The sequence below is a fragment of the Rhinolophus hipposideros genome (genome assembly GCF_964194185.1).
Source record: "Rhinolophus hipposideros genome assembly, chromosome: 16".
NCBI lineage: Eukaryota > Metazoa > Chordata > Mammalia > Chiroptera > Rhinolophidae > Rhinolophus > Rhinolophus hipposideros.
In genome coordinates, this window is record NC_138062.1 from 3,538,018 (window position 1) to 3,610,106 (window position 72,089).

Genomic DNA, 72,089 nt, shown 5'->3' on the forward strand with positions numbered 1-72,089 from the left:
CAAATCTTAGTAACAGTGTATGACAAGTTTCAACTTGTTCGGTGGAGTCAGTCGGTTGTGAGCTATGGTTGAGGGAAAGTGTGTTTTAAAGTGTGCTGCAATCATGGATCACAAACAACGCATTAACATGTAATTTGGTTTCAAACTGCAAAAAAGTGCTAAAGAAACACACAGAATGTCTAAAATTAGTTATGGTAATGCTGCAGTGACCATGAAGATAGTTTACAAGTGGTTCGAGTGATTTTGTACTGGTTGTGAATTGACTGAAGACAAGAGATCGGGACGTCCTTCAACACCAAAAACCCAAGAGAATGTTGAAAGAGTAAACAAAATGATTCGATCAAACAGGCGATTGACTATTAGGGAAATTTCGGAGGATCTGAACATATCTTATGGTTCCATTCAAAGCATTTTAACAACAGATTTGCACATGAGTTGAGTGAGTATAAAATTTGTTCCAGGCATCTGGATTGTCAAACAAAAGCAACAGTATTTGTCAGTTTCGTTGGCACTGCACGATTGTGCTGCTTCACATTTCAGCTTTTTAAGACCTGTCATCACCGAAGACAAAATGTGGGTCTGTGGTTGTGATCCTGAGACCCAGGTTCAGAGTTCTCAATGGAAATCACCCAGTTCTCCTTAGGTGAAAGAAGCGTGTCAGTCAAGATCCGTGAGTAACATCAAGGTGATGTTAATTGTGTGTTTTGACCTTGATGGAATTGTGCGAGCTGAGTCTGTACCCAGGAACACTACGGTGAGTTCCGAATATTATAAGGGCTTATTAGAGCGTTTAAGAAATGATGTGTGTAGAAAACAGCCTGAGAAATAGGCTAACGGTTTCATCCTCCAGCATGGTATTGCTCTGTGTCACACATCGCTTCTGGTACGGCAATTTCTGTCCAATGAAAACATCGCAGTGTGTCCTTATCCACATTATTCACTGGATCTGGCACCATGCGACTTCTGGCTCTTCCCTAAAGTTAAAATGCCATGAAAGATAAACGTTTTGAATTGATTTAGGGCATCGAGGCAGCCACGACAGTGCAAGTAAAGACACTCATGAAAGAGGACTTCCAGAACTGCTTCAGAGAGTGGCAAGAATGATGGGATAAGTGTGTTAGAAGCGAGGGAGGAATATTTTTAGGGGGATTAATGGCAATGTGTCTTTTACTGTAATAATTTTTTAAATTTAAACATTCACCATATTTTATGATCACACCTTGTTCGTGCATTGACTCAAAGAATACAGAAGTCCAAAAGGCAGAGCAGGATGAGAGAATCAGATACTTCACTAGACTCGTTTTCTCTCTTGTGCTCCTCTCTGCTTTTTTCCCTTTTTTCACCTTTATTGAGGTATCATTGACAAATAAAATTGTAATGTATTTAAAGTACCCAATGTGATGATTTGAGATATGTGTACATTTTGAAAAGAGATACCAACTTTTCTTTCCCACCAAGGCATTCCACTTCCCCTGATTTTCATCCCACTCACTCCAGTAAGAAGATGAACCCGTTAGCAGCTTTCACTGGCTTAGCCCCCGTGCTTCATCCCAGTAGATGAGAAGTTGAAATACTTTTATTCTTCCTGTCTCTCCACCCCAATCCCACCTGCCAGCATCCCCAACTTCTAGATTTTGATGAGATAAATACTTTTATTCTAATCATTACACTTTTATTTCAAGAAGTTTTACTTAGTATTTTAAAAAACACATTCCCAGTCTACCATCTCTTTAGATTTAAATATATGTTTAGATTAGGTGTGTGTGCTGTATTACAATGTTCTTCAAGTTATTTTGTGCAACTTGTCATAAATCTCCCCAGCGGCTCTACCTCACTGGGTACCTGTATTTTTTTTTTTTTAATCTTTCTCTTTCTGGTTGTTATTACAGATCTTGGAGTGTCAGTGGTCCCATGAGTGATGGGAAGCAAAGCATCTCCTGCCTAGCTCCCTGGGGGTGGTGCAGCCAGCTGGTAGATAGCCAGACTCTGTCTAGACAGCAGAGAGAGCCCTCCTGTTTCTCTTTCTACTCACACTCTCTTATCTACAGGTATAGAAAAGGCTCCACCTACTCGGTACACTCCTTGAGCTTTGGGGCGGTGGTGGTGGTGGGGTGGTCAGTCAAGAACCTGACAGGGAATCAGGTCAACCTTACATGCTTGGGGTGCACAGAACTTTGAAACTTTCCCAAAGCATTCACCAAGTATGAACTTCGTCTCGAGGGTCTCTGAGTTTGGCTTTCAGGCTCATGCCAGCCCATGTTGGAAAGGGCCCCAGCTTGTCTCCTCTGCCAAGACCTTTTCAGAATTCGGTACCTTACTTACACTCAGTGGATCACTACCACCAATTGCTGTTTGGCTCAAGACAGACAAATAGATTCAAACTAGGAACCAGATAGGAAATAAGACATTTGAATTTGATCATTATCTTCCCCAAATCCTCTCAGAACAAATTTCCAGGTTACAAAGTTAATTTTATAAATCATTAGAACATCTTTAAAATGGGTAAACGCACAGAAATAAAAAAAAAGGCAGGGATTTGGGCCTGTGTAATCTATGGATTGTGTTAGCAGTTGTTTTTATTGACTGTCCAAAATCCTTCCAGCAACCACTGCCCTACTGTGACTCAGCTCAGGTAATTACAGCCTTGATAAATTTCTCTATCAGTTAGGAACAGTTCTCTTGTAAGTTAACAGACAAATCTATTATGGCTTATGTGAAAAAAGGAACCTCTTTGCTAGTATAACTATCTTGAGCCAAGCAGACTTTAGGGAGGGTAAGTGGAAGCCTATCGAACTTCAGATAACCGCTAGTTCGATTATTTCATCAGTGACTTGTTTATACCCAGCTGCTATTCCTCCTGTGGCAAAACGGTTCCTTCTCAAGTTAGTAAGAGATCTGCCAACAATTCCTGGGCTTCCTGATCTTGGTCACATGCAGTGGCGGAAAGTGTGTTTCCATTAGCTCTGTGAGAAGAGCATGTAAACTTCCCTCCAAGAAGCCCCCAGAAAACAGTAACTACATTTTCTCCCTATTTGCATCATATACTCGAATGGACAAAAACCTGCCCTGTTCATTGGCTTGCCCATAAATGATCAAGGTCACACACATGTTAACATAAGAACTCAAACAGTGTCCACCAACCCTCTCTCATCAAGGTCACCAGAGATTTCCACGTTGCTAAAATTTCCAGTGATCGATTTTCAGTCCTAATTTTACTTGACTTATTTATTTATATCGTTTGATTCAATTGATTGTCCACTCCTCCGTGAGACACTTTCTTCCATTTGCTTACGTGAATGACTCCATTCTCCTAGTTTTCCTCTTGGGTCCCCGGCCGCTCCAGTTTAGTCTCCTTTGCTGGTTCTTCCTCTAGATGCTAATATCCTATAGCTTCGAACAGCCTTTCGACTTCTTTTCTGTCTACACTCACTGCCTTCATGGTCTCATCCAGTCTCATGGTTTTAAATATGATTTACTCAAACTATGTATAATCAACACTGTCATCTAGCAAAATAGAGCAAATGAACATTCTCATCATCAAATGCCAGAGAAATGTTATCTCACTGACTCCTGGCAGAACTGTATTTTGTAGATGTGGCTATTGCCTCCATTTTACAGGTGAGAAAACTGAGACTGAAGACAATGTAAGTACCTTGGGCAAGGGCTCAGAGGGACCATGGTGGAGCCAGGCCCGACTTTTGGCAGGCGGGGTCCAGAGCCATCCCACCACATGTCCCTTCCCCCAGTATCACATGTCTGTGACATGCAGCACTTCTGGAAGATGCTCATTTGCTGTCCACGCCAGTATCTGAAGTTATTAGGGTGCCGCCAAGTGTTTCCTAAAATTTTTAAATTTCTGCTGTTTCAAATGACTTCAGAATTTTCAGCAGTGAATTGTCTTGCTACCAGGAAAACTTTAGAGGCCAAACTGCCAGTGATTCTAATTTCTTAAAAAAAGACTGACTGATATTTCAAAGAAGCCTAAAACACTCTTTGAAACTTTTCTTTCCCTGGCCAATGCCTCTATTATTTCTGTCCTTCTCCACCAACTTACTGGAATGATACCTTTATAAAATAAATTATAAAAATTTTAATAAAGTACAATACCTTCGTTTTCTTTCCCTCCATTTGCAATCTGAATTCCAACTTCTCTATTCCATTGAAATTGCTGCTATATTACTTTTCACTCGTTAACTGCCAAATTCAATGAACATTTTTCAGTCTCTGTTTTACTTATTTTTTTTTCTGGCATTTAACAGTGTTGATTATTCCGTCCTCGAAGCTAATTTCCTCCTTTGAGTTCCATGATATTGTAGTCTTCTGGATTTCCTTCTCTTCCTGTGACATTTTCTTTAGAGCACCCTTTACTTGAAGTGTGATTAAGTTTGGTTTTCTCCAGGGTTATTGGTCCTCTTTTCATTATATTCTCTCCCTGGATTTTGTCATCCATCTCTGAGTCTTAAGTTATCATTTAAAAACAAATAACCCTCAACATGTATCTTCTGCTGAGGTCCAAGACCCTCCGTCAACATACCCAGAGCAGAGCAACGTGGTTCCTTCTTCTCCACTCCAGCTACCCCACTTTTCTCTTCCCTGTCTGCATTAGTGCTATGCCACCACCACTCTTCCCAGTCCAGAAAACCCTGAGGGACCTGGTGCTTCCTCTGTTCTTCACCGTTAGTACCCGGATGGTCACTCATGTTAGATCTCAAGCTGTTTTCTCTACGTCGTCAGCAGTGTCCTAGTGTCAGTTCAAGCACTGTTCATCTCCACCTCAGCTATCAAAGTAGGTTGCTGTGTGATCTTCCTGATTTCAGTCTTACCCCTGCCTTTCCCCCCCATATTGTTAGCGGAGTGACCTTTTCAAATTTCAAATCCGACCATGTCATTTCCCAGGTGAGTTCCCTCCGTGACTTCCTGGTGCTTGGAAAAGGAGATTGAAGCTCAGCTAAGCTCACTTCCGGCCTCTTCTTAACTTCCTCTTCTTTTTCCCCCCTTCTCCTTTTTTTCATCTTCTATCCCCTTTGCTTTTTTTCCTTCTTTTTCTTACCCTTCTCTTCCTCTTTCTTCAGTATTACATTGTTTGTAGTTTTCTGAAGATGACAAGGTAGATTTATAGGCCTAGACCATCCGAGACATCTTTCCCCACTTTGTCCACTATGGAAGCCCTATTTGTCCTACCAAGGCCAGTTCCAATACTATTCCTTCTAGTTTCCCCAAACTCAATTCACTACTTTTTTCTGTGTACTACTTTTGCCATCTGCCCATAATTTTTTATACATAAAACTGTCTAATTACAAGTTGTTTGGATTCTGTGGTTCTCATTAGATTATAAGTTTCTTACAGGTAGTAATTATTTTTTTTACCCCGTATCACAATGGTCAACATACAATAGGGGGTCAATATTTATTGAGCTGGCTTAACCGAAAGCACAAGTTAGACAATTTTCCTTGGGATATTAATACTATTTCTAGAAATGATAGCATGCATTTTAATATCATCTTACTGAGCACCGTGTATCCTTGTGCAACTTTCTGTGAAGCCTAAGTAATTTTTACCATAAGTTGAGCTTATAAGGACACACATTTTTTTATTCCATGCCATTAAAACGCTGTTTAGTGATACAAAGAAAGTATGTTATTTGTGCTTCAAAAGAATGTGTGTCCATCCTTAAAATTTTCCATATGGAAAAATCACTTCTATTTTCTCATGGAAATGACAGCGAAGGCAGTGCCATCTGGGATAACATTAATAGCTGGAACCAAATAAATCTGATTACATCACTCACGTGGAATCTAAGTTTCACATTTTTGAGTCATCTATTTTTGCAGTGTCAGATTTATATAGCACATAGAGAGATAGATTATTTAATAATGACAAAAGAATTAATTCCGATTGTTATCAGAAAGGGCTCAGCTAAGTTTAGCTTTGAAAAACACATTTAAGAGTTGCGGAAAAATGAACCTCGCAGATTCATCTAATGTGTTTTTTCAGTTAGGGCAAACCAAAAAGTAATTGCTATAGACTTTGTCTTCCAATAGTTCTTCTTTTCTGTCATCTTTCTCAAACCTTTAACATGTAAAAGAAGTTGAATATGGTCATGGAAATTTAGCATTCCACAAATGAATAAGATTTTAGTTTTTCTCGCCTTTAAAATTTGGTTTATGATGAGAAAGACATACAGTTAACCCCAATGAAACTATTTCTGCCTGACTTCTAAGTCATAAGCAATTGGAATAATTTTTTAGCTGTGGTAAAATTCACATAACACAAAATTAACCTCATTAAAGTGAACAATTCAGTGGCATTTTGCACGTTCACAATGTTGTCTAATCACCATCTCTGTCGAATTCCAGAACATGTTTCTCAGGCCAAAAGGAGACCCAGTAGCCATTAAGTGGTCCTCTCCGTTCCCTCCCTGCCCCATGCTCTGGTGACCTCCACTCTGCTTCCTGTCTCTGTGGACTTCCCAATTCTAAATATTTCATATAAATGGAGCCACATAATATGCAGTCTTCTGTGACGGGCTTCTTTCACGTGCGTCCATGATGTCGCAGGTGTCAATACCGTATTCCTTTTTCGGACTGAATAGTGTTCCATTGTACGGATAGACCACAACTTGTTTACCCCTGCAGCCACCTGGGTGGTGTCCATCTTTTGGCTGTTGTGACTTGTATTGTTATGAATAGTTGTGTATAAGTAACTGTTCGAATGCTTATTTTCAATGGGTTATTGTATTTTTGGCAAGGGTATGAATTTGGAAAGCTATTTGCAAATTTGACTAAATATAGACAATTTTTATCACTGTCACTGTGTCACTCCAGAATAAATTTGAATTCAGATATATTGGCCAAATAACACAGGTTCCCACCAACATTTTATGTTAACAAAAATACCTGAAAGCTTGGGAAACTGCTGAACTCCTGCTGAGGGTTTATGGTGACTCAGTTAAACCACGCTGCATTAACACCAATAATCAGTTTTTGCTTTGACGAGTCTGCCTTCCTGATGGCATTTCTATCCTATGGAAATGCTCCATACTAAGATTTGGTACCTGTGAGAGGTATGCTTTTCTTTCATAAAGTGAGAAAAGGGTGATATTTTAAAGGGAGGTATGAAATACTGTCCTAGCACTGCAGTGACTTTCAATCCTGAAACCACAGAAGTACTAACACATTACACCGCCATCTGGACAAAATTGATACTTTCATTAGTGACTCTTTAAAGTTTACATTCTCCTTATTTAAAATGACTTTCAGTAACTTTTTAGAATAAACCCAGTGCAGTTGAGGACCTTATACCCTTAAAACTGATAATGCTGTAGTCAAGATTAGCTAATTTATGATGTGTATGTTGTGAAAGATGGCCCCTAGACTTAGCCAGAGCAATTAAAGTGGGAGATATAGTGTGCCCCTCCTTCGTAATCCACCCATATGAGCCCACTGAAATGAATACATACCATTAGTTTTTTGTTTTATTTATTTATTTTTTTTAAAGTTCTGAGTCTACCCATTGCGTACAATGAAAAGAAGGAAAAATAAAAGAACATCAGTTCCCCTCATCTTGCACCCTTGGTCTTGGGTAGGATATTTTCATACATTTAGTGTCATTTTTTGGGATAGATGTGGCTGGTGATGGATACAGCTTTAGTGATTCCAGCTGCATCCTTGTCAAGGATGCCTATCCCAGCAAAAGCCAAAGGATGATGTGTGCTTGCTGTGTCCTCAGAGTAAGTGGGACATGCGCTGCATGGAGACATCTTCCTCGACCAGGCCTCGCTTTTCTTCAGTGATTCCTCCTTTGCTTCTGTGATCAGGCGTAGAGGGCGACCCCTGGCCCATCTGCCTTCTCCATGGCTGCCCCATTAGAACAGAGAATTCCCTTTCTCTCAAGACCTATCTGTACAGGTTAGATTCTACTACTATTGGCTCAGTTGGGAAAAAGCCAAGAACCAAAACATTCTTGCAGGCAAGTCAGCGATCTCTTGCACTAAGTTATTAATTCTTTCTCATGATTTTAGAAACACACTTGATATTTATTTTCCTATTTTTATCTCCCAAAGTGAAATAATTACGAAAGAAACCTTAAGATATTCTTTACACATTTATTATTTTTCTCTTAGTTGCTGCTGACTTTATGGTTATCAATTGAAACCACTTAAAATAGCGTCATTGACTGTGTAGATGAAAACAGTCATCTCCAGATCAAAGGGCAAATGGGTAGAAGTATTTTCCTTTGAATTGATGTCAAAAAAGAGAACTTCCAAGCTTTCTAAGGTGCCCAAAGAGTGTATGTGAAGAAACGCTAGCTGATGAGATAAAAATGGCTTTACCAAACCATCATCGCAAGGATTTGTGGCTTGACTTAAATGCGGTAAGTGGCCTTCCACCATCCCACATGTTCCTCCAAGTGAAATCTGGAGTAATAGCAAAATATTTAAAAAGCCCGAAGAGATATTTTACAGAGTGATAACAGATAGCCTGAAAGTATGTGTAGCCTGGTGTTAAGGCCTAGTCCTGTCTATGCTGATTTTGTTTACAGTGTTTGTATCTTAGGTTACTTTTGGCCTTGGCTGGTGAAAGCACTTCTGTTTACCTCCCCGTCACCTTTCTGAGTTTTCAATTCTTGGTGTCTACTTCCTTATAGTGGCATTGGGTCCTTCAAATTATGGGACATGGCCCTGAGGTTTAGTTTGATGTTTCCATGCCTTGAGTTCTGTAAGAGGCTTGCAGTCATGCTCTCTGCAGTGGAATATGTGGTTTCTCCATTCTGCAGCTTCCTCTCTTATTTCTCTCATTAGTGCATTGTCCCCATAAAACCAGGATCAATTAGGAGCCTTTTTCTGCATCCTTTTTGTTTTTTATTGGAGATATTCAAATCTGTTCTATTGCACAAATACTTACTGAGCTACATTCAAGACACCATGCTACAGAGATCCTGAGAGGGGTAAAACCAAATCATCAGTATCAGAGATTTTGCAAATTAGTAAATGACTTAAATACAAAATAAATCTAGTGCCCTAAGATTCATACAACTTGCTACAAATAAGACAGAGGTCACATTGGGTTAGAAGGTGAAGAAAAACTTAATGGCGTGAGAACACAGTGTTTGAGATTTGTCTCTATGAAGAAAGGAGGTAGGAACAGCAGTGCTCTGGGTTTCTCTGCTGGGTCATCTCATCGGAAGCTCAGACTATAGCTGTGAGATAGGAATTATGTACTTTGTACAGATTAGGAAACAGAGGATTTGAAAAGTTAATTTGCCCACAATTGTACAGCTGATGAGTGGGAATTTGAATGCAGTGAGTCTGGAGCTCACAGCTTTTCTTTCCATCGTGCCATGCTGTGTTTAAGTGTCAGGAAGAAAAGAAAAGCCTTAGAAGGAAGAAAGCACAGGTCCTGTTGGGAGAGGAACATGTGGAAAGAGAGGAAAAATTGTAGGAAATGAGATTGAGAATGTGTTGCAGGCCTGTATACTAGAAGGGTCTTGAATACCTGGTGAGGTGCTAATCCAGTGGGCAGTGAGGGTTTCAGAGCTACAGAGGTTGAGACGCTTGGGTAAGGAAGGTGTCAGTGCCCAGGAAGGACAGGAGGAGAGAAGGCTTCCCTCCCTGTTCTGGAGCTTCAGTTAATAGTCCTGAGGGAGGGCAAGAACCAGGTGGAGGAAGTGAGGACCAGGGAGAGAGAATCTATATGACCTGATGACCCCTGGAACTTACTGGATATGGGAGAAAGAAGAGTTGAAAATGACTAGCTGTTATAAACATGAAAGTGTGAAAAAAAGGAATTCCTGTTACCTGCAACCCAGAGAAGTATCTCCTCCAGGGGAGAAAGTTGTAAAATTGGTTTAGGATCAGCTGAATGTATGGTTCTGCTGTGTTATCTATGGAGTAACAGCTAATAAACAGCTGAGAATGTGAGTTAACTTCCAGGAAGAGACCTGCAGGGCTCACAGCTTAAGAGCCATTTCCATGAGAATGATGGACAGGCTGGGAAGTGAATGAGATCCTTGAGGGAAGGTACTTGGAGATAAAAGAGGAACCTGGAAAACAGTGCCCTTTGGGGGCAGTTGATGACCAACCTTCTGTCTCAAACACCGTAGAGATAGCACCTGGAAATCCTGCAGTGTATTGGGATGTTGGCCATTTGTTAAAGTTACTTGCTTTAGTCGAGACCTCTGCTTCACCATTGAGTCATCTGTGAGCCGCGTCTTTTGCTGTCTGCTTTAATAAAAATGTGTGATGTCAAGCACGAAAATGAATCCTTTTGAGGAAAGTATATTTAATATATGTTTATATGTGTATATATATGTATATATAATATTTAATACTGAAGTTCATTAGAGATGATTAGACATGTTTTGTTTTCTATCTACTAACTTCAAAGCACCTTAAACTTGATTTATGATTTAGCTTCTTGTTAGATTAAAGGCTTTGATTTTTTTTAACTCATTGACAGTGATGAACAAAGTATGGGTTAGAAATGATATATGTTAAAGGGAACATTAGGGAACCATGGTAAAAATATAAGACTAATAAAAACATAATTTAAATAACCTTTTGTTTTTTCTTTTTCGTCTTTAAACAGGCTTTTAAAAATATTAGGAACTCAACTCTATAAAAATCCATTAAACGTAATTTTTGAAGTGCTGATTTATATTTATAGAGGAGTATTTGCTGTATAAATTGATTTAGCATAGCTACTTTGGTGCATGTAAGCATTTATTGCAGGTACTTAACTATTATTCATAGAGAGGCAGGGAACTGAAGCTTAGAACAACAGAAACACAAACAGCATCAGTGGATATTCTTTTGGTCCGTGGGTGTGGCCTCATCTTTCAGAAACTGTGTGAACTCGGCCCCTCCTCCCATCTGTTCTTCAGCTTTGTCTCCAGCCGTTGGCTGGCTTGACTCCTCTACTAGATTCCTTTCGGCATCTCCTCCCACTTCCACAGTGAACATCTAGCCCTTAAGTTTGGCTCTTGCTGGCATCTAGTGTCTCCTTTTATTTAGGACTTCCGGGGAGTCCTCTCGTGACCAGCTTTCTCCAGGGCTGGGTCTGAGCTGCTCCAGGTCTGGCCTCCATGCGAGCCCGGTTCAGAATGATCCCACACGACAGTCTGACTTCACTCATTTCAAATGTAGGGGAAGGAAAAATCTTTTTTCTCACCCATCTTGGGTTCTCTGGCCAGGGCCCTCTAAAGTAGACAAAAGGCAGATTAACAGGAGAAGAACAAACAGAAATCTATCAACATGTGCATTGTGCATATACATGGGTGCACTCAGCAATGAGTAACTCAAAGGGATGGTTAGAACTTGGGCTTATATATCATCTTAACAAAAGAAGGATACATTTTCAGAGCAGTGACAAGAGGAAGGAAAAGGACTTAGAGCTTCTAAGGGCAACACATTGTGGGAAGGCAAATATATGGGGAAAAAAATGGCATATGAGGGCTAGTTGAGCAAGATTTGTTATGTAGATTCCTCCGGTGCCATCTCTGGGCTCACAGGGTCTAGAATTGTCTCCCGTGATGAACTATTGCCCTTCCTAGTAGAGAATTTATGTTCTGCTTTTAGGCAAATAGGGGCAGGGCAAACAGCTTTTCTCTATCTGCTTCGTCTCAATTGCTTTTAACTCAATAACCCTATGCCCAAATGGTATGTTTTGGGGGTGGTATATTCTACTACCCTTCACAAGCTTTCAGCTTGGACTTAAAAGTAACTGCTAGTTGAACATGTATCATAAAACAAAATGCATCTGGAACTGCATGTAAGTTAATGGAAAGTTCAGATTTGATCATATAATTTTTACTCACCCCCACCCCCTCATGACGCCTCTGTGCTCCTGCACATCTTGCTGGGTAAGCCAAGAATGCAAGGCCGTGACTACTGTTTACCTGGGCCAGTTTTAAGGGTTTTATTCTCAGGAAACAACCTGGAGAAACGGAGTAATGTTCCTCTCTGGGACAACTGGCTTCCTTACCTCTTCCCATGAGATGCTGGCTTCTGAATCCTGGACCACAACCTACTCGGGGTTTCGGCATCCACCTGAACCCTCATCCACATTGCCTCTGTGGGACTCGCAAAGGCAAGGACACTGATGCTTATGCCACTTGCCGTGCCGTGAGCAATACAGCCTTTTATTTTTGACCCAGCAGCCCCTTATCCTCTGCCAGTGTTTATAAAATAGTTTTGGGCAAACTTACTTTATAAGTGGGATAAAATCATACAATCCCAGACCTGGAGTACTCCACACCAACCTATTCCCTGAACCCTGGCTTCTTTTCTGTTAGGTCTTCTTCTTTAGACCATAGCTGGGCACATTCCTGGCATGCTCATAGGTTTCATTCGTGTCAACGAATGAAGGTCTGAGGTCCTCTCTCTAGTCACTGCTAACTTCAGCCCACTACGCATGGGGCGCTCTCCCAGTGGCAGCCTTACTCCAGACACTGCCTGGCAGCATTTGCCCTGGACTATAAACTCGGTCTATCCAGGCCCCAGAGGAGGACCCTAGTTTATCGTGCTAAAGCACATAAACTTCTTTGTAGCAATAATAGCAATACCATACATTTCTATAACTTGTTACAGCTATAAAAATCATCTTATTTGATCTCTTTTTATTCCATATTTAATAACTAGCCTAGTATGCTGTATGTAACAAACATTCGTTATTGATATATTTGAACAAATGAATGCATATACTCATGAAATTAGAAATAGATGAAGAGAGGAAAAAGAAAATTGTATGCTGTGGACATAGGTAATGTATCTTATCTTTTGATGAAAGTACCTGAATTACATTGACCACCTTTATCATCCTTCTCTTCATGATTTTCATTTATATTGAGTTCACCCATTGTGTTTTGATAAAATTGTTGTTTTCTTCCCCTTAAAGAACCTCCACATTGAAGGACATGTATGTAGGGGCTGACCCGGTGGCTCAGGTGGTTGGAGCACTGTGCTCCTAACACCGAGGTCTTGGGTTCGATTTCTACATGGGCCAGTGAGCTACGCCCTCTACAGCTAAGATTGTGAACAATAGTTCTCCCTGGAGCTGGGGTGCCCGTGAGCAGCTAGAGGTTGGTGTGAGCTGCCATGGGCTACCATGTGCTACCATGAGCAGCCAGCAGCCATCATGAGCGGCCAGCAGCCAACAGGCGACCAACTGCCTCAGCCAGTGGGGGAAGGGGCCTCAAGGCTCATAATACCAGCATGGGTCAGGGAGCTGTGTCCTATACAACTAGAGTGAGAAACAACAGCTTGAACTGGAGTGGGGGGAAAGGGAAGAAAGTGGGAGAAAAAAAGACATGTAAGTAAATTAACAAGTCAGTCAACAGCTTTTATTGAGTATCTAGGTTAATTCGTGTAGAATTATTATTTTATCCTTTAGATTGTCTTCCTATCCTGTCTCTTTGAATTTGGACAGTTATTCCTTTTAATAACTTGCTGATAACATGTCCCAAGAAGGAAGGAGGGGAAATTTGCAATCCAGGCTTGTCAGTGATTCCAGAGAAATGGGTTCCACTCCTGCTGCTACTCACGCAGCCCCTGCTGGGCTCAGTTACACTAAGGGCAGGCTGCCCCCTAAATCACAACCAGGGGTGGTTTCCTCGTCCTTGGAGCTAACCCAGGGAGGCAAGGAAGAGAGATTTCAGGAAATGTGACCCCCTCAGTTAACCTTCCCTGCCTTTCAGCAGTAAGATGGTTTGAAGAGAATGGATGAGGTAAAGACCACCTGACTATAGCCAGGATCTCTCTGATTCTTTCCCCCATCCCAGCTCTACCCTCGAGCCAATTTGGGTATCCTAGAGGGGTACTACAATTATAGGATTATTGCTCACCAGCTATTAAACAGAAACTTTGATCAATGAACATAATCTTAAGTCTCTCTGTTGTCATACTAGACTTTTGCTTCCCAAGAATAACCTGGATAAATATGCCAGGTCTTGACTTTATTTTCTCACAGCAGAGAGAAAGGCAGTAGGCCCTGAATGGGCTGACCGAGTCTAGCTGGGAACCCTGTCCTGCTGTGGGAAGTTTGCTTCTCCTCAGGAAACCAGAACCGTGCCTAGTGGCTTCTGTCTAAGAATGCCTCACAGGTTTTAAAGTACTCATGACACAATCTTAGCCATTCCCAGGCAATATGCTTTGCTGTTTTGTTGTTGTTACACATGGGAAGAGGCAACGGTTCAGATTTCTTTAACAGGACTTTAAGTTGCCATTGAAAACATGAATATTTTTGAAAAACGCGTGTGGGGAACACAACTTACATACTGTGACGGATGAACAAAGACTAAGTACTGTCTGTACTGCCGTGATCATAAAGTGGTGTCGGTGGTTAGAGAGGGTTTTTGATTGACTAACAGAATGTTTTGGAATCACAGCCATCACTGAAAAGAACAGCAGTGAACGCAATACCATGTAGACTGGTGAGGGAGACTCTTTTATGTTAAACATTTAGGAAGATAATCTCACCCAAAAGATAAGGATTATCTATTTAATGCTTCCCATGGATGCAGAATGGGGCAAATAAAAGATGAGGGGCTTCCAGAAACAAACAGACACAAGAAAGATAGACTCCATTAGGCCTTGTACAGGCCACAGGCAGAACAGAAGGAGAGATTGAGAGCTGTGTGCCGTGCAGACAGACGGCCTTACATGTGAGCATCTACAGCAAGAATTTACACATACACTGGACAGGAGGAAGGCTCAATAAATCCTACACAACTAAGAACAAACCTCAAGAGCTATAGGAAGTGTTTCTGGAGAATCTTTAAATGCAACTGAAACTTAGAACATGCAGTCGGATAGCCTAAGAATACTTGGCATGTATTTCAGTTCCTGATTAAAAAAAGTAAATATTCTAGTAAGTCTCATATGCAATATGAATAGTGTGGAGTACAGAGGAAGTTAGTTTACTGTAAAACCCCTGAGTTTTACTGTAAATGAAAAAATGAAAGAAATTACTCGACTTATAAAACATCTTTCAGCCACTATCTGAGGTTAAGAGCATAATCTGTTCCTTTGCTTGAAAGAATGAAGAGAAATGGGAAGACCACACAATATTATTTATAAGGTTTTGGGTTGTATATAATCATACTCATTCAAACTTTACTACACATTTTTCTCATTCCATAGTTTCCATTCAGTCACTCTCAATGTTTTAACTCAGGATTTTATAAAGTAAAGGAAGAATTCCTTTCAGTATTTTAGATACAGGAATTGAGTGAAATCAGCTGACAATTTCAATCAAGATATTTGTGCCCAGAGTGGTCAGAAGTAGGAAGTCATCCCTCCACATGCTCTTGAAAGTAACTCCAGGGGCCTCGAAAGCCTGGTCGTCCCTGGCTGAGCTGCCTCCTAGCCTCGCTTTCCTCAAAGCGAGTTGTACTTGCTTACGTTTGAAAGGCTGTTCTCAGAAAGCTAACTCGTCATAGCTCAGAGAATTATTATTTTAAGCTCTCGATTTCTCAAGATACTGTTATAAGAATATCTTTGTGTTTCAGATATTTTAAACACTTTTCCTGTCCTCAATGCATGATTAGGCATGACGTCCTACTTAGTTTTGATGGTTTCTGATGTATTTCCGCTAGAATTCAGATAAAATGATTATGATAGTTCTAGTTAAAATTTTTCTGTAAAAACCTTTATAACGTATATAGGGGAAAACAGTTGCTCAGAATATGGTGCTTTGTGGTAAAATATGTTAACTTATAAAAAGAAGAATTTGCATCAAAGACAACATACAGGGCATCAAGGCCATATTCACCAGTAAAGGGCTATATACTTTATTTTCAGAATGGTGAACAACTAGAATTTGTGTTCGTATATTTTTCTATCTCTCCTGAGTACAGGGATCCTTTCGTATTTATCTTTGTATCCAATCCCATGGAGAACCTAGTCCTAACCATGCATAATACATACTCAATAAAGGTGTGTTGAAAAGCAAAGTGTTGATAGCTGGAAGCTGTGATTAGAAAGGAACAGGTATTAATGGAGACTCAATACATTTTTTTAAGTTTACCCTTCAAAATTAAATAATACAATATTTAATTCAAATATAAGTCTTCAGCTAAAAGCTTAAATTAAATATAATTTGGTCCCTTTCTCTCCAGTCTTTCACTATATTAATTGAATATATTTGTCTTCTCTCTAAATATCAAAATTTTGGCAATCAGTCAATGAACCGGAGAACAAGATATTTGGCGCTATAGTAGATATGTAATCAAAACGCCATGGGGATACAGAGAGAAAGAGCAATTTATATCACTTAGTGCCAAAAATTACTAACACGCATTCTTAATAGTAGTCTCCAACTGAGTCTAGATTGTAATAAAAAACAAATACATAAACAGCAGTACTGGTTTTTGCCAGATGGTTCAATTCATGAAATGAAGGCATTCCCCTGCCACCTGGTGGCAACGTATCCTAAATAAGGATTAAAGAGGTTTCTGAATGCTGCACAACTGCAGTGGATCTTATTTGCAGGCTCAGAGTTCTTGAATCGGGAGTCTACCCATCAAACGCTATGAAGTTATACTTTGAAACTCTGAAACATGCTCGCTCCCACGAAACAGTTCCCCAATGCAATAGAAGCAACTATGTTGAAATCCAAGAGTGTTTTAGGGAACCCATAATTACGCAGGATTTTCACAGTGCTTTGGTAGTTGGTGCTCAGTATTTCAGGGTGGCAAAAAAGAAGATTTCTTTGTTTTTCTCTAATGCATTGTCTCACCACCCAGAAAACAAGAAGAGACAATAAGAGGGTTGTCTAACCCCTCCCACATTCAGGTTTTGTGGACTCAGTCTAGGGGAGCTGAGAATATGCCCTAAAAAGATGAGGGCAGTGGGTCACTGAGTCACACTGGGCTCCAGCAGGTTCATAAGGAATGTGTGCTGTTGCAGCAGGTGACACTCTGGGCACATGGGGAACTGAAGAGAGAAGTGGGGAGCCATGGCAGGCCACAGGACTTGGCTCCTGAGAAACGTGGGAGGAAGACGGGGGTTTAACCTAAGGTCCTCCCTTCTTTTAGTTTAAAACATTATGTTAATTATATTGTGGTTTTCATAGGACAGTCAGAATAGATTTGATCCTTTTATTGAGGTAATTCTGAGCTTTTGTGAATCAGTAGTTTAATAACTCATGACTTTCCTAAGCTTTGAGCATCTTTCCCAATGTTTAGAAGTACAGTACAGGAGAGTACAGTGGTATCAATCTTCAGGCACGTGAAGATTCCCATGGTGCCTAAGTGGGGGTGTGTGTGTGGGGTTAAGACAATACATTGCCTGATATTTCACTTTCATATGTAGCCTTTTCCCCAAATTGACCTGCCAGGAAACAAGCCTATGTTCACAAAGCCAAAATCCCACTTTATGAAGGATATGGAAATCCCTCATTCATTTCATGTCCTACGGGGGTGCACTGCCTGAAGGGAAGTCTCATCAGTGATGAATCCCATCACCGGAAACCCAGAGGCTTTGCGTCTGCCCTGACTGTACACGTGGTTTCTGTAAAAGGTAAAGCCTCGTGGTAGAAACTGGTAGTTTTGCCACTTCGAAGTGTGGTGAATTCAGATAGCTGGTTTTGAGGGTAAGGGAATAATACCAATTTTTGTTTATACAACTTTACTTCTTTCATTTCCTGATTATTTTTCTGAGGGAGAGTTCATTGAGGAAAAAGCAAAAAGTGTAAAATGCTTAAAATTGATCTTTTCTACATATTTAATAACGGAACTCACCTTTTCCACTCTTCTCAATATTATTCTCTAGTATCTAAAAGAACCTAAGAACAGCCAAAGAATAATACACAGTAGGGAAGCTTTTTAAAAAATGTAATTAGGTGTTTTCTAGAACATCGAAATTTTCAAATATAATTGGAAAAATTCCTCAATAAAACTTTAATGTGATTTCTTTCAGATTTAACATGCAATGTTCAATAAATTAATTAAATTCTGTTTTTTTCCTAGTCATGTCATGTAAAATATATTCTAATTATTTTTCATCCTCATCTTATTTGAAAATTTAACAAGTTAAACATTTTCTATGTTCTATTACCAAACACAAAATTATAAACTAGCTGTCGGACCAGTTCCCACCTGACAGAAACCAACAGCCTGATTGGGGGGGGGGGAGCGTGATGGGCCTCATGCCCCCTGTCACACTGCTGCTGTCTCTCACTGGCTGATATATGTGAAGATGAAAGGGCCTGGCAGGTCAGCCTCCCAGAGAATACCATAGAGCCAACAGGGCCAAGTGAGGACCCAAAAGAAGACTAGGGAAGTCTTCCGGAGTTGAGAAAATAAATGACTCAAATGATTGTGTAGTTTAGCCTGGGTCCTCTGGGCCACCGATTTGTTCTACACCTTATAGTTCTGCCTTTCCAGATTGTCATATAAATGCAATCATGCAGCCTTTTCAGTCTAGCTTATTTCACTTAGCATCATACTTTTATCTATGTTTTGGTGTATATCCATAGTTCATTTTTTAAATCGCTGATTAGTGTTTCATTGTGTGGATAGAATAAAGCTGGCTTATTCATTCACCAGTTGAAAGACATGTAGGTTGATTCAGGTTCTTGGAGATTGTGTATAATGCTTCTATAAACATGTATCTATGATATTTTCTTCTGAACATAAGGGTTGTGTTTTTTTTTACTTTTTTGTAGTAAAATTTGTAGACAACATTACATTTCAAGTGTATGACATCATAATTCAGTATTTGTCTACACTACATAATGATCTCCACTGTAAGTCTAGTTACCATCCATCACCCTATACTTGACCCCCTTCACCCATTTTACCCTCTCCCACCACCTTCCGCTCTGGTAACCACCAATCTGTTCTCTGTATCTAGGAGTTTGTTTCTGTTTTGCTTTGCTTGTTCATTTGCAAATGGCAGGATTTGCTTCTGTTTTATGGCTGAGTAAGATCCCCTCATATATTTGTACCACCTCTTCTTCATCCATCCATCAGTGGACACTTAGGTCATTTACATATTTTGGCTATTGTAAATAATGCTGCAATGAACAGAGGGTGCATATATCTTTTAAAATTCGTGTTTTCATAGTCTTCAGATAAATACCCAGAAGAATGATTGCTGGATAATATGGTAGTTCTGCTGTTAATTGTTTTAGGAACCTCCATTCTATTTTCCATAGTGGCTGAATTACTTTACATTCCCACCAAGTGCACAAAAGTTCTCTTTTCTCCAAAACTTATTTCCTGTCTTTTTGACAGTAGCCATTCTCACAGGTGTGAGGTGACGTGTCATTGTGGTCTGGATTGGCATTTCCTTGATGATTAGTGATGTTGAGTACCTTTTCACATGTCTGTTGGCCATTTGTATGTCTTGTACTGAGAAATAGCTCTTCAAGTCTTTTTGTCCATCCATTATTCAGGTTATTTGTATTTTGAGTATTGAGTTGTAGGAGTGGAGTGATCTGCTTCTGAGCGGCAGTTGAAGTGAAGTTCCTTGATGAAATCCCCAGGGAGTGTGACAGAGAGGAGTGAGCCAAAGGCAGTGTCCCAAAGACACTCACATTTGAGAGACAGATGAAGGAGGGGATCCAGTGAAGGAAAGGGAGGCATTTCCTCTAACAGGGAGAAGTATTTTCATTTGAAATCCAGTGAGGACACAACGCCAAACTTGAGGAGTCGATTTCAAATTCTGTCTTTCTACTTACTATGTGTTTACCCGTTACAGGCAGCAGATAAACAAAATATTCATTTTCCTCATTCTAAGGTAAAATGCAATATTCATTTATATGTGTTTAACTCTTTGGTTTGTAGAAGGTCTTTCATGTTTTGTTTTTAATTAAGTCTTTAATTACTTGTAGATTGAGAGCCTATCAAGAAAAATTCTGATTTCCTCCCTTGCTTCCGAATCTGGATGTAATAACCGAATGTCTGTAAACAGCACTAATCAATGGAGTTATTATGCAATTACTAAAGGTCATTGTTGGTATGAACATCTTTCAGTAAATGCAAACTTTTACTGCTGTGTTACAGACACTTTAGAAATCCATTGATCCACGCAGAACTTAGCACATATTTACCACATTTTGATCCCAGCAGTTTCCAAGGTGTCTACAAATATTGCTGTCATTTGCTCCCAAGATGACAGTCATTGCAGGCGCGGGGTGGGCACTTGATGGAGCTCTTCTGCCCCAATCTCTGTTTCAGGATAGTGTCTCTCCAGTAAAATCCCTCAATGCACAGACGTGTCTGTTTGTGGGTATAAGAGCACGGGACCCAGCCTCAGAAGACCTGAAGTTACAGTTCTGCTTCTTCTAGTTCTTAAATGTTAGACGTTGTGAGTCACGTCAGCTGTTTTCAACCAACCATTTACTGAGTTCTTAGTCTTATCAAGTACCAGAGAAACAAAGCTAAATAAAATATGGTCCAACAGAGATACAGACATACATAGAGCATTTCAAACTAATGTGAGAGCAGCATATGCAGGGCACTGTGAGGTGGAAAGAGAGTCTCCTTATTCGCTTGCGGGATAAAAAGGTGAGCAGCCTTTGTGGAGGAGGAGGAGATATCTGCAGTGGTTCCTCAGGGATGGGCATGTGTGGCAGGTTTGGGGGACGAGAGAGGGGGGTGACTACAAAGGCCAAGCTTGTTCAGCTGCAGCGGGCGTAAAGGCAGTGCCGACTGGACAGCAGGGCGGGCTGGGGGCTGCACGTGGCTTTGTACCACTAGAACGTACCCCAGCATGTGGCTTCCAGGGGTGGGGGTGGGGGATTCAGGTAGGGCCCAGCTACCGGGGGCGTGGGCTTTGGCATGTAATGGAGGGGACTTGTGGAAGAACGGTAAGACTAGTAGGTCTGGTAAGAATGGTAAGAATAGAACGTGCACCGCTGGTACTTACATAACTGTGGTGTGTGAAGGCTAAGGCATTCTAAGGAAGCAAATCCAGAGGCATTTTTAACGCTCCAGTGAAGCATGATAAGAGCTTGAACTTGGGCGATGATAGAGTCAGGGAGAGGAGGGGCACAATTAGGAGTACAGAGGCATCGATTTATGACAGGGAGTGTTGAGTCAGAAAAAAACACGGCTTGGAGAGTGAGAGACCTGAACTTGAACCCCAGCTTTGGCACTTAAGGGTCCAAGCCCTTTACTAGTGACTCTTTGCCTTTTCCCTGTATTTGTGGATGCAGGGGTGACACTGCCTTGTGTTACCACGGGAATTAGGCAGACGTAACCTAAAGCACCTGAAACAGTGATTGCCTGTGGAGTGTCAAGTGGTTACCGGCATTACAAGTTACTAACCTCTCCTAAACTCAGTCTTCTCTCCTGTAGTATAAATTGGTTGTGATCTGACAGGGAGATAGTATGTGTTGGTTGTAAATAACCGTTTGATGAAGAACTTTTTCAGAAAAAAAGTGTTTCATCTGCTACTTTTCCCCACTTGAAAAACAGTTTTGAATATCATTAAAAAAGACTATTCTTATAACCAATGCAATTTACTGTTTCATTGAAGAAAAGCAAACTGGTAAGAATGTTGGCCACTGAAATTCTAATAATGAGCATCTTTGCGAATTAGCTGTATGGAGTTGTTGCATTGCAGATAAGATCACAGGAGCTGGGGTCTGACTGATGGCTGATCGTATGTCTTTGGACAGGTTAGTTTTCCTCTCTGTGCCTCAGTTTCTTGATTCTAAATGCCTATACCTCCTAGGATACTTTGTGAGAATTAAATGAGATAATCACACATGTAAACTGCTCAGCTGTATGCTGGGTACCATGTTTCCCTGAAAGCAAGACCTAACCGGAAAATAAGCCCTAGCATGTTTCTCAGGGTGACATCCCCTGAACACAAGCTCTAATGTGTCTTTTGGAGCAAACCTTAATATAAGACCCGGTCTTATTTTCAGGGAAACATGGTACATGCTAAGGACTTAATAAATAGTGACCATTATTTTTTAGAGGGCAGTATTCAAAGAGTGACTTTACATGCACTAACTCATTCAATTAAAGAATAAAATAAAATAAAATAAAATAAAATAAAATAAAATAAAATAAAATAAAATAAAATAAAATAAAATAAAATAAGCAAACACACACCAGCCAAAGATGGGGATTACTATCATGCCCACTGTGGAGATGTGGGAATGAAGACTGAGGCGGGACGATGCTGTTGAGGGTCCCGCCACAAGGAGGCAGTAGACCTGAGGCTGGAATCAGTTAATTGTATTCAGCGTGGTATTTCCTGAGCCTGTGGTGGCCTCCTACCAGGACCTACGCTGGTGGCCCTTTCTCTTCACCCTGACCCGACCTGGGTCTTGCTCTTCCCCAGGGTCTCAGGATAATCTCTCCTGAAGCAAATTACACCCAAAAGCTCTCACATAGACCATAGTTTTCTGGAAGGGCTGGCTGCTGCTGCGCCCTGCACCCTGCACCGAGCTCCAAACGGTCCAGGCAGCTGGGCGCCTCAGCTCTGCTTTGGCTCCTCCCAGAAGTGAGTGATCCTCCTGGCCAGGACCTGTCCAACAGGGGTGCACATTCCCCGAGTCAAGGGATTTTAGAGATCCTCCTCTCAGGGTCCCCATCTCTCCCTTCCTCCACTCAACAGCCTCAGTCTCTCTGTTTTGTGCGAGCTGATAGGCTGCAGGCTTCATTATAACACGAGTAAGATCATGGGTTCCTTATTCCTGCTGGGTGCTATGGGAAAGTCTTTTCAGACCAAGCCATTTCTTTGTCATAAGTGGTAATAGTAACAATAAGCAGCAGGAAAGGTAATGGCGGGAAAGATCTCCTCTGTGAATGGCCATGCTCATTTATGGTCAGGCTCTAGTTTTCATGTGTCAGCTCTTTCCTTTTTTACAGTAGTGGACAAGTAGAGAATACCATGGGATTTGATGGGCTTGGCAGGTAAATAAATCCATGCTCACCCACCTCACCTTCAAAGATACAACTTGGGATAGCCGTTGAGGGCTTCGATGAGATAGAAGTAACAATTTCCTGATCTCCAGTTCTCAAATGCTCTTTGAGCTCCTCCTTTTCATGTTCCCATGATCAGGTACCAGTCTTCATAGTCTCACCTTTCTTCGCTTGGCGGTCTCCTCTCTGTAGGTGAATCATCGTAAAGATTTGCACACTCGTGATCTCCATTATGGTTTCATCCAGTTTCCCCTGCTCATTTTTAGGGAGACATTTTGGTGAGCCATTTCAATTAGTGTCTCCAACAAAAAAAGCAAAGCAAAGCAAAATTGACCCTGAAGGAGATTATTTCCTGTCCTGTTACCTACCTTCACTGCTGTGCCAAAGAGGTAGCTTATAAGGCACAGATGCCCCAGTATGTTCATCAGTTGGAATGGAAAGGGAAGTAGCTTTGAGCTTCTTTAAATCCAACTCAGAACTACACTGACTCATGAATAAACAACATCATCTTTTTTTGGAGAAATATCGACTATCGTGTCCCTGTGTGTTTTTCTGAAGGCTTTTTTATGGTGGTTTTGATTCTTAACTCAATGTCAATTGCTGCATTTCATCAAGTAACTACCACAGGCTCCTGTCTAAACATAGCATTTGTTTAGGAGACAGTTACCAGGAAGCAAGATTGAAAAACAAAACAAAAAACTATCCATCAGTCCAAAGTTTGTCACTTGTCTACTCTTTGAAGGGGCAGCAGATGCGCCACTCTTTGCAGTTCCCCAGCGTCCTGAGGGCTTGGTGGGTGTTTCCACACAGCATTTAAAACTTCCCCTTAAAAGGGCCCCTGCTTAAGATAGGACAGGCCAGAAGTGAATGTCCCCTTGGTGGGTGGCACATAGAGTCTGAGGGGTGTGAGTCGTCTATCCCACTTGCCTCAGGCCAAGGTTTCATCCAGTTTCCCCTGCTCATTTGTATGGAGACATTTTGCTATGAAGAATGGGCTGGGGAAGAGAAAGATCTGTGCAGTGTGTACAGGAGTGGAGCTGGGCAGCCACACTGACTTCTTCTCACTTTCTCCTTTTCCTCTTCGGGGGCTCGTCCTGCAAGTCATACTCGGGTGGCCACATTTCACAGGCGTGGCCCAGATGTCCCTCTTCCAAACATGTTTGCTGATGGCCTGTCCAAGCAGGCCCCCATCCTACTCTTGATTGTTCCACTCAGCTATGTTCTTCATATCGTCGCCCAGAAGTTTTGTGTATGTGTGCTTTTAGAGGAATGATCGTCACCTCTATGGGACTGTAACCTCCAGAGGCCATGTCTGCTTGGCTCCTTGTTATTCATCCACAACAGAACATGGTACCAAGCAGGACTCAGGAAATGTTCATCCAGTGGATGTGGAATGAGGACTTTTGAAGAACTAACATATCCCCAAGACCTTAGGTCTTTCTTTATCTGCCTCACTAGTGTTATTGTTCACAACTTTCTAAAATTAATTACATTTAACAAAATTGACTATGTTACTTTAGAGGGAAAAATCATGCTTTTTCTTAACAGCTAGCTAGTGTAGAGTTCCTTTTGGAAACAACTTTTCCTCTAGAAAAATATCTATAGTTGACTTCGGAAGGGATAGCGGAGACACCATGGTATAGTTTATGCTATCAGAACAAAGCTCGTGCAGATCAAATGCTCCGATGAGATGCCATTAGTCATCAGAGGAGGGAGAAGGGAGCCATGCAACATGGCGTAGCTCTTAGAACCTTCCAGAAACAGCACCTAATGGTTAAGCAGGTGAACAGCTTTCCATGTCAGGATAGTCAAAGTCTTTAGAGACAGTTGTCTAATAACTGGTAAGTTATTAACTTGCTCTGACATAAATCTCTTATAGCACCAAATCTTGGAAAATTCTGCTATATACACACATTTTGGGGAGAAGTTTTGGGGGAACCAATGAAAAACAGCTGTAGCCACACCCGGTCACTGTGGAACTGGGCGCTGAAAGAGATAGGTGGGCGTAATTTAAGTGTCAGTGGCCTCATTCTGTACTTCTAATTCTATGCCTTGAAAACATTTTGATTGGTCGTTTAGGAGCTTACAGAAATATTTGACCCCATTGAATGATGTCAGGACCATAATACATACATAGAATATAATCATTGGTTAAAAAAATAGTTTGGTATTTTTAGTTGCATGTAAAACAACGTAGAAGTAGTTATTATTGATTTCTGTTTTTAATGGTGGGAATCCTATCTTTCTTCTTTCAACTGCCTGTAGAAATGTCTGGTTATCATGGTCAGTTTCCCAGCGGAAGGCCAGGGGTTTTACGCTGTTCACCTAGTTAGAGAAACTCACTTCCTGCCCTGGGTGGGAGGACGGGGTGAGGGGATGGGGGGTGGGACTGGGGCCAGGGGGTGACATTTAGACTGGGGACAGGGCTCTTGGTGATTCTGGGGTTCTCTTTTTGGGCCTCAATCTCTGGAGTACTGTTTATTATTTATTTTTATTTTGATTGTCATTGAGAATGAGACTCATGGGTTCTACACCTTTTCAAAGCCAGCCAAGTCTGGGGAAACACCTGCTAAATATAAAGTCCACTTTATATTTAAACACATAAGGACATTTATTTTTTTTCTCACCACACCAGACATGCAGTTAAGAAGTGAATGTCGTGTGACAGACGTTTGAAAGAATCATTGATCTTCCTTGGGATGTTAAAATCAGTAATGAAAACTCAAATTTGTTTTACCATTTTGGTTTAAAAATTATAGGATGCTAGTACCTTGTTAAAATATATAAGTCCATAAAATACCAGTTATTGCCAAGCCACAAGTAAAATCGCGCTTTTGCTTCGGCAGAAGGGAGCCGAGTGTACTCTTACAGTTTTGTGGGCTTGATGGCTTGATGGCTTGTGCTCCGAAACCTCAGAGGGGAGAAAATCCTCCCCTGACTACCTTTTTGCAGAAAAAGTCTCTTTCTTTGAGATGCCTCGAGTACATGGCTGTGGCGTACATTCAGGGAGGCCTCTCCAAATGGCTTAAGAGCAGGTTCATTTCTGATTCTTCAGCAGAGTTTATGTGTTTTCTCTAGAATTACCCAGCATTGCTTCAGTTGTCCAGTGTGCGCTTAAATGTGTTTCTTCCTCAGGATCATTTGTGTTCAGTTGACCTTCAAGGACAAACTGTACAGGAAGGTGGCAATGCTCAAAGGGAAGGAGGCCTGATGCTTTGGAATCAGACGCTACTGGGTTGCCTTGGTCTCACCACTGAGCATCTGCGAACAACATTTTGCAGAACTGTAGGACCACATACTTACGATGACTTCTGCTACATCAGCCCCTGTGGTTTATGGCAATTATGGGCACGTTTTGGAAACTGACCAGTTATTCAAATCAGCTTTTAAGGTATTAGTTATTAATGTTTGTTTATCTGTAGCTCTCCCTGCATAAAACATCTTTCTCTTCCTTGATTGTTGGCTTAGTCCATCTCCTGTCCTCCAGGGTGTATTTCAGCACTGGGCCCTGCAGGGAGCCGTCATGCCTTCCTGGTCTCTGGCACATGCCTCTTGTTCAGGTCCGGTCTCATGCCCTCACACATGGTGTGGAAATGCCCATTTCTTCAGGTGTCTCTGAGCTCCATGAAGGCAGGAATCTTCTTCTTATTATTATTTTTATCATGGCACCCTTCATGTCAATCACAGGCATCATTCTGGTACAGAGTCAGCTCTCAATAAGTAATGATTTAATGACTCACTTATTTATTGATTCTTCAAGTAGTGTTTACATTTTTGACGGGTATAATCACCTACGTTAAAAAAAAACTTAGCAGCACAGTCACGTGCTTTATTTCTGGCTTTATGATACGCTTTTACTAAGGGAATGATGGAATGTTAGACAAGAGGGGACTGGAATTCATGTAATTCAGTAACAGAATGTTACATAGGAGGAAATTACGATCCAGAGAAATTAATCAACTTATCTGACATAGAGCTTGTTAATAACAGAACCATTTCAGAGAGGGAGACACTGCTCAAAGGTGGCTGTTTACAGGTTGAGGTCTCACCTGTGTTGAGTTCTGGTGTAACCACCTCGCTCTGTTGCATTGGCTAGACAGTGTTCTCTCCCCTCCGCAGTGTCTTCCCCTCTAATTTAGGAGGGTGTTCAGGAAAGAGGGTGAGGACAGAAGACCGTTCTTGGGAGGATTAAATGAGTTAATGTATGAGAAATTTTTCTACGATTGCCTAGAACCAGACAGTAATAGCTGTGCCTGTTCAGTCTAGTGATTCTTTTTTTCATTAATCCACTCACACATTTATTTATTCATTCATTTACTCAGGAAATATTGTATAGAAGAGTCTAGAAGCTACCTCTCTGACTCTAGGAAGACACTGAACTACGTCTCTGAATTACTATTAGGTTGGTGCAAAAGTAATTGTGGTTTAAAAGGTTAAAAATAATTGCCAAAACCAAAATTACTTTTGCACCAACTTAATATTTATTCCACAACACATAGGAGAGAATGGTCTTTCTTTTTTGAATAAGGACCTTCACTACTAAGGGCTAAAGTTTGTAAGGGCTCCTCGTGAACACTTAATAGGGAAACAACTGCCAATTTGATTTGTGTCTAGTCTCTCTCTGTGTTCCATCATTTTAATTTTCCAGCCTCCAGATTGTTGAATAGCACACACTGTCTTGATTTTGACCTGCAAATAACAAGCTGTCATTCATGAATTCCTTCCTAAATTAAAGATAATTATAAATGCTCATTTTCTTGTAATTAATGTTTAGAAGAGAACTGGGAATAGAATATTTTTGGACTGTTATTTTGCCATACTAAAATAATGCTGACATTTGGTTATCATGCTGAGTTATTCTGAACACTTCTTAGCCATCAGACCGCTAATGCGTGGGAGCTTGTGCTAACATATAAATAGTTAGGACTGACATTCAGAGTTAAGGCTTACTGCTGTTCAGTGGTAGACGTGATCATAAGGTCAAGAAAAGAGGACGGCATGAGGGGAGTGGAAAATCTGGCGCAAGGCACAGTTGTGAAGTGGGTCAGGTTCATCTTCACTTTTTTCTCAGCGCTCATAACCCTTCTGTCCATGCTTTCTTTTTTGGACACCCTCTGTGCAGACACTTTTCTCCTGGATCCTTAAAGCCATGCTACCCTGGTTATCTAGAGCTTGTTAGAGCCACGTCTTACCCTTTTCTATAAAAGGTAGAAGGCACTGGTTCTACCTCGCCAATGAGAGGCTGCCCTCCTTGCTGGGCTTGCCTCCACTTATCGGCTAATGAACATAGTTATTTTGACATTTTTCCTTCGGCTACGTTAGCTGTCACGTCCAAAGCAAAGCAGACAGAGTCACAGTTCAGAATACTTCTGACATTTTGCCCCTCAGGAGGCCCAGGGCTAGTTTTTAATTCAGGTATCTAATTTTAAGGAAATTCTAGAGAATACAAATCTGCTTTCTCTTTTTTTTGTTGTTTTCTTTGTATTCTTTTTTCAAAGAGATTCAGTTTGTTTTATTTTAAACAACAAAATAAACCTTATTGACTCTTCAGTTTTAATTCTTTACTCCACAGGCAAAATTTTTGTCTAACTTTTCTTCAATCTGATGAACTCTCACTTATTTGCAGATGGCTGCAGTTCTCCTTCAAGCTTCTGATCTCCTGCTCACATATCCACTTGTCGTTTTTCCTTGGCCAGAATGACTGGCAGCTCCTTAACTGGCCTATGTGTTTCCTTTGGAGTGTTTCTCAGTGTTTTTCTAGTAGTGTGGTAGCTATAGACACGTATGTGAAGCCCTGACCTTACGCCATTTGTACAAGAAGTTAACATTTCTTCTTCCCTTTTGCTGACTCTCTGTGGGTCCTTATCTTTTTCTTGCCTTCCCCATTGCCTTCCTTCCCTAATGAATCCTCTTACATTTTCTTTTTTTGTCATCCTTATAGAACTGAGTAAAATTTGCATTAATTTTCTTCATGTGTATTTTTTATTGTGGTCTCTATTAATGTTTATCTCTGCTTTTATAGAAATAATTTATACTTTGTTGAATAAAAAAATGAATTCCAAAAATACATGAACATTACAGAAGTTTCTAAGGGAAAAGTAAAAGTTCTTATTCGCCCTACTGACTTCCTGTTCTACTAGGAATAAATTCTGCTAACAATTTCTTGTGTGATCTTTCAGACGTTTTCTGTATAAATCAAGCTGATACATGTCAAGTCCAAATTTCAAATAAGAGCCTCTCATAAAAACATCTAACTTTAATTTTTGTACCTGAACTTGATTTCTGTATGAAGCTCCCATTATCCTGATTCTCCCCGAGTTCTGGGAGACTGAACAGCACAGAGGGAGTGGGGTATCTGGTCTAGTCACAGTCATCTTTCTACATGGCTTCCTGCCTTTTTATTCTTTTTGTTTCTTTGGATGTCAATGTGGCCCTACCTGGTCATTTCTTCTCAGACATTTTTTTTTTTAAATATTTGATCTTTTGCTATTGAACGCCAAAAGCCAAAAAATTGACTTTTTTTTTTTTTTTTTGTACTGTAGAGTATTCTGCATTATCCTCTTCTGGAGACATAGAACCCACTAGCTGCTAGCTAAATGGGAATAAATGTCACAGGGTGGCAAGTATAAGAAAAAATAGTCTATATATTATAAATATGTTAGCTAAACATTCAGTAGGATATTTTCTGTTCTTTTAGTATTTTGGCTGAAGCCTAAAAGACAAATATACAAAGTACCTGTACATTCTCAAGAGAGACAGATTCTCAAAGGACTTGCAAAGAGGTGGCCAAACTGGTCTCTGGACCACCTGTGCCCATCGTCTATAGAAGCAGAAAACTAGAAACTCAGGAGCATTTACTGAAAGGAGGGCACTCAGAGGAGTGGAGAGTGCTGTGGCTTTTGTGAGTAAAGTGCATTTGTTCTCTGGCTTCTTCCAAGACATTCTGTTTGTCTTTGGTTTTCTGTACTGGGAATGTGATATGCCTGGAGTAGGGTTTTGTTTGTTTGTGTGTTTGTTTATTTGTTTTTAGTATTTATCCTGCTTGGTGTTCTTTGAGCTTCCTGGGTGGATGGGTTAGTGTATGCCAGTAGTTTGGGAATATCCTCAGCCATTATTACTTCAAATAGGTCTCCCGTGTTTGTTTTTGTTTTCTTCCTTCTCCTTCTAGCATTCCCATTGTGTCTGTGTTAACAGCTTTTGTAATTGTCTCATGGTTTTTGGATATACTACCTTTTTTTTTGATACAGTATACTTTTTTTATTCATTCATTTTTGGGTTTGCATTTCTGTTTGGGACATTTCTCTTCATATATCTTTCAGCTCACTGGTTCTTTCACCAGTCTACTCATGAGCCCATCAAAGCATTTACAAAGGCCGTCATTTTTCTTACAATACTTTTGATTCCTAGCATTTTCTTAGAGGTTCCATCTCTGTGCTTTCATTAGCCATCTATTCTTGTCTACTCTTTTCTTTAGAGCCCTTATTAAATATCGATCATAGTTATTTTGAACTCCCCCCTGATAATTCCCAAACCTGTGTCATACCCGAGCCCAGTTCTAATGCTGGCTGTGTCTCTTTGGACTCAGCATGCCTTGTCATTTTTTGTCGGAAGCTGGTCATGCTCTATCAGGTACTGGGAACTGAGGTAATTAGGCCTTTGGTGTGAGATTTGTATCAGTCGGCTAGAAGCTGGCTGTGTTTGACATTTGCTGTAGCCGTGAGAGCCAGAGGTTTCAGTTTTCTCTAGTTTCCTTTTTCCTCCCTGTTGTCTTCGGATTTCTGAAAGAACTCCTTAAGTCAAGTCTGTGCTGTATAGCTCTCTCAGCTGTGATCTCCTGTTGTTTTACTGAAGTCCCATTGATGTGGTGGCAGGGTATGAGGGAGGGGCAGTGTTCTAATCTTATTTGAGTAAATCTCAGCTTTATTGGTGGACTGGAGCCCCTTGGAGGTGACCTTTAAAAGCACTTCTTAGCCTTTTCTTTCTCCCTTTTTGTGAGTCAGGGAAGCTGGAGGACTGGAGTTAACTAAGGGCCTTTCCCTTAGATCACCTAAGGGTTTCATGATCTCTCTGGAAGGGCAGACTTTTGTTTAGGAGAATACTCTGGGCATATTTCAAAATGATGACATTCTCCTCTCCTTGCCCAAAATGCAACCCTCCTCCTGCCCCCCATAACTCCTCGAACAGGGAATTTTTCCTTGATATTTGCTTGTGGGAACCAGTTGGAGTTCTGGAGATAAGTAAGCCCCATGAAAATGTGGCGGCTCTTCTAAGACTGGGTTCTCAGAGTTTTGAAAACTCAAGCTAGTCCATACTTGGCCTCTGGCAGTTTACCTAAGTTTTTGGTTCCGTGTCTGGACCAGTTGCTGGCTGCAGAGGCTCCTGCTTCCGGTAAGCTGATCACAGCTGTGAGTCTCTGTGTTCGCCTGTCTCTCGAGTTGAGGTGCTGGATTGCCCAGGGGCCTCAATTCTCTGATGTTTCTAAGGAAGGTCATTGATTTGCACTTTGTACAGCTTTTCCCTTGTGATGATGAGAGTGACAACTTCCCAGCTCTTTACATATCAGAAGCTGGAACTGAGTGTGTCCTTGCTTTTTTGTAAAACTCTTCCCAATGTCATGGAATCCTCTCATCTCCCAGGGCCTCCCCTGGGACTTACATCCCGGCTCTTCTCCAGACTCCTTGCTGGCCAGTCTCCCCCGCAGCTGTTGTCTCAGCACTTGGTGCGTCCTTCCTTGCTTCCCTGGATTCATTCCAACATATTTTCTGGTTTACATCTTCATTTTGCTACAGTTTATTCTCACAGCTCCCTGATGAAAGGAATATGGGAAATAAATTTTCTGAGTCTCTCTAAAAATGTCTTCTAGCACCCAATGTTTCAGATGAGAAATTTGATAGCAGTATGATTTGTTCTGAGAGTTTGCATTGCTATGTCTCATTTCCCTTGTTTTACCCACTGGAATGGGCACTAAGTATATTCTTTTGTCTAGAGGTTTATGTACTTGACCATTGAGATATCCCCTTGAATTATTGCTTTGATAATTTTATTCCTGTTTTTCTGGAAGTTTCCTTCTGTGATTTATCTTATTCTGATTTGGACTGTCTGAATTCTCTGTGTTTTTTTTTTTTTTTTTAATCTAGATTACCTCCCTCCCACCCCCATTGTTTTTTTCCATTTTACTTTACTTTTGTAGGAAAATCTGAATTTTATCTTCCAAACATTCTGCCAAATTTTTAAATTTTAGTAATCATAATTGAAAATTTTAAGAACTGGTACATTTCTGGTTCCCTAGTCAGTCCTTTTTCATAATAACATGTTTGCTTTGTTGATGTAATATCTTTTATAAACTCTTTTGTGCTTTTTGAAAGAAATTTTGTTTGTTTAAATTCTGTTCTGGTCTATACATATTGTAAATCCCTTAAAGTTATATGTTCTGGGGAATTTTGCTTATTTATTTATTTATTTATTTATTTATTTATTTATTTATTGAAGTATAATTGGCACACAACATTACATTAGTTTTAGGTATACAACATAATAATTGGATATTTATAGATGTTACTAAATGATCACCACAGTAAGTTAACATCCGTCACCATACATAGTTACCAAATTTTTTCTTGCAGTGAGAACTTTTAAGATTTACTCTCTTAGCAACTTTCAAATATATAATACAGTATTATTAACTGTAGTCACCATGCTGTACCTCACATCCCAAGGACTTATTTACCTTATAACTGGAATTTGGTACCTTCTGACCACTTTCACCCACTCCCTCTCCCCCTGCCTCTCTCAAGCACCAGTCTGATTTTCAGTCTTGGTCTTTCACTTCCATGCTGAAGCTTTCCCCAAATAGTTGGTATTTCCTGATTATCAATTCATAAATTGTGATAAAACAATGAAACGTGCCGATTCATTGGAGTACTATTATTGGTGCCCACTTCATGGGAAGTGGTACCATTTTTATCTCTCATACCGTATTTTTATTCTACCTTTTCTGTTTAGTGATTTTCTGAGTCTCTCTAAATTTTCTGAGTCTCTCTGAAAATGTCTTCTAGCACCCAATGTTTCAGATACACAAAGCTTGCCATTGTGTTACATTGTCCCACGTGCTTCCTGTACAGTAACAAGCTGCCCAGGTGTGTAACCTAAGCGCAATAGGCTGTACCACACAGCCCAGGTGTGCTGGGGGCTGTGCCATCTAGGTTTGTGTGGGTGCACTCTGTGATGGTCACACAACGACCAAGTCACCTAACGGTGCATTTCTCAGAGCGTATCCCAGTCATTAAGTGACACGTGACTGTTTTGCTTTTTAATTTGCGTAATAGTGTAGTTAGAAGACGTGATTGGCAGCCTCCTGAACTTCACATTCTTTCTCTTGTTGTGGCAGCCACTTGGTCTGTCAAAGCATTGACTGCAAAAGGCGCATCCTAGGTGGTCGGTCACAGTTGATCATTTCAATAACGATGTTGGCAGTGCCTAGCTGGGATTTCCCTGGGTCCCGCCACTCAGTGTTAACAGGAGACTTTCTCTGTTGAATCCTATTTAGATCAGATAGCAAATCACAGATTGCCATTTCTTTGATACTCTTGTGGAGATGCACAGTTGCAAGGGGCAACATGTAGTTTGTTTAATAAAGGGATTTATTACAGCATATTGTTGGGGTACAGAAATATTGGAAGGGCTGAAGAAGTAAGTTCCAAGCTGAGCGATCAGAAATGATCCGCAGGCCACAGAACAGAGCTGCTTGGCAGCCGGTGCAGTGGGTGTCCCTGCTGACATGAGGAGGCCATCTGCCAGCTGGGACGCTGTCCCTATGGCTGCTGCTCCAGAGCCAAGCTGCCGCGGCTGCGCCCCAGGCCCACAGAGGGTGGCTTCATTCCGTGCCTCTCTTCTCACTGCCTCTGTTCTAAAGGCGAGTTTCACAGACACGGAAAGACACGCATCCGTTGGTGGAAGCTAAATGGTACAGGAGCTCCCTGTGCACGTTCCTCTGGGAAATGTAGTTTTTATCTGTCCGGTCTCCACACTACATGAGGGGAAGATCCAATAGAGGCTGAGAGTCAGTCAGTCTACTCTGTTCTTCGTTTGATTCTTACTTGCTGCATTCGGTGCTCTTTTTTGTTTTTGTATCCATGTTTAGTTTCTGTCCTGGCTATCACTCTGTTTTCAATGTGCAGGTTGTTGACTCACAAAACTGTGTGGAGAGAAACAGGGAACACGCTGCAGGGCAGCTGCCAGCACCAGCCGCTCCTCACATACGAGTCGCTGTGTCCTCTCCTGGGTACACTGGCCTCCACTTGGACAGATAGACGCTGAAGCGCTGTGCATCTGTGGCTCTCCAAATTGTGCCATTGGGTTTATTTAGTCCTCTTATGAGCTGACTCTGGTTTCTACCGTAAACATGATTGTACCTTTTGCCTCACCCCCTCTCCAACTGCTCAGTTAGGAAGCTTTGTCTCAGGAACGAAAGGTGGCAGGTACAAACGGTTTCTCCTTTGGTCCTTCGTCTACGATTCAATGTGGGTGGAACTGGGCCCCTGTGGAACTCACTGATTCAAGGAAACCATGGTTGCAGCGGCTTCCTGGGCTTATGGGGCTTACGTTTCACAGCTCAGTCTCACGCAGGTCTGCAGAGGGAGATGTCAGTTTGTGGCATCGTCCCCGGTTTGGTGGATATCCTTCACAGCAATGGTTTGGGATTTTGACTGTTCCTAATTTTATTAGAGTTTTCTTGTCTACCTTTTGTTCTTTGGTAGGCTCAGCTAATACAGTATAATAAAAACAGCTTTATCTTGACATATTTTCCCAGAAGTATGGAAGTAGGAAAGTGATTGAAAGGAATGTTTTAGATTTTTTTCTCTCTCAGGGTAGTTACAATAATACCAAAGTCGAGTGCCTTTTTACTCATGTGGCTTTTAATTCTGCACATCAGTGGGACTCAACAATAACCACTTAAGAAAATGAATTTAATAAATTTCAGTGGATGATGGTCTAGTTTGGGATCTAACTAGTGCAAGTGACGACTTATACTCCACAATTGTTTATTAAATGTGATAAGTATTGCCTTTCCCCCGAATCGTCCTGCTGACGACACTTTTCAACTGGGGACCCACTGACAGCTAGGATGAAGCTTAGCCTATTTCTCTAACAATCTTCCCTTCAAAGCTTCCTGGATTCTTGGATGCTTGATAAACTCCACAGTATATTAAGAGTAAATGGCTTTTCTAGGGCTGTGGAGAGGAAATGTGGGTATTAGGATGGGGAAAACTAGTGATATTTAGGACATAAATGGAAATGTCACTGTGTCCTGGCACTGTTGGCTTTGCATATTATGATTTTAGTTATTTATACCTTGCTTTGTTTTAAGAAGGATTTCAGGCAACTTACAAAAATATACAAAATTAAAAAGTGAGGAAATTGAGGTAAAGGGAAAATATTACAAAAAACACAGGATGAAGCAAGGGGTGAAAGAATTTACCAAATGCTTACTGCAAGATTCTGTCTAATTGCTAAAAATGGGCTGGCTATTTGGTTCGGAGTTTTCTAGCAGCCAGTTGAAGAGGGAAATGCAATTAGTTACAAGATTCATAAATTCATTAAGCTATAAACAAGGCCACTGCTCAGGAGATGAATATAATATTCCTGGTATGAAAATACCAGGTTAAAATGTAATGACTTGTTTCCTTAACAACTTTCATAGGGTAAATGAAACAACAGATATCACAGAGGAATTTTTTCACAACTTCCCTTAAAAAAGTTCATGGCGCAACACCAAAAAGTAATTCATTTAAAATTTATTCTAGCAGAAGGTAGAATGTTACAATTCAAGTGGTACAATACTTCTGGTTTGTAGAATTTAAGTATTCAGAAAAATGTTTTCATTGCAAAAATTGTATTTCTTTCAATTTTAATAATTATTTTAAATTTAAATATGATTACATGTGTGTAAAAATTCAAGTAATAAGAAACAGTAAAGTATAAAAGAAAATAAAACCCTCTTCTACTCTCCAGGGGTATTCATGTTAAAAACTTGGATTTTGTCCTACATGTAACAAATGTATCTATGTTTGTGTGTGTGTGTGTGCACTTACACACTTACTCACACATGTCAGTCAATTTCCATACTGGTGTCCACCACTCAGATTGAGAGCTACCATTTTTTTAATATTATGCTTTGATGAAGGGTCCAGCGGTTGGTTGATATGGACTAATGGAATAATTTTGTTTGGGCAGCGTGCCCTTCATGCTGCCAGGGGGAGAAGCCAGGAGCAGAAGTATCCTAATGGGCATCTGCAGGTATATTTGCTCAGGTACGTGCAGAGGAGCAGTCACGCAGGACAAGCTCGGGGTCTCTGCCTCCCGCCACCCATTCCCCTCCAGCCAGGCCGCAGACGTCACATACTTCCCTCCGGGCAAGAGAAGTGTGAGTGAAACTCAAGGAGAAAAGAAACAGAGACAGCGCAGTTCAAAGAGGTGACAACATCACCCAAGGGAAACAGGCTTAATGGAAATATCAGTGCAGGGAATTAGAATATCACATTTGTCCTAAGAGTTACAAACAAAGCCAGCACAATCAAGGAATATGATTAGGGATTTACGAAACAAGACTACAGAGTAACAATAAAGCTATATGTAATTATATCTCAATTCAAACGAGGTAATCATAGCAAAATCTAGAGAATGTGAATATAAGAAATATGGCATAATTATTAACGTTAAAATCTCACTGCATTTCCAGAAGAACAGCACAAAAACGGTTGAAAGATATTAATGAGCTTGAAATGGAGAAATGACATAAAATGGCACTCAGGGAAAAAGATAAAGAAGCAAAAATAGGAGAGAAGAGGTGAAACATGGGTGATAGCATTAAACTTTCCAACATCTACCAAAATGAGTGCCAGATGGGGAAAACGGGGTGAATGGAAGGGATACTGAAGGAAAGAAGAGAGAGTTTCCAGATGTGAAGATGTGGCCCCTCAGATAAAGGAACCCCCCAATCCTGAGTGGGATGTATTCAAACACACATGCTCTCGGCCCCATGGTAGAGATTTTAGAACGTGAAGGATGAGGAAGAAAGCCCTAAAAGCCTCTATAAAGAAAACAGATTATTTACAAAGGAATGAGAGTCAGATCCAAATCTTCGTAGCCGCCGAATCAGGTTGTGCAGGCTGACAAAGCCAAAGAGGAAGCGTGGGGATTGCAAAAAAAAGACATTAAAGGTAAAAATAAGTACATATTAAAGTCTAAGGGTAAATATTTTTAAAGGAAAAGAGCAGGAAAATAAAAGTTAAACAGGTAAACAGTTTAGTAGCAGCTTACTAAAGTAAGGATAGAAAGATAACAATGATAGAAATCAAAGGGAAAAGTCATAGAAAGATAGCAGTGAAACAATTTTGAGTTAAGGGAACTAACACAAAGCAAAACTGAATTCATTTTTCTGGATAGAAAATACCTTCCACCAGGAAAGGAAAAAAGAAAGGAAAGGAAGGGGAGAGAGGAAGGGAAAGGACAGACAGAGAGACGGATGACTGTGGAAACTTGTATCTTAATAAAATCTTGAGGTGGCTCTCCTGTTAGCTTTTCAGGAGGGACCCAGGAGGCCGACTCCAACATGACGCCCTTACACTCCAGCCTCTCCTGTTCAGCCTGCAGGCGAGAACGCGTAGGCACTCTCTGGTGGCCATACTGACAATCTCAGGGGAGTGGTTTTTATTTCAAACAGGTGATAGGCGGATGTGGTGTTCTTGGGTGGCTCATACAGCTGTTCACTCATCACCTCTCTACACTTTCCACACGATTGGAGTATTGGAGTATGGTAAGAAGTTGGAGAAAATCACCGATACTTATAAGACGTACAGGCTGTTGAGTAATCCAGAACAGAGGGTATCATTTCAGCAATGAGCATGACAGCATTTTAGTTGGAGTTGTCTCTAAAGCAAACACTTTAAAAATAGTTTAACACTTTTTCATATATAAAAAAATTGAAGAGAAGAAAGGAAGCTTTGGGAAATGTCTCTTTGTGGTTCAAATCAGTGTAATCTCTGTAGCTATCTAGTGCCATTTTCCCATCATTGGTCTTTGTACTTGGAGACAGCATTCTTGAATGTGGGATTACAATAGTAAGCAAGTGTTACTGTGAAATTCGGTAAACGACTGAAACCCCTTTCTGTGCTTCTCTGAGACTCCACTTCTGTCTTAGGAGCTGCACAAAATACTAAATGAGAGAATACTGCACATAAACCACTCGTTCTAGACTTGAATGACATAATACTAAACAGATAAACTGTTAGTAAAATTTGTCATAAGCTGGGCAAACTTAATGAAATGACATCTCCAATTTCAAATGACCTTTGATCTGTGGTGTGATCAGACTGCGGGCAGCTTCCACCTGGGTAGGCTCATGTTTTATGGTCTTTTGTGCTTTCAGCAGCAAATGCTGTTATATCTACTTTCCTGTAGCTTTCCCCTCCTGTTAATGGAGTGGGAAATGAAATGTGCTTTCTTAGCTTCCCCTGGGCTTTAAGGAAAGTTAGACTATGACTGGGCAATCAGCAATGGAAAACAACACGGAATGAACGGCAAATTCTCACAAATTGAGTCCTTCCTTAAGGTCAACTACAGCACATCCACTGCCCTGCAGCTAATAAGACTAGAACAAGAAATAAACATTTGATTGGATTGCTCTCTACTCCTTCCTCTGCCCTCCACACCACAAGCTCCAGGTCCCTGGGAGATAGGCAGCTGGCAGTGTTAATCGTGTTTAAGAGACGCAGACAAGAAAACGACCATGTACATACGCTGACTTACTTCACTGTGAGTCCCTAAGGACACACTATTCTGTGGGCTCTCCGAGTCCCCAGCAGAGAATGATGCCTAACTGGTGCTGGTTGCCCAAGCACATCATGATTCCACTTCACATATGTTTGTAGCACACAGGCAAACAGTTCCTTCAGCCATGAACACAAACTCTGGACCCGCCTCCACACACCTCTGCTGGGACCTCTTCCCTCTGGTTGTTGCAGGTAGAACTTTTTAGAGGGTAGATGAGCCCATACTCATTTTATCACTGGGGCATTGAAACATCTTGATTTTTAAGTGTTGCAAGAAACCAGAAAGATTTATATGAGAAACAGTTAACAATACGGGACTTTAAGGTATCCATTTGGAGCATGTTCTTACTATTTTATCTTTAACATTGTTTTATTTGGGGAATTCATGAACAAAACAATTTTTCAGTAGAATTAATGGTTCATGAGAGGCAATGTAGTGAGTGAAAAAAAGCTGGGAGTTATTTAGAATCAACTAATATTTACCAAATTGTCTGCTGTATGGCAAACCTTTGCTAAGTTTTGGCTGTCCCGAAGTGAATAAGGCAGATATGGTCCGTTGTCCTTATTCAGTTGACATTTTAGAGGAGATGGTAGGCAGAATACTACCGTGTTTCCCCAAAAATAAGACTGGGTCTTATATTAATTTTTGTTCGAAAATGTGCATTAGGGCATATTTTCAGGGGAGGTCTCATTTTGTCATGTACAACAATCTACATTTATTCAAATACAGTCATGTCGTCGTCTTCTGGAATATTTTCATAACGTACTAAATGCGCCCATCTGGCTGATGATCTTAACTGGGGTTTATTTTCAGGGTAGGTCTTATTTTCAGGGAAACATGCTAACCAACTAAAGGAAAAGCCGAGGAAGCCAGGGCACCGACGAGGGAACGCAGACCGAGGTCACAGGAGAGTCTCTCCCCGGAGGAGCATGTTCCAGCCCAAGGCGTGTGCGGTGGGAAAGTGTGTGCGTGATAATCTGGGTTTGAATAGCAACACAGGGACCTTTCACCCAGGACCCGTCAGTTTCCCTTGGTCAAATCAGAAGAACAACTCCTATGCTGCAAACAGGTGTGAAAGTTAAAGCTCTCCACGCAAAGCACCCAAGGCTTTGTAGACCTTCAGAAAATGCCTTCCCTTATCTGCCAGAGTTTTACAGCCTTAGGAGTATTCCTTAGAGAAGCCACTGCAGTAACAGCAACAACAAAGCGTTAACACTTGTCAAGGGTAAGTGTCATTTTGTTCTAAGTAGCACTATAGTTAAAAAGCCCTTGTGAGAGATTTAAACAGGAATCAGCTGCACCTCACAACTGTGATGGTCACAGATTACCACCCTGACTTTTTAATCCAAGTGTATTTCAGTGAATGAAAAAAAAAAGAGAGATGAAATGTAACAGATCGAGGCCCTTGGTGAGTTTTTGGAAATAGATTCGTGTGTATTTAATTGCCTTTTCAGTATGATTTAATTTAATCTCTTTTACATTAAACAGACTCTTAAACTAGACGGCGTGATGCCTGCTGTGTCACCACTCGGATTATTTTACTATCTATAGACATTTTGCATTTTTAAAAGCCCTGTAAAAACATGTGCCTGTTTATCTGACCTTTTCATAACTCATTCCAGTTGGGTTTTGTCAACCAGTTATAATGCTTGTTTCCTTAACAAGCAAGCAACCTTCCCTTTCTTGGAACAAGAACACTTGATACATAAAATGATTAGAGCAATTTAAGTCCTAAGCAAACTCTGTTCACTAAGACATGTTCCTCTGAGACCAAACCACAGCCATGAATGAGCCACAATAGAATGATCTCTGGGCTTAGGACCTCTATAACCTCTGTGTTCTGCTGAAAAATAAGTGCTGTACACAAGCCCTGTGTGGACACCCCTTGCCCCCGCCACACACACCCTCGGGGCATAAACCAGAGCCTATAAGGTGGCTGTCATGCTGCGTGAAGGCCTGAGGATGGAAGCCAGCTCTGGAGTCACGGTGGCCTAGACCCCCTGGGCTTGCGCCCGTGCTCACACCAGATCTCTGAGATGAGGAAAACCACATGCTTTTCCCAGATACAGTCCGCCTTGCCTGGAATGTGACTAGCAGGTGATTTACTTTGTACTGCTGTCACTGAGACCTCCAGTTAGCAGGTCGAGGTTTCTGGGAAGAGCTCATGGCGGGAGAATGTGTTTCTATTCCTTACAGGTTTTTGGAGAGGCAGAAAGAACCATTTGGAGCTTGTGATGGTGCTGAGGAAAAGAGAAAAGACGTTTGCCTGATGGGAGGGTGTGGAAACCCAACAGAAAACAAAACTGTGGCTTAGGGGAAGTGAGGCAAAGTGAAATTACTCATTATAGACAAAGCCAGAATAAGTTATCTGGGTTAAAAATTAAAAAAAAAAAATCCTATCTTAAGAGAATGGGAAAGAAATATTTCTTTTTGTGTGTGTAGATCATTCCCAGGAATGTAGACATTCTTTCTGAAAATAAGAGTCAGTGAAAGGAGATTTCTGTGGGTTGAGTTAAAGATGATTTCTTCTACCGCATACCTGTGAAGAATCTTAATGACTAGGTGAAATGAATTTTACCTTTGCCTTTGTTCAGCCAAATTTATGTCTCCATTTTCTTTTTACTAATGGCTTAAAATACCTTCCCTCTCTGTATTTATTCAAATTCCACAGTTTCCTGTTAAAGCGTTACCTACTCTATTAAGTTTATTTTCCTGAATCTTCTCAGTAAGCTGACTTTCCTTGGCTACTCTTTTATTATGGAGCAGGAAATCCTAGCTGAATCCAGATGGGGAAATAGAATCAGGCTGTTTGTGGAACTGGTTGACTTGTGATTCTTTAGGGGTCTATATACAGGAATTGTTAATCTTTTGTTTTAGGAGTACAAGGAGGGAAGTGTTTTATGGTGAAGACCTGATGTCAATGGAGATGAGATTGAAATTTTCCTTTCCTAGTCTTCAGGGTACCTATGGAGCCCCAGGGGAGATGGAGGTGAAGGCCAGAGGAAGACTGTGACACGTTGGATACAGGCAGTGCTGCTTTAGGGCCCCTCAGGGTACTTACAGCATAGATTTGGGGAGAGGACCACCCCAGTTCTCCCTCTGCCTCCCCCCAGCCCAGCCACCAAGCAGAGTGTTGCGTTGTCACCTGAAGGCTCAGGAGGCCCTTGGGGTGGGACTTCTGAGCATGGCAGGTTATGCTCCTACAGATGGCACCAGGGCAGAAACCGTTGGCGTTACCTAGAGGAAAAAGCCGGAGCAGAGGGACATAAGCAGACTGGTCACAGAAACGTGCAAAACCCCAAACAAGACTCTCAGAAATATCCCGGGGAGTTTTTGAGATGGAGGAAAAGGGAATGTGGGATGGGGGGGCGGAGGGGCATGAGCAAATACAGCTCGAGAATCCTAACTGAGCATAGATATCAATATGATTTTGTTTCTGTCTGTAGCCTGGCATAGTTCTTTCCACCTATTTCATTTACATCTGTCTTAGGTGTTGACCTTAAACAAAGAGACAGATATTTCTCAGCATTTATTTGGGAACAACAAAGAATTACAATTCTGGACATGTGGTTTAATGGCGAACCACGCACGAGTCCTGAGAACAAAGGGGACGAATGTTATTTTATAGAAGAAAGGGGAATTCAGAGGGGATGTTGTACAACAAAGAGTCCATTGGAGAAAACTGGGAGTTTGAAGTGTAGTGGCTTTTCATTGGCTGGGCGAGGAGAAGATTCTGTGTTGTTTTGTTTTGTTTTCTTTTCCTGCTGGAAGTAGTAGTAGAGATTAGAGAGAGTCAAAGTGTGAGAGGACTCAGCCACCTAGAGCTAATTTTGAAGATGAAGGAGCTAAGGCTTATGGGTGGCCTGTAGACGTTGAGAATGACCCTCAGCTGACAAACAGCATGGACGTGGGATCTTAATTCTACAACGACATGGAACTGGATTCTGCCAATAACCTAATAAACTTGGAAGCCTTTCGTTTTCCTAAAGCATCCTAGAACCCAGCTAGCTGAAACTTGTGGCTGAAACTTTGATTTTGACCTTGTGAAACCAGAACAGAAAAACCAGTGGAACCAATCCAGTCTTCTGACCTACACAACTGCGAATTAACATATTTCTATTGTTTTAAGTTCTTAAATCCACGGTAACTTATATAGCAGCAACAGAAAATGAATACACTAGTGTCAGCTGGGGTTTCTCTGTCTTCAATACCAAGATAACGTTGGCTCGAGTCTCCCTTCCTGCATCCTCGCCAAGATTCCTGCGAGCCCCGGGTCATATAGGATAATTACACTCTCCTGACCTTGCTGGCTCTGAGCTCCTGTTTCTACTGAGAGTCTTATAAAGCACTGTGCCATTGCTTTGCTTGCCCTTGTCTTCTCCCACTGCCAGGAAAAGAGCGTGCTAGCCTGGCCTGCTGGGAAATGAGTGACAGACATATGGTGCGATCCAAGCTGTACCAGCTGAGACGCCAAGGTCATTCTGGATGAGCTGACAGCCGGCCCATCCCCTGATGAGTTGTCAGCAGGCCCAGGTAAGATCAGCAGAACTGCCTGATCACCCCATTTGTGCACACAGTACACACTCATTGGACGGCACGTAGGTTTGGGGATGATCTGTTATACATCATTATGGATAACTCCCATTGACCTGAAGGGAACGGTTTGCTCCCTCAACAGTACTAGCCTTTCCTCTCTTTCTGTTCCTTCTCATGCCTAAGCCTGTCAACCTCTACACCCATTCTAGTATATTTTCTCTCTCTTATTTCTATTGATACTAAGTTCTTAGTTTTTAAATAAGAGCTTCTTTCAACAGTCTGTTTATCAGAGGCAAACTCTTTGTGTGATAGTCATCTGGGGAATTAAACAAGAGGACTCTTCCACAAAGAGTGAATCATAGCAGGGGCTTCATTCCGAGGAAGTCCTGAAAGATGTCTCTTGGAGTTTGGGTGACCAGAGAATGGTCAGGGTACCAGACAGTCTCCAAAAAGGGAGGAGTAATGTCTCCAGTCATGATTTCTTAGATTAGAGAACATCGTTCAAGTTCAAGGGTATGCAGGGGGCCCTACACTTGTCTGCTGACATCCAGTTCGAAACAACCTTGTATTGTTATTTTAAATACATGTGTCTCAGATCCTCAACAAGATTGTAAACCCTTTGAATGTAGACTTTGTTTCCTGTATTTTTTTTTAATCATAGTGTGCGGCCCAAAGTGTCCTGCACATGGTGGGCTCTTAAATAGTTGTTTTAATAATGATAAAGAAGAAAAATAAGAGGCTGAAGGAAGAAGAGAGATTATGTGAAGAATCTCGGATTAGTTTCAGGCTCTCTTAATTTTTTAAATCTTAATCTGGGAAGATACACTCTAGACTTCAAATGGAATAAATTCAAATGAAATTTCTTTTAAAAATCATTCTTAGAAAAGAGAAAAGAGAAATAAGTGTGTTATATACAAATCAAAATGAATAATAGATTGCAAACTGCAGACTGTGAAGCTTCCAAAGTCAAGAAGGGCAAATCCAACAGCTACCTACTGATTATGAAGTCATTGAAAATTACAATTCATTGGAATAAACACTGGCTCCATATGCCTAAGACAGAAAGCTTGCTGGAAGGCAGCTGTTGATGTGAAAATCATTGCTTAATGTTGAATTTGCTTTTAATAACGCCTTGGCAAAATCCTACAAAGCAAAATATACTGCAACAGCATGTGTGAAAATATCAAGTCTGAAAGTCATTTTATTTAGAACAGTCATCCTTTGCCTTATACCTGGAAATTTGATTCCTATGTTCATTTAGAATTTACATTATTTCCCCAGAGTGTTAATAAAGATTAGCTGTAGATTCATAGAATCTTACTTTTAAAAATAACTTTTTTTTTTAATACAAAGTGCTATATACATAGTAGCAGTCCACATGGACTGTTCTAAACACCCATGCACAACAGTTTGGCATTTGCCATTTTCAGATGATTAGCGTAACAGCCTGACCTTAATATAATGGCCTTTGAACCCACAAAAAAAAAAAAAAATTTGGTTGGGTGTCCAAATAGCTGTTGAAGAGTAATCAACCTAAAGATAAAGAAGAGGGACGCACTGTGGCCTTGAAACTCTCGATCTTGTCGTCTTAGCCCCTAGTCCTCATGTGCAATTCTTGTGATACTCAGTACACAGACTCAACGTGGCTACAAATCGGTCGCTACTCTCCTCATCGAGGGGTAGAATCCAGTTCCTCTCGACTGGAATGTGGCCTGGCTTTAGTGACTTGCTTGACTAATAGAACATGGTGGAAAGCGCTTTCTGGGACTTTGGAGGCTACGTCCTAAGAAGCCTTGCAGCTTTTACCTGGGCTACCAGAACATTCTTCAGAAGCTCTGAGCCGCCACATACCCTGAGCCTGCCATGCTGGAGAGATGCTCCAGCCGGCAGTCCCAGCTAGCCCCAGCTTCCAGCCATAGCTTCCAGGATTCCAGACATGTGGATGAAGCTGTGTTGGGCTCCCCAAAGCAGACTATTAGCCAGTGATTATCACTGAATAGCCTAAGTCCGTGCCATGAGGATTCACCTAGCTGCAGTTGGCCTGATTGCTTGGTCCATGACAGTTACATTAAAATGTTTTGTTTTTGAGTCAACAAGTTTTGGGGTTGTATGTCAGTTATCTATTCCCGAGTAGCAAATCACTACCACGCACGACTTAAACAGTAACCACCATTATCTGTCTGTGTCTGTATGGCTCGGGAAATGGGATGAGGCAGAGCAGGCCTGGCTTGTCTCTGCTGTGACCCACGGTACCTGAAAGCTGGGGGTGACCTGATGGCTGAGGGCTTGAGTCATAGGTAGACATCTTCCCTTCCATCTATGGGTGTTAACTAGGACCTCAGCTGGACTGTTGGCTGTCACACCTGGGACTTTGTGTCATTTCCATATAGTCTCTTTACATGGCAAGTTGGGGCTTCCTCAGGGCTTGGCACCCGGTTTCAAGAGAGAAGTCACATGTGTCCTTTCTAATGTGGTCTCAAGACACCTGGATTAAAAGAGGGAAGGTAAGTCTCAGGCGACCAAGTCCCATGGCCTTTTGGCTGTGGCTGAGAGGTTTCCTGGAACACAAGATGTTCAGTACTAAAGTGGAAAAGTTCTGGGCAAGCCGGAATGAGCTGGTTACCCCACTAAAGCCAGGGTTCTGGAGACGTCTCAAGTCACGCTGCGTGAAGAGCATGTAGGGCGGGAGATAGTGTTGGGACACCTTTGAAAAATAAATTCCCCCACAGGTGTTTTCTTTGTGCAGGAATGTGCAGCTGGAATCCCAACCAACATTGCAAGGGCAACAAGCAATGCGCAGGAATGTAAATTCTGCGAGGGCAGGAATATTCCTTGTTTCTTCATCACTGAGTCTCAGGACCTAGTGTTGTGGCTGGTACGTAGTTAATGGTAGTAAATATTTATGGGATGACAGAACGAATAAATGCCAAGTCCTATAACATTCCGTGGCGTGAAACGCAGCCAATGCCTGACTTCACCACAGTGCTCTTGCTTCCTAACAATCAGATAAGTAATTGTTTAACATGTTTGTCTAAAATGCAATGGCAGTCTTTCAGAGTAGTAGAAACTAGAAAACTAATCCAAACCAATAAACTTAGAAAATGTCACTTTGCCCTCGTGAGACCTGGCTCTGAATTCTCTCTCTTAGGTACAAGCCACAGACAGAATTTTAGACGACTGCAGCAGGGTAAGAAGAGGGTGCTCCAGAGTCCTTTTATTTGCCTGACATCTAGGGTGTTCTGTTGTGACAGGGCTCTTGGGTTAAAAGTCATACACCTCCTCTCATTTAAGTGAATGGTAGTTAGAAACACTGCTTCTGCTTTAGAAAGCCCATCAGGAGAAGAGAGAATAGGCAAATTCTAAAACGAGGACCTAAGGCATTGGTAGAGGAATAGAAATTAGGAAAAGTTAGGAGAGGCAGTCCATGCTTTAAATCAGATTCCTTTAAGGACATGACATAGACTATTATAGAAAATAAAGAGGAACAAAATCACTGGAGGCCATCTTGGTGGCTGGCTATACTCTGTGTTCCCTGTAATGAAAGACGAGGAAGTGTACTCATGGTAGCCAAGATGGCCCAGTGATTGTCACCTCCTGGCATTCACAACCTTACGTGGATCTTTCCCTCACTGGATAGAGCTGGCCTGTGTGACCCGCAGACACTGTGAGAAGTAAGAAATGTTTGTTGTTTTCAGCAGCTAGTTTTTGAGATAATTTGTTATGTAGAAATAGATAACTGATTCATGTGCCTACACCAATTCCCACTTTCTTATCTGCTTCCAAATATTTATTACCAGTTTTGATATTAATATTTTAACATCACCAGGATATGTAGTCTTGTATTTCATTTTTGACCATAATACCATTTTTTTTAGTCTTAACTCTGTATTTTGTTGGAAATATAAAAAATTCAGAGCTCATGAACAGTCCTTGTAAAAATGGATTTTTCCCTTTTGAGTACTTAAGTTTTGATTTATATTTATTTAGTTGGCTGGATTTTATCAAGTAGCCTTTAAAAAAATTTTTTTTTAAATGTGTCATATGTATTCTACTCCCAGCTATACAATAGCGTGAGGCCACCTAACATTTGCTAACTTGCTTAGGACTTGCTTTTTCTGTTTGGCTATCCATACTGCCTTTTTTAGTGCATAAAATTTAGTAACTTCACCTGACATATTGCAGTGGTAGCCATCAGTTCTTCCTTGGATACCTTGTCTCCATTTCTTCTATTACGTGATTGCATATCATTCCATTCCATCTTTTCAGTTTTTTCTTCTGGACATCAGGGTTTCCATATCAGTGGATGTTCAAGGTGATAGAGGAGTGGTACAGGCAGGTTTTGGAGCCAGACCGCTACATTGATATATTGACTGGCCGTTGAGTAGCTGGAAGATTTTGTCTGAGTATTTTAATCATTTTTGGGGATGTGTATTAGTTTCTAATCTGAAAATGAAGATACTAATATTACCCATGTTTTGAAGATTTTGTAAAGATTAAATAATTAATCCATGTTAGGCATTTATAAGAAAGGGAAGCCAGGGTTTTCTTGTGTTTACCCTGTTTGATGTTCATTGAGTCTCATTGAGTATCTGTAAATTTCTTTGTTTCATTAAATTTGGGGTATTTTCAGACCTTATTTATGCAGATAATATTTTGTTCCATTCTTTCCTTTCCTTCTGGGATTCTAATTACATATATGTTAGATCATTTGATATTTAACAGGTCCCTGAGTCTCTGTTCTGTTTTGACATCTCTCTGTTCATATTTGATAGTTACTGTTGATCTGTATTTAAGTTTACTTACTCTTTCCTCTATCACATCTGTCATTTAGGCTTGGGTTGTTAAACCTGCCCTGTGACATTTTTAGTTCAACCATGGTATAGTGTAGTCCTAAAGTTTTCATTTTGTTAGTTTTAACTTCTTTGTCTCTTTGTGCCACACATGCATGGTTCAGGGGCTGGTGAAAGACGTGGATAGACAGCATTTGGGATCCAATCTCCAAACAGCTCTTTTCCTTTCAGGGTTTTCTTCAGCATCTATGGTTTACATGAGAAAGACTAGTGTTTCCACTGGCTCCTGTCCTGTGTATGACATGCCAACAACCATTAGCCTCTCTCTAACACCGTGAAAATGGGAATTTCCTCGGTATAGCTCCTCTCTTCTCCTGCAAATGGTGACACAGCACAAGCGTCTGTTCGCTATTGGTTTTCCAGTGCATGTAGGTAATTGCTATTTGTAGCATGTCTGAATTTTACAGTTATTTTTGGGGCCGGGGGTGGGGGGTTCCCTGATGTAGGGAATTACTCTGTCAATTCCAGAATCAGAAATCCCTCCCCCCCCTTTTTTAAAATTTGTTCTTTTAACTTGGTGAGTCAAAGTACTAGATTGGTGCCTTTTTACTCAACCATCTCTAACTAGAAGTTCTTCCAATTTGATTTATTTTAATAAGGGACAAAAACATCTAATTTACAGCTCTCTCCTTCCTTATAAATCTCTTTATAGCAAACCTAAGCATTAAAAGACAAGGTTGCTTTTGTTGAACCTGTATTTGAAAGCACGATCTTTCCACTATCATGTTTCAAAGCACTTCTCCAGGAACCAGTGAGGAGTTGTGTAATCACACAGAGTTCGGTTACTTGTTAACTAGGCGACATTGGGCGAGCTGTTTAATTACCGTGTGTCTCAGTTTGTCTGAGAATTTGGGACAAATTAAAAAAAACATACCTACTGTAAAGGACAATGCTGAAGATGAAATGAGGTGACGAATATAAATTCTCTAGAAAAGAGTAAATAATAAAAAAATGTTGATGGATTTCCTCTTCAGCTCCTATTTCACATTCTGCTCACTCTTAAATCCTATCTGAACCCTCTATTACTTGTAACCTATCCCATCTTTTTAATAATCTATACCATTTTATTTGTAACTATTTATGGTTATGTGAGACTTTAGTTTATGTTTCCCATTATGTTTTAAGCTACTCAAGGGACAGATTTTATGTATTTGTGTATCTCATCAGTGCTTTGCATAGACTGAAAATAGTCAATGAGTATTTGCAGAATTGAATTTGTTTTCTTAAATTGCCATTTCATCCACATTATAGCAGTTTTCTCAAGAGACATTGTAAAACTCAATATCTGTTCTTAAAATGCATGAAAAACTCTTAGTTACATTGACTTTTCCATTCCTTTGATCCCTTTTCAGTGTTTAAAAATAACTTAAAGATTTGACTTGACTTCTTACGATTCAAAAGCAAATCATTTTATCCTGAATTCATAATGGCAAATGTCTCACGCTATTAACTTCAGTGTTGTAGGAGGCTTACCATCAAGGACTAAACATGTCAACAGAGCACACTTCTTTTTCTTTAATCAAATGTTTTTAACGTTTGACTCTAAGCTATGACTATAATGTCATACTGATTTTTTGGTTTCACAGATGCACTTGAACTTAGTTATCTACAGAAATGTTGTCTTACCCCTTCTATATGTGATAGCTATTGTTTTCGTCAGCAATGCCAAAATGAAACCATTGTGGAATTCTTATTAAAATAATCCATTTGATTATCATCTGTGCACTTAGGCAAAATAAAAGCTTACTGGCATTGTGTGTGACACAGTCAGTTCTGAGATCTGTTTTTCCAATTGTTGTGCCCAAACTATTTCTAAATGCTACCTGAGTCTAGTATTGCTTAATATGTTCCTTGGGCCTTACATGGTAAAAGTTAAGTTTATGTTTTCAATCCTGTGATTTTTGTTTTTAGTTCTGTTTAATATGAATGTTTTAAATTTGCACCATTCTAACAAGAAGACAATATTAAAACCGAAGGGCAAAAACCTACCAAACAAACAAACAAAACAAACCAGACGGCTGTTTGCTTTGCAAATGAAATCAATACAAATAAAACGAGGAGACTGACTTTACATTATTTAAATAGTTCTTTTCCCCTAATTTTAATAAATGATGCTTGAATTTAATCAACTCATGTTTGAGAAAATTTTGAGTTATTTAATTTTTGCAGAGATAATATTTAAAACCTTTTTCAAATTACAATAGATGAATGTTGTAACTGCAAGTATGATGTGATTCAATTTTGTAACATTTTTTTTTAGATCTAATATTTGTTGTTTGAATAAATATCTCCCAAAATAATTCTACTACTCAAAGTGAGGTCTGCAAGTGTATAAGTTATCTGCTCTTCTCACTATTTTGAAACAAGATTAATTTGATTGAAAAATGGTGAGTTAAGTTTAATTTGTTGTTCCTCAAAACAGTCTGTCCTTTCTAAAAGATCAGTGGTTATTGATTTCCCCCAAGAACTGTAGATGCAAGAGTGAGATTAAATTAATGTTAATAATGGAAATACTGTTCCATTATTATTATCTGAAAACAACTGAGATGAGTGATGGCTAGGCTAGGCTGCTGCTTTGATTGGCATGTGAGAGTCCTAGGTATGGGGCAATATGAGTAATAAATAACATTATGAACACTTCCTATGTGCCAGACACCATTTTATAAGCTTTGCATGCATTATCTCATCTTTATCACAACTCTGTATGGAGGATAAAATGATCAGCATCCCCATTTCATAGATGGAAAAGCAGAGGCAGTCAGACAGTCTTTCTCTGGAATCCACAAGCTTAACCACCACTCTAAATAGCTGCTGTTAAAAGACAATTATCCAGAAAACTATGAGATTGCTCCCAAACAAAACAAGAAAAAGAAAAGGAGGAAAAGGACATAGTGAAACCAAATGACTCAAAATCACCATGGCTCTAGTTTACAGAGTAAGTCACCAACTGGCATTATTGTGATGCTTTAGCGGTGCTGCAGAGGCAGCAGTAAGAGTGTCATCTTGGCTCATTTTGCCGTTTGAGGGCAGTGCCCCCCACTTCGAGAGCGTTCCCAAGACGCTGGGTGGGGTTTCGCTTATCTTTAAAGTAGCAGAGCTCCCAGAGAGTCTTATAGTAGTCTTTTTTGTTGCTGATTACATTCAAGGCTCTTATTTGTATTTATTTTTTTCTCCAGAAATATTATTTGGGGCCAGAATACATAACTCAAAGAAACATTATTTCAGTTATATCAGCAGGAAAGGATTTTGATTATGAAATTTTCAGCTTCTTGAACTCCCTCTGGATATTATAACTGACAAACAAGAAGCTAACATATTTTTCTAAATATAAAACACCAAAAATAGTCATGTATGGAAGAATAATATGATATAATGTGACAATTGAGAAAATGTGGGGCCTAATACAATGAACTCAGTGCACAAGAAACTAGATAGAAACTGTGTTTTAACTTTTTGATTGTAAAAATATTCCATAAGCTTATTTGCATTTTAATTTTCAGATTACAAAATGTTGTGGCAAAGCGATTTTTAAAAAAATTTATAATTCACTTGTCTTCATGAAACATTCATCTCTGTCTAAATCAACCTTTAACCTTAAGAAACATTTGAACCCCGCAGGAAGATTATCTCTTTGGTGTAGGAATTTTTTTTCATTTTGAATGACTCATTATTTTTGATTAACTGAATTTGATTAAAAAGGTAAAGTTCCCAAGAAGTTGTATAATCTGTAACTTTAGATAATCTTTTAATAACCAAACAGTTTTCTTTCATATACCCTTAACTGAAACGATAGTTCATCAAATTGCCATATTTCTAAATCTCTTATATGTCATTCAGTCACCATATCAAATCTCTTAAGTAGTTTCTTAGTAAGGATGAATGATGCATGGTGTCATGACTAGTTTTGTTGTTTAGCATAACAACTTGAAAATGAATCTCTGTTCAGGATTTCTTTCCACCTGTTAAGTGGCCCCAGTGGAGATAATAAACCTCTGGATACCACAGAGATTAATTAGCGAGATGCTCTCTGGAGGCTCTCATTCTCAGTTCTCAGCCCAGTCTTGTGCGAAAGCCTTCTGAGCTCTCACCTTTCTCTGCTTTATGAATGTAGCAATGTAGTTTTCTTTTAGAAAGTGGCCACCGAGTCTAGGAATCTAATGTATTTGGTTGTCTATTTGACTTTTCCTTCTGAATATAAGAAAATTCAAGGCAGAGACTCAATTTTTTGGCTGGATCTCTTCAATTTGATGATGGTACCATTAAACGACAACAATAACAGGTGTGGACTCTGTGCTTTGGGTAGGCTTTATGTTTCTTGACTGCAGGTTGAAAATAATTGTGAAGGTAAATTATTTTCTAATTTTTATAATACACAATTTAAAAAACTTGAAATTTCATATCCCTACAAAATAACTTTGACTTTATTGAAACCATTTGTTGGTATTAAATACATACACTTTGTAGATCTTCATTTTTTTTACATAAATATTAGATATTTTCTGTCTTCTTTTACCTTCCTGTTTAAAGCAGAATCACACTGCTTTTCTTACATGAATTATTTTTTCTTTTGTTGATTGAACCACCAGGCAGTATATATTTGGAAACACATAAAATGATCTCAGACTAAATTTTCTTCTTTGGGGAGGTAGAGAGAATTTGCAGGTGAGACTGTCTAAATATTATGCATTAGTTTATGAGCTCAGGCAAGTCATTAAATTTCTCAGTACTTTATTTGCCTCATCTATGAAATGAAAACTTAGACTAAATTGCAAATATTTGCAGTTTTGAAAACTAGTATGTGATTGCCATGAATCAGTATAAGATTAAAAATTTAAAGCTGAACAGTGGATCTTTAATAATCGGGAAAGAATTATCAAGCACGAAATTTGTACATGACATTAATTTTTTCCATAAAATTTAAAGAATTAAATCTCTGCCTTGAGCTAACTTATATTTAAAAAAGGAAAAGTCAAATAGGCAACCAGGTACATTGAAGAAGACATTCTATGTACTATCTTGATTTATTTCTTCATCCAACCTTTTACTTATATCGGTTAGCTAGACCTTGTGCAGGAAATAGAGGATTCAAAGAGAAGTAAAACATGGCCTCCAACCTCTAGTTGATATGCTGAGAAATCACAGCAAAAGTGTGACCATAGAAAACTAAATAGTAAATTTATAAATTAGGTTTCCACTTTCCATTCAGAACTGACATCATCTTCCTTTATTAAGTTAGTGGTTTTCAATGGAAGTGCTAACTTCTTTAATGTACCTGAGGCATTTTCCGATGCCATATTTTTCCTATATTGTAAGCTTGATGAAGACAGGGACATTTCTCTCTTACTTAAAGTTGCAATGCTAGCACTCAGCACAGCAGCTGACATGGAGAAGATGCTTTAATTTGTTTAAGTAAACTTAGGGACATAAACACAGTTGACATTTCTTAGTATGATTTATTTACTTGTTTAATTTGAAGTATACCCCACATACAGAGAAGTGCACAAAATACGAATATGCACCTGAATAAGTTATGGCAATGTGAACATCTGTATAACCAGCATCAAGATCAAGAAAAATATCATCGCTTCCTCTCAACCTTACTCCCCTCCTCCTTCCAAAAAGCCCACTATACTGATTCTTACACTTTCCACTGTGGCCCAAAGAGGCTGCTGACCGCACTGCTCAGCTTCTCATCACCTCTGGCAGAATCAGGAGACACTTCACTGGGAAATTCCAGGCTCACCTCTCTGTGTTTCTTTCTTCTCCTGACTCTTGGTCCTTATAATTTAGTCTGCCATAACGGGAAGATCATATTACTATTTGAAATCAAGGCACAGAGGCCATATTGAAAATAATGACGACTTTTCACAACAGAACTAAAAATAGACATGTTAATGAAAGGATTTGCAAGTTAGTCTTTATTCCCATGTACCCATATTTGGTCTTCCGTTTGGATCCTTATAGTTAAATACCTAAACATTGTCCTATACTCAGAATGTGTATACCCACATGCACATGAAGCAGAGGCAGAAGAATAGGTTTGAAAGTGATGGTAATACTTTTGAGGTGTATTTTGTGTAGAATTAACTTTCTTCAGGCCAAGAAGGCAGCATAGGAGATATGTATTCACTTGTGAATTTAGTTAAGATTCTAATTTTCAGATGATCTTCTCTTTTCATCTAGGTATTCCTAGAAAAACCTTTATCTCATCATACATTCAGCTCAATATATTATATATTATCCTCACCTAGCAAATTAATTTATTATAAAGTTATTTGAATACCAGTTCCTTCATGGAATATTTAAAACATGGTTCAATTTTCCCCGAAAATTTTCTTTGTTCTGCCTCCCCCTAACCCTTGGCAATCACTGAGCTTTTTAATGTCTCCATAGTTTTGCATTTCTCCGAATGTCATGTAGTTCGAATCATACAGTAGCCCTATAAATCTGGCTTCTTTCACTTAGTAATATGTACTTAAGGTTCCTCTATGTCTTTTCATGGATTGCTAGCTCATTTCTTTTTAGCACTGAATACTATTCTAGTGTCTGGAGTATCAGAGTTTACTTATCTATTTTACTGAAAGATTTCTTGGTTGTTTTCAAGTTTTAGCAATTGTGAATAAAGCTGCTGTAAACTTCCTTCTTCGGGTTTTTGTGTGGACATAGAGTTCACCTCATTTGGGTAAATACCAGGGAGTGTGTTGCCAGATTGTATGGTAAGAGTATGTTTAGTTTTGTAAGAAACTGCGAAACTGTCTTCCCAAGTGGCTGCACCATTTTGCATTCCTACCAGCAGTGAGTGAGAGTTCCCATTGCTCCACGTCCTCCCAGCATTTGGTATCATCCGTTTTTTTGATTTTTGGCTATTTTAGTAGGTGTGTAGTGGCATCTCTCTTTTTTAAAATTTGCATTTCCCTAATGACATGATGTGGAACAGCTTTTTATATGCTTATTTGCCATCTGTGTATTTCCTTTGGTGAGTTGTCTGTTAAGACCTTTTGCCCATTTTTAAAATTAGATAATTCATTTTATTATTATTATTATTATTATTTTATTATTATTGAGTTTTAAGAATGCTTTGTAAATTCTGGATAGCACTCCTTGATCAGATGTGTCTTTTGCAAATATTTTTTCCCAGTCTGTGGCTCAGCTTCTCTTGACATTGTCTTTAGCAGAGCAGAAGTTTTTAATTATAATGAAGTCCAATTTGTCAATGATTTCTTTCATAGATCCTGCCTTTGGTGTTGTATTACACATGTCATCGCCATACCTGTCGCTTAGATTTTCTCCTGGGCTATGCTCCATGACTTTTATAGGTTTGCATTTTATATTTAGGCCTATGATCCGTATTGATTTAATTTTTGTGAAGGATGTAAGGTCTGTGTATAGGTTCGTTTTTTGCCCTGTCATTGTCCAGTTGTTCCAGCACCATTTGTTGATAAGACTGTCTTTCCTCCATGGTTTTGCTTCTGCTCCTTCATCAAAGATCTGTTGATTGTATTTATGTGGGTCTATTTCTGGGTGCTCTGTTCTGTTCCCATTGATCTATTTGTCCATTCTTTTGCCAACATCATACTGTCTTGATAACTGTAGCTTTATAGTAAGCCTGGAAGTAGGGTAATGTCAGCCCTCTGACTCTGTTTCATTTACTTAAAAGCCTCCTTCTGGTTGTCCCAACACCTCCACAGCTTTCTTATTTCATTGGCTTCATGGTGTCTATTCTTTTATCCTTCCTGCCCTTACGAAGGCTGTCCTGAACATCTTATCAGTCACTTCGATTTCTTTGTTTAACAATCTGTATTGAAATTTGTATTTAATTGCCTTTAAACATTTTTACATGTGGCAAGCTTCTTTGAACACCTCTCACTCCCAAGAGAAAGAAGTGTCAGTGAAACTAAGGAAAATCAACAAGTCTCCCCCATAATATCGGCGTTCCCATACGTGCCACATGCTCACACTAGTCACACTTTCCCATCCATTTTCATAGCCCTGATCGCTTGTCTCTGCTTGCCCCTACATGGAATGTTCTCCTTTCAGACAACCCCCGAATGGTCAATTCTACCTGTAAAAGACTAAGCTCAGACCTAATTTCTCCTTCTACTCCAAGCAGGCCAAGGTATCCCAGCACCGTGCTCCATGCTATTCATTTCTCTCATATTCCATCCACTACACTGAGCTTAATTGCTGCAGTAGATTTCTCAGTTTTCTGCAGACAGGGACAGTTTTCTATTAATTTGTATGTCTACTAACAGTTATCCCAGTGTACACAGCAGCTGCTCAATAATGTATGTATGTTGAATGAATGCCTGATTAAAAATACAGCTACTGAAAAGTGATCACATCTGGGTCATCTCTGAATGTCTAATTGTCCCTCAAATTACTTTCTGGTACTAAAAAAGATAGACAAGTAGCCTGAGCTTTCAGTGACAAACCTGGCGCTTAGCATAACCTGTCTTGTTTCTCCCAAGTAAGCACAAGTAAGGTGGGACATTTCTTTGTTTCTGTTTCTTTTAGGTTTATGTTTCATCAATTCATTTCGAATTCCTGAGATAGTTTAGAGAAAGTAATTTGAAGTGGGTCATATAATTTTCCATCTATTTTTATACTTTTTTTATATTTCAACCAAAGAGATTTGCCTACTTTTATGGAATTGAAATAATGATGCCATTGCAAAGCAGAGAGCCAAGTAAAGCAATATTTATTTTGACCACCTACTATGCTAGGCTCTGAACTAGGCACTGTATCCCATTATTTCATTCAGTTTTCAGGATCACCTTAAGAAAGAGGTACAATTATTTATCACCATTTTAAGATTTAAAACAGAAACAAAACAAAAACCTGAAGCAGAACTGTGATCCTGTCAGTTTGAGTACTCTCTTCCTTGGAAAAGGAATGCGACCAATGGCAGGCATTATGTTTTACAAACATGGAATGCTTTTAGAACAATGCAATAATTCTTTGCTATTGCCAGATTGGAATTACCATGAAATGAGATTTCTCACGAGGTCATTTTATTTTGAGTTTTATTCATATATGAGAATGGAATTTATTAAATTTTAAACTGCAGAAACTAAGAGATTGAAAAAGAATAGAGATGGATGAAAATGAAGAAGAAGAGAAAAAACATAATTTGTTTCAGGGAGAATAAATAGTTGGTCATATAGCACAATGCCTAATATTCATATAGTGTTAGATTTGAAATTTTATAGGCTTAGTGGCTATACACACGTGTATGAGTGCACATATACACACATGAATGAAATATGTCAGAGGGAGTTTAGTGGTCTATCTATCTAATTTTTCTATTCAGCTATTTACCTATCACTGAAATTAATAAACAGTTGCTTGGTTCATGGTATTGAAAAACCTAGTAGGGGATGAAATCACAAGTTGCTGTAACCTTGGATAAATGTTCCAACTCACTTGCCATCAGTTTCCTCATTTGTAAATTGAGTGGTTTCATTAGATCCCCTCTGAGAACTTGTCCAACTCAAATATTTTTTTAAATGTTCAGTTTTTTTCCACCTTTTGATATGGTTGTTAATTAATGGGGATATGACTAGTTAGTAGAAAAAAAATGAGAAGAAGAATCTAGGAAGTACTCTAATGTACAAACTGGAAAATTAGTCCTTTAATAGACAACAAACTGCAATTTCTTATGAAGTCATTTCCATTTCTTTGATACTTACATCTATTTTAATGGTTCTTTGTTTTTATACTTCTGAACAGATTTCAATCATATGAAACTTTAGGGATTTTCCCACAGAAGTGTTGCAAATTCTTTTAAAAAGTTCTGCTTGTGGAAAACTGCATTCAAAACTAGAATTATTAAAATTAATGCTAAACCTCTGAAGATATATTTATCAGCAGATGGGAGAATATTTAGGCTAGTAAACCCAATCCATAAATCACCGTCTAGGGAAATGAGACTTTAATGTTCTCTTCAGTATTTCCATTAATTTAAAGTGTCCAGGGCTTTCAGAGAAGTTATTTTTGGTACAATCACTACGGGACAAATCTGACTCTGTTGTTATGGAAAACTTATTCTTTAAATGTGTGTTTTCCCTTCTGTACTGAGATCTCTAATTCCTTTTCCACTCTCCCAAATCTTACATACCAAAGTATGTAAATATTCTAATTTTTAATTTTATTACGATTATTGATATATAAAAATATGTACCAGAGACTATGGTGATATTAAAAATGAAAAAGAAATCAAAGTTTAGCTTTCTTTAAGATAATATTGTAGCTAACAAAAATCAGAGGTCATCTTAAATTCTATAAATTACTTAGTTATTTGTATGTCATGATCCAGATAACAGTCTGATTTATATAATTTGATGGAAAATTTTTACATTTGAGCTTTACATGTGGAATTAAGGTTTCCAGAAGTGGTGTGTGCCTCTGAATATTTAGTACTACATGATGGTCCAAGAAAATAAGTTTGAGAAACACTTTCTTAGAGATTCACTATGTAAATTGCATATAAGTCTTGCAGTTATGAAAACTGTTTAGTTTCATACAATACTAACTTGATCTTAAAACAATTATTTTCATAATTAATATGCTAGTGTATTTTGGAAACTGTGCTACTAAACTCATTCTGAGAAATATTACAATATGTCAATAATCCAAACTTTTATCATGACATAATTTCCAATCTACACATGTAAGGGTCTGTAATGTTTTGATCAAACCATTGAACTTACCTTTAAGACATGAACAAGTAGAATCTTATCTAGGTTTCTTTTCTTCCAATCACATAACATGATTGGTTTCTAAAAATAAAGCCAGAAGATGGAACATGATTTTTTGGAAGACATTTGATGGATTAGGTAACCTGAAAAACTCTCCCAATAAAAATACCAAAAAACAAAGTAAAATAAATGTATTTTTAAAGCATAGCTGAAATTGCAACAAAGTAAGGAAAATCCTTATGGGTCATAGATGAAGTAGGTTTGTGGAGTGGGGTTTGTTGAGTTGCAGTGTGAGCCAGTGAAACCCTAGGAGAAAATCTGTGAGCTGATTTTGTTGGAGCCCTGGAAAAGGGGGCCTACAGGAGAAGTAGAGGATATTTGGGTTTTAATAATGATACATGTACAGAGTCTGTTGCTGATGGACTTTGAAATCAAACTCCATTTTTATGGGATCCTTGAAGGTCTGAACCTCAGTGAAATGGTGGCTGAGATAGGCATAGGCTCTGTAAGGAAACAGTCTTATCCCCTGAGGATTTGTCTACATAGATCAGCCTTCACACAAGTCTGGATTTTGAGTATGAACTCCCTGTTAGGTGCAGGAAACCCCACGCCAAGAAATTAATATTGCAGGTGGTCCCTACCTCACACCCACTAGGATGGCGTTAATCAGTAAAATGGAAAGTAACAGTTTAATGAGGATGTGGTAAAATTGAAACTGTTGTGCTTTGTGGTGGGAACGTAAAATGGTGCAGCTGCTGTGGAAAACAGTATGGAGGTTCCTCCAAGAGTTAAACGTAAAAGTACCATATGACCCAGCAGTTCCTCTCCAAGGTATACATCTGAAAGTATGTAAAGCAGGGTCTTGAACAGATATGTGTACACCAATGTTTATAGCAACCTTATTCAAAACAGCTGAGAGGTAGAAATAACCTAAGTGTCCATCAACAGTTATGAATGGATAGCAAAATGTGGTTTATACATACAGTGGAGTATTATTCAACCACAAAAAGGAATGCCATTTTGATATATGATATAACATGAAAACATGTTAAATGAAATAAGCCATACAAAGAAGGACAAATATTGTATGATTCCACTTAAATGAGGTACCTAGAACAGGCAAATTCGTAGAGACAGAAAGCAGACTAGAGGTTACCAGGGTTGCGGGGAAGAAAGGAACGAAGAATTATTGTTTAATGGGTATGGAGTCTATGTTTGAGATGAGGAAAATGGTAATGATTACACAACACTGAATGTATTTAATGCCACTGAACCATATATTTACGAATGGTTAAAACGGTAACTATTTTGTTATGTACGAGTATGTCTTACCAAATTTTCTTACAAAAGTAGCCTCAGACTGGCGGTCACCTTGGAGCTCTTGAACATAGTTACACAAAACCTCTTCTCTCATTCCGAGCTGTGTCAATACTAGGTCCCAATGAAGATAAATCCACAACTTACATTACAGAACACATGAGGAAACATTTAATCCATGAGCGAGAATCAGTAGACAATGAAACATCAAGATTAAATCCCCCCAAATTTCAGCCAGCACAGTTAATTCTCAGTGCAATAAAAGAAGTCGGAAGACAATGGAAAATTACCTTCAAAATGCTGACAGTCTATAACTGTAACCTGGAATTCTGCCTTAGTTAAATCATCACACAAGTGTCAGGTTCAATAAGCCATTGCCATCACAGCATTCTAAGGCCTTCAGATTGTTAAAAGGAGGATACATGTGTATGGATTGAATGAAGTCTAAAATTAGTCAAGTGTGCCTTTTACTAATATGGAAGGCTGTGGTTCTCCATTTTGTTGTTGTTGTTGTTTAAATCTCAAGACTTTTAAAAACTTTAAAAGTTATTAAGGACCCCACATAGATTTATTTTTGTAGGGGGTTATACCTATCATTATTTACCATATTGGAAACTAAAACTGAGGAAAAATGCTTATTGAAAGACTTGCTGTGTAGAGATGACATGGTATTTCCAGACTGATGTTTAATGTTACGAATGCATACAGCGTCCTTTGCTTAGAAACGACTGTTTTCTACAGTCCCTTACATTTCAAGAATAGAATCTTCTATTAACTGACTTATCAGCATTCATTTAGCTCATGCTCTCTGTCTGGTACTGGGCTGGGATAGAATAACTTCTTTTAGGTGACTGACAAGAAGGAAAATCATTCCAGTAGGTGTAAAAGCTGATTCCTTGAGTCTTTGACTAATTATGCATTTTAATTGGCTGATGTGTGTTTAAGTGGAGCCGAAGGGCCATAATGAGAGAGGAACGAGGCTCTCCTAGTGGCTTTGCTGAAACCGAAGAATGGGGAAGATGACGGAGGCACGCAGTTTGCTCCTAGTGGTCTGATCTTCTGTGCACTTCGTCCCTGCTGTTTCGATCTCATTTAGTCTGCAGCAGTAACCGTGCACCTCAGTGTACAGAGAAAGAATTACTCTTTCATCGACTCTAAAAAGGAGGCAATCTAAGACATACCAATATTTTGTGTCACTCTGAAAAACTGATTTTTAAAAAAAGCTTATATAAGAATATGTGGGTTGTATTACACAGTATTACAGTAGATTTATTCTGGACAAATATGGAAATCCTCAATTATATGAGAGGATTCACAGTGAATATTCATAGTAAAAATAATGCAAATTTAAATCAACAGTAAAAACAATATACAGCAAAACTACAGGATTTGAATGGAGAAATTTGGATTTCATAGGTTTACAGCTGCAAAAGAACACTCGAACAGGCAAAAGCTATAAAGTATAAAATTGGGTATGAAAAACAAATTGATTAATCAAAGAAAAACTTCAATGTACAATGTCTATACAAAGTAATTGAAATCTTATGAATATTTTAAAATAAAATTTCAATTTAGATATAATTCTTATTTAAGTATTTACATGCATAAACAAAATGTCAAAGCCGCCTTGGATTTAAATGGTGGGATACAGAATCTTACGCGTGTGCAGGAAAGCAAGTTATGTTCATCGAAATACCATTTTTCTTATCGGTATTCACTCAGTCGTGTTAGTAATGGGCAAAGCCATAGCAGTTGAGATAGTTGCTGTTAAACCTGAAAAAGTTGAAACCAATTCACAAGTGTTCTGATAGTTATATGAAAGTGCATTGTGTCTCTTGCTCTGAAATTCCTTTCATATCAAGCATAACTCTACATTTTATAGAATCATTCACATTTGCAAATATTCACTTGGAAAGCATACTTGAATCCAAATCAGAATTATGTGGTAGATCCTCAACAGAAGAAATCTAGGTCCCTTCATGCATTGGGGCTTAGGAAGTTCCTAAGACTCTTTGGTAAATTCCAGGATGCCAGCTGAGCTTGAATTCAGTTTGGGAAAAGATGTTTCCCACTTCTCTATCCCCTTCCTCACTCCACTACAGAGTATGTAAAATAAAAATCATATGGATGCAAAGTACCAACATTCTCAAATCAGGGTAAAAATTAACCTTATGAAGGATTTACTGGGCGAGATATGACATGAGTGGGAAGGTGATGACAAAAATGTGAGTGTCTTAGATTTACGCTCTTTAAGAAATGAAACTGTACTTTGCACATTTGTAATGACAGGGCAATTACCTGGACACTTGTAGAGGATACGATGCACAATAATTTCATGAATTTGTTGAGAATGCAGTCTAGTTCTCTGCCTTCACTTTAGTCCTTCCCCTTCAAAGCTAAGCACTAATGAGTTGTTTGTTCAAAAAGGTATTTGTCATTGTGCCATCCATGCGCTCTCCCCATTCGAGGGTTTAAATGGCTCATACCCTAGTATGCCGAAAGAGAAATGAAACCTCATCAGTACACTGAAGAAAGTAGACTTAACCTTCCTGAACTTCTTGTGCCAGCTCCCTCCCTCATAAAGAAATGAAATAGTGATTTTCTTTAAAAGTTCTCTGAAAAAGAAATATGCTTTTTCAAAAGCTCAAATCATTCTATTGTTACACTGACCCGTAGAAACTATTGACAGATAAATAAGCAAAATGTAAATATGAAACCCCCTGCCTATCAAAAAGAAAACAGGGGCACTGAAAAGTGCGCAGAGGTCTTCTTTACAAATGGGAACACACAAACTAGCCAAACATTTGTGCACAGTATTAACTCTGATGACGGTGGATAAAAGAAAACAGAACATATTTTCTTCAGTCCATTTACCATTTCACAATATGGGCTAACCCGTTTGTTTATATGTGCTGTTAATATTTTAAATTTCTGTACTTAATTACTTTTTGTATTTTTTTATGTATTTGTGTTTCCTGTCACTCATAAATAATTATTTCTCTAGTGTAAAACTTTCTATGTTTAATTTTGTTTTGTTACTCTTCCAAAAGTAGAGAGCCTGATTTTGATTAGCTAGTTTCTCTACACTCCATGTAGGAGGAAAATTACCCATATTTTATGAGCTTTGTAGATTTAGTACAAACTGTGTTTCCCAGCAACTCTTGAGAAATGCAGCCGAGAGGCCCTGAAAATAAATCGAGTGAAAGTAAAGCACCTGTGGGTCATTTGGCACAGGTAGGCAACTGTCACATTGGCTTTTACTTTCTTAGGTAATGGAATTGTTACGTAATGCTTTACAATTTAAAGTGCAGTACTGTTTGGTCTTCTGAAATCTAAACTTTCAAGATTTAAGGCAGTGATGAAAGGCAAATGGTAACTTGGCTGACGTCTTGGCTTTTAGTGTGGAGTGCGGTGTTTGGTGATGAGAAGAACTCACCAAGAAGGTACTTACCAAGATTGGCTTGATCTGTTCGTACAGATGGAGGGTGGGAGATGGAGAGATGCGAGCCCCAGGTTCACGTGAGGGGACACTGGGTCCCTGTAGTACATGTGGGATTAGGAAGTTCTAGGGAGAGCGAAGCGCTGTTTATTCTACTTTCAGAATGCATACAAGTAAGTGCACTTGCCTTGGCCTCCAGTTTTATGAGAAGTAATAAAAAATGTCAGCAATTGCTATTAAATTTGATGAAATGAAGCTTGAAGCAAAGAATCAGGTTTCTGGATCAGGAACTTCTTATTGTGGCTTTTTCCACTAAAATAGGAAACAACGAGGAGTCGGTGCCTTGTAGAGGCTGAATATCCTTTCACATGGCTTATTACAGGTCAGGAGTGGGGGTAATTGTAAAGGATAGCATTATGCACCATCTCAATCAGCATTCATTTGGGGCTGGCTATGCCCTGCCCATTTCCCAGACTCTTGAGCAGACCCCACTGGTCTAAAGGATATAAGTAAATATTCACTTGACCAACACAGAAGCAGAGCATGATCAAGACACATATCTTCTAAAAGCTCATGCAAAGGCAACTCCTGCAAAATCTTTGGAAATCATTTAGATGAGAAGCTGTAACTTTTTGCATCAAATTCATGCCAAGATCAGCCTTGGGGAGCAAACATTTACACATCTGTCATCATTCCCATCTTCCACAAACTAGACGGGTGTTGCTGTTCAGTCTTTTTCCACACAGCTCTTCAGGCAGCCAACTCCAATAAAACAGTGTCATGCAAATTAAAATCTACTGCTTGTTTCTGATCTAGTGCAATGAATTTGATGTTGAAATTGGATGACCCTGGGATCAACTGAACATAAATTTACTGAGTATTTAATTATCAGAAAACTTTGTAGGGTTACATGGGATCACAATGAGGCATAAAATATCGTTGATACTCTCCAGGAACTTTGATTCTAGAAGGAAAGACAAGACAGACCATCATCGTGAGTAATTACTTAAGTGACAATTGGGCAAGATGGCCAAGAAGGTCCAGTAGGGAATTTGGATGAGAGGAGAGGGCTGGAAGATGTAAAAGCTTTAAAGAGACAAAGAGCAGCAGAGAACTTGGCTGAGATAGGGAGGAGTAGAGAAGCAGGAAGGCAAGATCCAGTGTGGGGAGGGGTTGGAGAATTGCTGGGAGGGGTTCTAGGCTGGTGACCTGTCCTGAAGGGCAAGTGTGCACGCTGCTGCCTCCTACGCTGTCTGCTGGACGTTGGTGCTGCTAGCTCACGGCCACTGCCTGTAGTCAGAGCAGGCCGGTCGGAGCAGGTGCTTCAGTGACCCTCTGAGGCCTAGTAGATAAGGAACACGTCTCGGTGACGTGCACCTATCTTTTTTATTAATATTATTATGAGAAACCATTCTTGACCATTAAGTTTTATAAGACTGAGGAACACTAAGGCATTTTTATTATACTGAATTAGATACTACACATGAAAAAGTACCTTTGTGAAATGTGCTCGTTAAGTATAGATATTTAATGGGTACCCTTTGTGTGAGTGTGTTTTACAACTTAAACCAACTAAATGTTCTCACTGTATATTTAAGAGAGGAAACTAATAGTTCTTTCTATAATTTGTAAGAATTACTTTTTCCATGGAACTCTTTATAAAGTCATGTTCTGATTTTTTTACCTCTAGCACATTCTGCTTATGCTAACTATATATTATAAATGCTCCATTTAATAATGCAGCATTGGCAGCCTTATTTCAGTTCTGGGAATTAAATTTACTGAAAGTATGTTAATTCTAGAGAACTAAAATTGTGTAATATTATATCCAAAAATATTAATTCTATGAGGAATTTTGAATTAAAATTAACAAAGTCAATTTCTATAACATAATTTTTCACAACCTCTCTTTACTGACTGATGTTCTCAACTAATCTTATATTTTTCCAGAAATGCACGATGTTAAATTGTATGACACTTGCTATAATCTTTGGAAGTGATAACTTGTGTCATTCTCTACTTGAAAAGGAAATTTCTCCTAATATAGCCAAGGTTTCCCTTTTATTTAGCTTTAAAATAGCTGGGGAAAAAAGCGCTGGGTGACCTGAGGAAACATTAGAACAGATTTCCTACTGGGGTCTCAGAGCTTAAATACTGTTGTTGGGATTGCAGATGGTTAGTCTACATGACAAAGCCTATCAAATTACTAATTTCTTCCACAGGCAGATGGCGAAGAGACCTGACAGAAGCTCAGTTTTCAAGTCATGGATGTGTGTGTGTGTGTGTATGTGTGTGTGGTGTGTGTGGTGTGTGTGGTGTGTGGTGTGTGTGTGTGTGGTGTGTGTGGTGTGTGTGTGTGGGTGTGGGTGTGTGTGGTGTGTGTGTGGTGTGTGTGTGTGGGTGTGTGTGGTGTGGTGTGTGTGTGGTGTGTGTGGTGTGTGTGTGTGGTGTGTGTGTGGTGTGGGGTATGTGGTGTGTGTGTGGTGTGTGTGTGTGGTGTGGGGTGTGTGTGTGTGTGTGGTGTGGCGTGTGTGTGTGTGTGTGGAGTGGCGTGTGTGTGGTGTGGTGTGTGTGCGTGTGTGTGTGTGTGTGTGTGTGTAACTGCTGAAGAACAAAGGTCTTTCACTCCGAAAGACAAAAATAATAGTCTGTGTCACCTGTGCCGTATTTGTCAGTACAGTACTGAAGACTGAGTTTTGGAGTTATTCATACAAAGACAACTTCACCTAACCAAATCAAAGCAGAAAATTGTAGGCTGTTGTTTTACCTAAACTATGGTCTAAAATGTTCCTATGAAAACCAACAAATTAAACAATTGTGAGCACCTGAAACAGTTGAAGGGTGATTCAGTTGGTAAGAAAATTTAATATTAATTTTTACTCTTTGAAAATGAGAGAATTGTATTCTTCATTAGTGGAAGATAGTTTAGAATTGAAAATGATAATTTATATCTTTTCATTTGTGTGAATCTAAAATACTCTTTTTATTGCCTCTTGTTCTGTCTTTTTTAAAAAATGCAATTTTTCGGTCACCATTGTTTCTTTTTAAAAAAATGTAATTTTTCAGTCGACTTGCGTTCGTCTCTTCTTAGAAATAAATGAAAGATTTTCAAGGACTTGTTAGTTGCAGAGCCGCACTTGAGCTAGTTGGGCTCCTTTGCTGTATCTGTGTGCGCAACAGTCGTTTCTTTGGCTCCTAGAGCTAGTAAATCTTCTGGAAAGCCTCCATGTCAAAATTATTCTGTCACCTGACATATCTCAATCATTTCTCATGAGAACCGTCAGAAATGAGGGCTTTTCCCCCCTCTCTTTCTTCTGACCTAAGATGTGGTGAATAACAAGCAAACCTGTGGTCTAATTTCTGGTGGGAGCTGTCCCAGAGAAGAAGGTCTGTTGAGAAGATGAGCAGGCGTTTGCCGGGCGGCTAGGTGTGGGTGAGCCATCCCTCCCCTCTGAGATGGGAGACGGCCACGTGGCTGACGGGGAGTGCTGTCAGCTGACAGAGCAAGCGTTTGAGCAAGCTGGAAGGGAGCATCTGGTGCATTACTCAGTATGGAGACGACAAGCAGAGCTCATAATTAGGCCTGTACTTAACAGCTCATTGCCTTGAGTAGTAATAATGCTGACTTGACAAAAGCGCTCCCCTCTTTTCTCTCAGCATCCTCACAGAGAAATGTAGCGATGTCAGAGTTGTCACCACCAGGAAAATTTATCCATCCTTTCCGTAATTCAAACCTCCCCTCTAGTCTTCACATTAAATTTTTTATGTTTTACATCTTTAAAAATGACTTCAATTACTCTTTGGAGACAAATCATTGTGTAAATCCTCAAATACAAATAAATAAGTCAGCCCAATTACATCCTGTAAGGCAATTACTTCATCTGTATATGTCTATTCACAAAGAGCAAGAAAAGTGTTAGAGAAACTTCATATGGATATTGCATTTTGATAGCGAGAAACACTGAAATGAATTATGCAATAGAAATGACATATCATCGTATTCTGTAAAATCTGTATTATATCATCAAATATCTTTGCATAAAGATTTAGTTTTTCCTGTTGGGGGTAAAAGAAGAGAAAATAATACACTAGCTGATAATTGGAATATTTTCACAAAACTAATGTGTCCTAATTTATAAAAATGGGTAAAATTTGAGTCAAGGTTAAATAATGAGGAATTAGAATTCCCTATTCAAGGGAAATAAACTGTATAAACCAGAAACCAACACACAAAAAAAAACAAAGTAGCTGACAGAGGGTGATTATAATGTTAATAGTCCCTGACCAAATGCATAATAAAAACTGTGGGTTCTATGAATGTCACTGTATGTAAATTTCACGTAAGTTTTCAGGGAACAGCATTTGAGCTTTATGTACCATAGAAGACAAGGCATTGGACAACAGACACCTCAGGCCCGCGGACCTCACATTTGTGAACAACCTAGCAGGCAAACAAATCCACAGTTGATATCGTTATTTTTTGCTACTGTTGTTGTTTAGTTGAAACTACAGTATAACTGCTCCTTCTGGAGTTGAGGGATGTTTTTTGCTTGAGAACAGTGCCAGTTGAGTGACGCGTGTGGTGCAGAAGATTGAGTAGAATCTTCTCCCCTGATGATTCCTGTGTCTGTGCAGAGAGAGCAGATGTTGGGAGGAGCAGTGGTGTCACTTGCTGAGTGTCTGTATCTTTCACCAGGATGCAAGGGTCCTGTCAGAGTAGTGCATTTGTGTGGACATGGAAGGGCGGATCATCTCTATCACTTCCACTTCTCACTTTTCTCCTTTTTCTTTAAAAATTAATCTCCACCATTGTTGAAACAGTGTCCTGGGAGTTAAGAGAACCCCAACAGGCCCCCACCACTCTGTAATGGCGGAATCTTTTAATTATAATGGACTTGGATGAATATGAGGGAGAAGGTGAAAGTTAGAATATCCTCCACCTCACGTGGTTTAAATCAGTCCCCTCTGGCAGTCTACAGCACATTCTGACCTATGCATATGTACAGGTTCAGAGCAAGGACTTGGGCACAAGTCCTGGGTTCAGTACTGGCTCCTACCCTTATGGGCCAGGGTGACTCTGGGCAGGTCACTTATACTTTTTTGGCTTTAATTACCTCAAATGTAAAAAATAGGGTAATGATAATATCCACTTCATGGGTATGCATATGTAGAGACCGATAAATGAAAGAGTATAAGGAATTTAGCGTAGTCTGGCTTATGTAAACACTTAAATGGTAGTTTTTATGCTTGGACAGCACGAAAAGAGTTTCCCATTACCAAGGAAAGGAAAATGATTTTTTACAAAATCATTCACTGTGCCAATTAGCAGGGTATATGAGAAACATATGCAGTCATGCACCACATTACGACGTTTCAGTTCTAATCTAATAAATATATGTTAGATTTATATATATCATTATATCTTAAACTTCTTTATTCAGAAAAGTTTTTTCAGTTTATATACTAGATTATAGATATGTATATATAATCTAATATACATACATTATATTTAATTAATATATATTATACTATATTATTATGTATAATTAATGTATCAGACTATATATTATATTTTATATACAATGACATACACATGTTATATGTAATATAAATTTATATTAGATATCTATGGTTATACCTGAAACTTATTATTCAGAAAAATATTCCCCTTTAAGATATATTTGCCTGATATTAAAATAGCAGATAATAATATATTAATTATATTACATATGAATATATTATATACTAGGTATACATCTAATATAGTTAAAAGTAGATATTAAAAAGATAAAGTATTAAAACATATATGGTAATATTAATACTATTAATATATTAGATATATAGCAATTAAAATCTAATATGTACATATATGTGTATATATGTATATACACACACACACACACACACACACACACACACACAGATGGTATTAGCCCTGTATGAACCTATGTATCTAATATACGAAACTAAAGAAAAGCAACAGAGTGTACACAAAGAAAGTAGAGTGAAGGAAATGATCAAATCGAGAACTGAAATTAGGCCAATTTTACTTATAAACATTTTAGAAGCAAAAATGTTAAAATATCAAACCAGATCACGCAATGTGTGTGTGTGTGTATAAATATATAAATATGATGTGGGAATCATAAGTGTTAATAAGGTACAGAACAATTGGAACTCATATACTGTTGCTTGGAATAGAAACTGACAAAAACTCTTTTGACCAACACTTAGCAAACTTTGATGAAATCATAAAATGAAAAATATATCTAAACCATAAAGGTTCCAATACTATATTTAAGAACATTGTAATAATTTTCAAAATTATTACTCTAGAGCAATCTCATGTTTTCCTCACATTTTTCTGAACTGAGATTTCTAGTTTACAGCAGCAAACAGGTACTGAATATCAGTTATCAATGAGAAGCTGTCCAATGTGCTAAAAAAAAAGAACAAACAAAAGCACGATTATGAGCAAAACATAGCCCTTCAAATAAAAGGATTCTTGGCTATTTTCAGGTGACCAACATGAAATTACTACTAGAGCAAGTCATAGAAGTACCGTAGATATTTAAAAGGGATATGATTCAAATTAAATTGGAAGGAAGGCTTGGTTATGCTCGAGGAGGTCTGGACAGAAAGTGCACAGAGAATACTTCTCAGAGGTGGTGATATTTAAGTAGGCTCTGCAGGATGAATATGAGTTCTCCTTGTGATTTAGCTTAAGGGGGAGACGTGGAGATAGAATTTTAAATAGCCTCAACAACACAAAAAAGGTGCAGAAATAAGGAAGTTCATGGTATGTGTAATAGTCAAAGAAGAACCGAGAAAGTATAGTGGGGCAAAAATTCCACAGCATATCTTTTAGCATAAGAAGTAAAACCGCGACTATGACTTCTAATATATGAAATTGCTTAAAATCTGTTGCTAAGAGAAATGATATTCATTTGCAAAAGTACATTAATTGCTTGAATATCACAAGAAACTCCTATTATTGTAATTCAAAAGCTTTAGGCCATTTTAATAAGAAGATCACTTTGGTGAGGTTAAAATGAAGAAATCTGAAAAGCTGTGTTTGTGTGTGTGTGTATGTGTGTATTAATATGCCTCATGACTGTATAGAGTGTTTTTCTCTAATATTTTTAAAGAGTTAGTCAATCCCAGCGGTTGGCTGTTGAAACAAGTAGCATGGATTTTATATTGAAAAAAAACACAACAAAACATACTATCTTCCTAATCCTGTATTTAATATCTAATTGGAGGAAGATATTCCAAAGAATTAAAACATTTTGTTTTATGCACAAGCATGAGGGGCTTATACTCTTTTATTTTTTTACTCTCACTGAATTTATACATCCTTTTATCTTAGCACTTGGCTATAAAGAAAAAGGTGTGCAAAAGGAGCACAGGCTGAGTGCCAGCATTCTGTGTCTATTTTGTTGGGGAAGATGTCTAATGTAATGTTTGTCGGAAGCAAAATGTAGAAGTGTCTAGGGAGCTTGTCAGTGGCTATAAAAATATTAAGACAAGCATCGTAGTCCTTGTTATCCTAGCCAGGAGATCCAGCCAAGGAACAGAATGGCAAAAAAGGAGTCCTCTATGAAGGAGATGGCAAACAGTCACCTCCCAAGGTCTGGAGCAATCGGGAAGTCCCTGTCTGAGTTTTCAGTCCTCTTTGGTTGTTCTAGCAGATGGAAGGGGACCTGGGTCATAGGGGAAGGTGTGTGGTTCAGGGTCATAGGCAGAGGGAGAGGGGAGGGGAGGGCGAGAGGGAGGGAGAGGGACCCTGCACTTGGAGAAGCTGAGGAAGCAGCTCAGAGCTGTGTGTGCGGCTGGCTGGCTGGCAGAAGCACTAGGGATTTGGGTTAAAAGGACGTGTCCCCAAGTCCCCCAGGCCTCTGGAAAAGCCCAGAGGAAGGCACACTCTTCCCAGGCTCAGAGAAGCACAGGGAATGGGCTTCCTGTGCAGCAGGTTCCTCAACAGACATGCTCTTGCTTTATTTCCCTTGATCTTCAAAATAATCTAATGATATAGGCACGATTCTTGCCTTGGTTTATGGTTGAAGAAACTGAGGCATGAAGAAATGAAGCAGCTTGCTCAAATCAATGGGAGTCAGAGTTTGAACGCAGAGCCCGTGCTGTGGGTGTGTATTTCCGTGATGACACCACACAGCCTCTCCCTAGTAAGAGCGCCCACGCGTCCTGTGAAGCTTATGGCTTGGACAGCTGGCTGTGGAAAGTAGCGAGGGACTGACAAGTGGCCTCAGAGACCGGGTTTTGGACCCGATATTCCCTATAAACAGATGTCAGCATAAAGAATGGAAGAGGAAAACCAACCCGCCCTTGTTTCCCCTGACGTACAGTACATGGTGACAAGCTACACCAGACCCCAGCGATTTGTGCCTCATTGTAGACTGTAAGCTTCAGCGCGGTTATGAATTTGGTTATTTTGAAATGGCTGGCGATTTGGCAGGTCACGTTTGCCAAACCCATTGGGGCTTTTCTAGTAAGAAGAGGAAAGGGTGGCCCACACTTCTG